This window comes from Lathyrus oleraceus, chromosome 4 (genome assembly GCF_024323335.1).
Source record: "Lathyrus oleraceus cultivar Zhongwan6 chromosome 4, CAAS_Psat_ZW6_1.0, whole genome shotgun sequence".
NCBI classification, from domain to species: Eukaryota; Viridiplantae; Streptophyta; class Magnoliopsida; order Fabales; family Fabaceae; genus Lathyrus; species Lathyrus oleraceus.
The window spans coordinates 195,594,289-195,666,377 of record NC_066582.1 but is presented as its reverse complement, the minus strand read 5'-3'; the positions used below and the strand labels follow the sequence as shown (position 1 = coordinate 195,666,377).

General features: G+C 33.8%; 2 protein-coding genes and 1 non-coding gene across 3 annotated transcripts; 1 reads left to right on the top strand and 2 right to left on the bottom strand.

Moving 5' to 3' along the window:
- Positions 1 to 20,956: 20,956 nt before the first annotated feature.
- Positions 20,957 to 21,028, bottom strand: TRNAW-CCA (transfer RNA tryptophan (anticodon CCA)). Its single transcript has one exon. It is a non-coding gene; the product is annotated as a tRNA-Trp (tRNA).
- Positions 21,029 to 25,524: 4,496 nt separating this feature from the next.
- LOC127074489 (dof zinc finger protein DOF3.7) lies at positions 25,525 to 27,136 on the top strand. The gene is made up of 2 exons (XM_051015818.1): positions 25,525 to 25,600; positions 25,746 to 27,136. Exon 2 carries the CDS (start codon positions 25,774 to 25,776, stop codon positions 26,821 to 26,823), a length of 1,050 nt encoding a protein of 349 aa, XP_050871775.1. The 5' UTR covers positions 25,525 to 25,600; positions 25,746 to 25,773; the 3' UTR covers positions 26,824 to 27,136.
- Positions 27,137 to 49,155: 22,019 nt separating this feature from the next.
- Positions 49,156 to 52,128, bottom strand: LOC127135339 (L-ascorbate oxidase homolog). The gene is made up of 9 exons (XM_051062078.1): positions 52,015 to 52,128; positions 51,712 to 51,881; positions 51,525 to 51,634; positions 51,095 to 51,365; positions 50,752 to 50,851; positions 50,240 to 50,585; positions 49,776 to 50,144; positions 49,611 to 49,689; positions 49,156 to 49,518 (listed from the first exon to the last, which is right to left on the bottom strand). Exons 2-9 carry the CDS (start codon positions 51,853 to 51,855, stop codon positions 49,312 to 49,314), a joined length of 1,626 nt encoding a protein of 541 aa, XP_050918035.1. The 5' UTR covers positions 51,856 to 51,881; positions 52,015 to 52,128; the 3' UTR covers positions 49,156 to 49,311.
- Between the last annotated feature and the right edge of the window lie 19,961 nt (positions 52,129 to 72,089).

Genomic DNA, 72,089 nt, shown 5'->3' with positions numbered 1-72,089 from the left:
ATAAAAATTTGTTTAATATATATTTGATTATTCTATATTATTTATAAATATTCATTTTTGGTTGATTTTAGATTGAATATATAATTTATAACATGACTATACGGTTTGAGTATATTGTTATTTATGTATGATTATAACATGATTATAAATATTCATTTTTTAAAATAGTTTATTAAATTAAAAGTGTTCATTAATTTTGATTGAGTTGTTATAACAATAATTTGTAAAAGTAACATTTGTTGCGTAAATTTGAATCAAATAGACTTATAAAAGATGTAGTGTGTAATTGTTCATACGAATTGTTATGGACTGTGAAAAGGAAGACATCGTTTAACTGGACAACTACATACATGTGAAAGCAAATATGTGGTCATTAATAAGTTTATCTATGTGGGTAATGATGTGTCAAATCTATCTATTATCTAACCGAACTTATTACTAATATTTGATTAGTGTGTTGAGTTTGAGCTACTTTCTTATGTGGAGAAAAATCCAAATATGGTAGCCTATTTGTGTCACACTTATCCTAAGTGGGGAGCGTTTGTTTTAAGGTTGATAGAGAGATACAAGAAAGGGGGGAAATCAACTTGAGAAGAGAGAAAATAAGAGAGAAACCAATTGCCATTTTATTGCAAACAGTCTGAGTAAAACAAGGATTCTGGATTTATTAATTGTTGGGTTGAGCTCATTTTTCTGAGTTGAGGGATATTGGCTTCGCACTGAAGCTAATTTTTTTTTTGTATTTTCCAACTTCTTGTTTCTTATTTGTAAGCTAGTTTGCTTTGTAGTCTATCCATTGTTAGCACTAGTTTTTGCATCACTTTGGGACTCTCATGTACCCTTATTTGATTATAGTGGAGCTATTTCATTTGGTTTATACGACCAATGCTTTTTTACTCTGACATTGAAGGTATTTCATGTTAAAATACCAGTGTTCTCTTGTGCTTTTATTTGTTCTATTTGTTACAAAATATTTTATTGAGGATCCTCATAGGTTCTTACAAGTTTGAGGAATTTAATTTTCGCTGCGTATTAGTTTGTTATTCTATGTTAATTTCCCATCAGATTGGTATCAAAGTTCTTGGGTAGGGGCTACTTTACATGTTTGAATAATGAAATTATATTAAAATATGAAGATGAAATTTTTGAATGGTTATGATTACCATTTGTGGAAAGACAAGATGAAAGACTTAGTATTTTTGAAGAAATTATTTACCAATTTTTAGTTAAGAAAGTCTAATTTTGTGTCCGAAAAATAATGGGAGTTTGAACATCTAGATGTATGTGATTTTATTTAACAATGTTTTAGACATCATAATCATATTATTAATGAGACACATGCGATTTTTTTGGGGGAAGATAAAGTTCTTTTATGCCTCTAATAAGGGAATAATAAATTATTCTCGTTAAATAGCTTCATAAGTTTGAAATATAAGGATGAGGCTTGTATTTCTGATTACTTGATCAGATGCTAGGAATGAATATCAAATTTTATGAACTTTTGGGATTATTTCTATTTCTATCTTTACCAGAGTCTTTAGAGACTTTTTGAGTTTCTATCACAGGTTCTGCTCCTAGAGGTGTTATTTATTTAAAAACAACTAAAGGTGGTATTCTTAATGAGGAAATGAGAAGGAAGAGACGTGGTTTTTCATATTAATATGAGGCACTTCTCACTAAAAATATGGGGGGGGGGGGGGGTTTATAAAAAAGAACCAAAGGGTTGTAGAGAAGTAGTAGAAGCAAGTCCAAGTTGCGATACAAGATCTGGAGTTTCATTATTGTCATAAAACAAGACATATACAAAAGTACTTCTATTGCCTAAAAAGGGATAACAAAGGAAAAAAGGGTAAGTCTAAACAAATAGGTTATGACGATAATGATGATGATTATGTTACTACTGCTACTAGTGATGATCTTGTTATTCTCGGTGACCGTGAGTCTGTTGATCTCGTATCAAATGACATCATGTGGATAATTGACAATGGCGCTAAATTGCATGTTACACCGAGGAATGAGTTATTCACATCTTATACTTCTGGTGACTTTCAAGTGTTGAAGATCTAAGGTAATTGGTGTTGGTGATTTTTGGTTACAAACCAACATGGGAATTAAATTGTTACTTAGAGGTGTCAAACATACTCTAGATGTCCGCTTTAATTTGATCTATGTGCATATGCTTAATGATTATGGTTATCACAATCACTTTGGTTATGGAAAGTGGAAACTCAATAAAGGTAACTTGTTATGGATATTGGGGAGAAAACTTTTAAACTATATTGGAAAAAAGCTTTGGTTGTTAGAGATAATGTGAATGCTATTGGCATAGAAGCATCTTTATGGCACTGAAGACTTAGTCAAATTAATGAAAAAGAGCAAACAATTTTGGCCAAAAACAATATGCTTATATGATTAAGAAAATCAGGTTTAGAAAAGTGTTCTCATTGCATGGCTGGTAAATAGACTAAATTATCCTTCAAGAGATATCCTCCCTCAAGGAAGTTAAAGTTGCTTCAATTGGTACATTGTGATTTTTGTGGTCCATTAAATGTACAATGCTTTAGTATTGCACTTTATTTTATTACCTTTATTGATGATTGTTCCTAGAAACTATGGGTATATGCTTTGATGACAAAAGACCAAGTGTTGGATAAGTTAAAGGAATTCCATGTTTTAATTAAGAGGTAGACAAGCGAGAAGCTAAAATGTGTTCATTCTAACAATGATGGTGAGTATTGTAGATCCTTTGATTCCTATTGCAAGCAGCATGATATTGCATATGAAAATACTCCTCCTAAATCTCCTCATTTGAATGGTTTAGAAGAGAGGATGAATCAAACATTAATTGAGAGAGTGAAGTATATGCTCTTTGAAGCTAAGTTTCCTAATCACTATTAGGGTGAGGAATTTTACATGGCAGAACATGTTCTTAATCTCACTCCTACTTTTGATTTGAATATTGAAGTTTCAAACAAAATTTGGTTTGGAAAGAATGTCAAGTATGATTAATTGAGAGTATTTGGTTGTAAGGATTTTGTGCATATTCTAAAGGTTAAAAGATCCAAGTTTGATGCAAAGTCAAGAAAATTTATCTTCATCAGTCGTTGACAAGATAAATTTGCTTATAGGTTTTATGATTCTATAGCGAAGAAGCTTATCAGAAGTCACGATGTGGTGTTCATAGAAGACCAAACTATTGAAGACATTGATAAGGTAGAGAAGACTACACTCAAAAAAGATATCAGTTATTCTAATATTGATCCAACTCGGTCACCTAATCATAATTTTAATACTATTGGTGGTGATGATCAAAATGGCGAGCCACATGAATATGTTATTGATCAAAAACTTGGAGACGATGTAAATATTCAAACTAATGATGACGAAGATGAGAATGATATGTCATAGGATGAGAATATTGGTGAAACTCAATAATCATCTTAAGTTCAACTTAGAAGGTATAACAAATAAAGACAACCTTCTACAAGGTATAATTCTGATGAGTATGTGACCTTGACCGATGAGGGTGAACCTGAGTGTTTCCAAGAGGCCATTGAAAGTGATGGAAATCAAAAGTGGTTAGATGCAATGCATGATGAGATGAAATCATTGCATGATAATCAAACTTACGATTTAGTGAAGTTTCCTGATAGCAAAATGGATTTGAAAAACAGGTGGATTTATAGAGTTAAACATGAGAGAAACTCTAATTATCCAAGGTATAAAGACATATTAGTAGTGAAAGGTTTTTGTCAAATAATGGGTGTTGATTTTAATGATATTTTCTCACATGTTGTAAAGATTTCATTAATCAAAAACATGTTGAGTTTTACTGCTACTCTTAATTTAGATATTGAGCAAATGGATGTGAAAAAGAGTTTCCTTCATGGTGATTTGGAGGAAGAGATCTACATCAAACAAACCAATGATTTTCAAGTTAAAGACAAAGAAGATCATGTGTGTAGATTGAGAAAGAGTCTATATGGGTTGAAGCAAGATACAATTTAGTGGTACAAGAAGTTTGAGTTTGTTATATGTGATCAAGGATACCAGATGACTACTTCAAATTATTGCTTCTTTGTTAGAAAATTTTCTAACGATGACTTTATTATCTTGTATTTATATGTTAATGACATGCTTATTGCAGGTAAAAAATATTTCTAACATTGACAGATTAAAGACACAATTGGGTGAGTCATTTGCCATGAAATACATGAGAGTAGCTAAATAAATTATTGGCATTAGAATCATGTGTGACATAAAGGAGATAAAATTTGGATTTCACAAGAACATTATATCAAAAAAGTTTTGTAGAGATTTCATATGGAAAGTTCTTGTGTGGTAAACATTCATCTTGTTACTCATTTAAAGTTGAGTCTTAATCAAAGTCCTTCAAGTGAAGATGAAACATTTGATATGAAATGTGTTTCTTATGTGTCTGTTGTGGGTAGTTTGCTTTATACATTTGCGTGTAAAAGACCAAATATAACACATGTTATCGGTATAATCAATAAATTTTTGTCAAATCCAGGTAGAGAGCATTGAAATGTTGTAAAATGGGTTTTAGGGTATCTTCACGATACTTCTTGTATTAGGCTTTGCTTTGGAAGAGATAAATCTACTATATATGGGTAATCTGACTCAGATATGAATGGATACATTGATTCCAGGAAGTCCACTCCAAACTACATGATTAAATTTGTTTGGGGAATTGTGGCTTGGCAGTCCAAGTTGCAAAAGTGTGTAACATTGTCTACTATAGAGGGCAACGTTTATTATCATTACTGAATCATGCAAATAGTTGTTATGGTTGAAGAGAGTTTTGCAGGAGCTTGAGTTTTTTCAAGACAAATATGTGTTATTAGTTGATATTAATATGTTACTCATCTTGGTAAAAATCCAACTTTAGATAATAGGTCCAAACACATTGATGTGAGATATCATATGAAATGATGCTAAGTTATTAGAGTTAGCTAAAGTTCATATTTATGGTAGTGATTATGATATGATGATTAAAGTATTAAAAAGAGAGAAGTTTGCAGCTTGTTGTGATATCTCGATTTAGCGATTACCACCACAAGTAATCAGACAGAGATTTGTTGGGTTTGGACTCCCTTCCTATGTGGAGAAAGACCCAAATATGGTAGCCCATTTGTGTCACCCATATCCTAAGAGGAGAGATTATTTTTTAGAGTTGATAGAGAGAGAAAAGAAAGGAAAAAATCAGCCTTAAAAGAGATAAAAGAAGAAAGAAACCAATTCCTGTTTCTTGCAAACAATATAAGTAAAACAACAAGTTCAAATTCGTTAACCATTGGATCGGGATTCAGGCTCATTTTTGGAGGGAAGGTGAGAAACACTTGGGTCCATATTTGGACTGTTCAGATCTTTAAAATAAAGTATGAGCTAAGAGATATTTACTTTGCACTGAAGTTACAGTTTTGAGTATTTTTCAGCTTCATAAGTTTTATTTATAAGTTGGTTCGCTTTGTAGTTTGATTGTTATTAACACTGGTTTGTACATCACTTTTGTACTGTCCTGTGCCCTTATTCGATTATATTCGAGATATTTCTTTAGTCTGGACAATTAGTGATTTTTCACTCTCACAACAATAATTTTCTATATTAAAATATCAGTGTTCTCTTATTCCTTTATTTATTATATTTGTCGTTATATATTATATATTTGTTGTTGATCCTCGTAATTTTATAATTTTTTACAAGAAGGTGGATTTATATTGTTGGGATTAAGAGCTCTTGCCTCCATAAGAGAAATTTGTCAATTTCAAATTAAAAACTTTCCCTCACTTATTAAAAGAAAATTCAATAATTTTACTGTGTCTCATTCTTCTATATTATGATCATTAAAAAAGTATGTTGAATATGAGTTTTTCTATATGCATTGGATTATTTATTCAATAGCCTTTTATAAATATAGTTGAACATCTCAATGAGGTGTTAAATATTTTCTTAATTATATATTTTTGGATATATTATAAATTTAAAAATATTTTATTATGAACTTGAACTTGTATTAAATCGAAAAGTTGATTAACATTGTAGTTAGGATACATAAAGAATATATTATTGAAATTTTATTTGATTTTTTTATTAATAGCATAAACAATAATAAAATATCATACTATCATCCTAAAATTAAGTATCTAAAAATTTTATTGGCAAATATTAAGTGAATAATATTTTTTTAACTTTGATTACTTTACAAAAAATCTACGATTAGTTGAATCACATGTATAGAAATATTCATATTTTAGATTTTTGTCAGAGTATTATAATTGGAATGTGATTAATACAATAAATTTAAAATTTGTTCAAATTGAATTGGAACATGCAGGTTTTTCATATTTACCTTGAATCAACTGTATGTCCAAATTGAATTAAAAGGTGTGAATTTGTCATATTTACGTTGAGTCAATTATTTGTTACTAACCTAAGGTGTAATCGAGGTTCTAATTTGATATTTTATAAGAAATTTTGTGATATGAAGCATTGTGGTACAAATGAGCAGTTAGCTGACATTATGACTAAGCCTATGAGGTTGGAGTTGTTTGAAAGATTCAGAGAAGCACTTGGAGTGAAGTCAGCTGAGGAGGTAAACTGAAATGCTTCTGGCATGTTGAGTTTAGGGGAGCAATTGTTAGACTGTTAGTGATGACGTCAGCAGTCCTTGTTGATTTAGTCTTTAATTCTATTAATAAGTGTCCTAGTTAATAGGATGATGATGTTAGTATTTGATTTTTCTGTTTTGCTTTGATGGACCTATTCTTAAGCAAGTATTCACGTCCTTTAGATTGTTGTAGACGTGACCTAGTTTTTAGCACTTTCTGTTTCAAACCATGGTTATTTAATAGCCTTAGCTTTACTTGATTTAATTACCAATTTTATTCAGAATTGAGTGTGTTCTATACCATCTGTATTAACAATTGGTATCAGAGCTCCGAAAGGGGCATGATAGTGTGAGTAAATACAAAGAGATCAAGATGTCAACTTCAGAAAAGTTCGTGCAGCCGTCCATTCCCAGGTTCGATGGCCATTATGATTTTTGGTCAATGACAATGGAGAATTTCCTCAGGAGCAAGGAGATGTGGAACTTTGTGGACGAGGGAATTCCATCACCGGCAATCGGAAACGCAGCAGCAAGTGAGACACAAAGAAAGAGTGTGGAGGAGGCTAAACTCAAAGATTTGAAGGTGAAAAATTTCCTGTTTTAAGCTATTGACAGAGAAATATTGGAAACAATTCTCGACAAGAGAACATCGAAGGAGATTTGATTCAATGAAACAAAAGTATCAAGGGTCCACGAAGGTGAAAAGAGCACAACTTCAAGCGTTAAGGAAGGAATTTGAGTTACTAGCCATGAAAGAAGGAGAGAAAGTAGACAGCTTCTTGGGGCGGACTTTAACCGTGGTCAACAAAATGAAGACAAATGGTGAGGTGATGGAGCAAAGCACAGTGGTTAGTAAGATACTTAGATCATTGACCTCCAAATTCAACTATGTTGTTTGTTCAATAGAGGAGTCGAATGATTTAAGTGTCTTGAACATTGATGAATTGCATGGAAGTCTGCTTGTTCATGAACAAAGGATGCAGACACACCAGGAAGAGGAACAAGTGCTGAAAGTGACATATGATGAGAGATCAGGCAGAGGAAGAGGTAGAAGCATGAATAGAGGAGGGCGAGGTAGAGGACGAGGCATACATGCTTTCAACAAGGCTATAGTTGAATGCTTCAAATGTCATAAATTGGGGCACTTCCAATATGAGTGTCTTGATTGGGAGAAAAGGGCCAATTACGTAGAGTTGAATGAGGAGGAGGAACTTCTATTGATGTCCTATGTTGAGAACAACAATTCGAAGAGAGAGGCAGTATGGTTTCTTGATTCTGGTTATTCTAACCATATGATAGGGAACAAGCAATGGTTTATGGAACTAGATGAGCAATTCAGCCATTCAGTAAAACTTGGAAACAATCTCAGAATGCCAGTGAAAGGGAAGGGCAACATCAGACTTGAAGTAGAAGGTGCAACTCAGGTAATATCAGAAGTTTATTATGTTCCTAAGTTGAAAAACAATTTATTGAGTATTGGCCAGTTGCAAGAGAAAGATTTGGCTATCTTGATACAAAATGGAGAATGTCGAGTCTATCATCCCAGAAGGGGGCTAATCATGCACACACATATGACATCTAATAGGATGTTTGTAGTATTGGTTAATGTTGTATTACATACATCATCTACATGTCTAAGTGTGAGAAGTGATGATATTGGTGAGCTGTGGCATAAGAGATATGGTCACTTAAGCATCACAAGTCTGAATTTGTTACAGCAAAAGGAACTTGTCTGAGGACTTCCCAAGTTTCAGGTGCCAACCAATGTGTGTACAAGTTGCATGAAAGGGAAACAACATCGGGAGATCATTCCAAAGAAAAGCAAGTGGAGAGCAACACAGAAGCTGCAACTTATACACTCAGACATCTGCGGACCGATCACTCCAGAGTCATACGGCAACAAAAGGTATTTGTTAACCTTTATTGATGACTTTAGCCGAAAACTTTGGGTCTATTTTTTGAATGAGAAGAGTGAAGCTTTCATAACATTCAAAAGCTTTAAAAATGTTGTGGAGAAGGAGTCTGGTCTATCTATTTGTGGATTAAGAACAGATAGAGGAGGGGAGTTCACCTCCAAGGAGTTCACAGAGTTTTGTAGACTTGAAGGCATTAAGAGGCAATTGACTACAGCCTACACCCCTCAACAAAACGGGGTTGCCGAGCGCAAAAATCGTACTATTCTTAACATGGTGCGATGTTTGCTAGAAGAGAAGAAGATGCCTACTTCGTTCTGGCCAGAAGCTGTGAAGTGGACGTGCCACATCCTCAACCAAAGTCCAACCTCTGCCGTAAAGAATAAGACACCAGAAGAATGTTGGAGTGGAATTAAGCCCAATGTTGATCATTTTCGAGTGCTCGGATGCGTAGGAAATGTGCATGTACCACATGCAAAGAGGTTGAAGTTGGATGCTAGAAGTAAAAAGTGTGTGATGTTAGGGTATAGTGAAGAGTCCAAAGGATACAAAATGGTCAATCCGATAACAAAGAAGGTAATAATTAGTAGAGATATTGTGTTTGAGGAAGAGGAAAGTTGGGATTGGAGAAGGACAAAAGAAGAAGCAAAAAATGACATTCTTGATTGGGGAGAAGTTGATGAAGACACAAATGTCTCTAGTGATGAAGAAAGTAAAGGTGAAAATTCACAAGAAGGAGAATCTGATCACAATGACATCTCCAGCGATGCTACAACACCTACACTGCCTGAAAGAAGAGTCACTCGAGCCCTAACATATCTTCAAGACTATACAAGCAGAGAAGGACTCGAAGAAGAAGAAGAAGAAGAGGTACAAAATTTAGCTTTGTTTGTAGCCTCTGATGATCCTATTTATTATGAAGAAGCAGTGAAAATAAAAAGATGGAGGATGCAATGGATGTGGAGATCGGTGCCATTGTAAAGAATGAAACCTGGGAGCTTGTTGATGCACCAAAACAAGTCAAAGTAATTGGAGTAAAGTGAGTCTATAAAACCAAGTTGAATGAGAATGGTGAGATAGATAAGTGCAAAGCTCGGCTTGTGGCTAAGGGATATGCGCAAGAGAAGGGAGTAGACTATAATGAAGTCTTTGCTCCAGTTGCTAGATGGGACACAATCCGTACGGTGATAGCCTTGGCAGCAAGAAATGGATGGACACTCTTTCAACTCGATGTCAAAAGCGCCTTCCTTCATGGTGAGTTGAATGAAGATGTTTACATTGCACAACCTCCAAATTATGTGGTCAATGGGGAAGAGAAGAAAGTCTACAAACTAAAGAAAGCACTCTATGGTCTGAAGCAGGCACCAAGAGCGTGGTTTAGCATAATTGAAGGCTACTTTATTAAGGAGGGGTTTGAGAGAAGCGACTATGAGCACACCTTGTTCATCAAAAGAGAAGAGAAGAACAAGATCCTAATTGTAAGTCTCTATGTTGATGATCTCATTTTTACTAGCAATAATTCAATTATGGTGAATGAGTTCAAAGAGTCTATGAAAAGGGAGTTTGAGATGACTGATCTTGGTAAGATGAAGTATTTCTTGGGAGTTGAAATACGGCAGAGCTCTAATGGCATTCACATTGGTCAAAGGAAGTATGCTGAAGAAGTTCTGAAAAGGTTTGGGTTGGAGAGTTGCAATGGAGTTAAGAATCCCATGGTTCCAGGAAGTAATAGACTGACAAAACAAGAAGATGGGAAAAAGGCAGATGCAACATTATTCAAGCAAATGGTGGGAAGCTTGATGTACCTGACTTGGCTTATAGTGTGTGTTTGATAAGTCGCTTCATGGCCAATCCTATGGAATCTCATATGATGGCGGCCAAGAGAGTTCTCAGATACATTAGAGCTACTACTGAGCTTGGTATATTCTACAAAAGGGGATGTGAAGATGAGATGCTAGCCTATACAGACAGTGACTATGCAGGGGACTTGGATGATCGAAAAAGTACTACAGGTTATGTTTTCATGTTGAGTGGAGGAGCAGTGGCTTGGTCATCAAAGAAGCAGCCAGTGGTGACACTTTCAACCACCGAAGCGGAGTACGTGGCAGCCGCTTCTTGTGCATGTCAGTGCATTTGGTTGCAACAGATACTGAAGCAGATTGGAGGTACTCAAAAGAAAAGTGTCAAGGTTCTGTGCGATAACTCTTCTACAATAAAACTTGCAAAAAATCAAGTTTTCCACGGCAGGAGTAAGCACATTGATGTGAGGTTCCATTTCCTAAGGAATCTCACAAAGGATGAAGTGATTGATATGAAGCATTGTGGTACAAGTGAGCAGTTAGCTGACATTATGACTAAGCCTATGAGGTTGGAGTTGTTTGAAAGATTCAGAGAAGCACTTGGAGTGAAGTCAGTTGAGGAGGTAAACTGAAATGCTTCTGGCATGTTGAGTTTAGGGGAGCAATTGTTAGACTGTTAGTGATGACGTCAGCAGTCCTTGTTGATTTAGTCTTTAATTCTATTAATAAGTGTCCTAGTTAATAGGATGATGATGTTAGTATTTGATTTTTCTATTTTGCTTTGATGGACCTATTCTTAAGCAAGTATTCACGTCCTTTAGATTGTTGTAGACGTGACCTAGTTTTTAGCACTTTCTGTTTCAAACCATGACTATTTAATAGCCTTAGCTTTACTTGATTTAATTATCAATTTTATTCAGAACTGAATGTGTTCTATACCATCTGTATTAACATTTTGAACTCAAACTTTTCTTCTTTTCTTTTAAGTTGATTGATATGTAATTTTTCTTTTTGGAATTTGACCCTTTTTTCTTTCAAACATAATTATATTTTATTTCCATATACAAGAATATATTATGTTTATTTTTTTAAACAGTGATAAAATAAAATAATTTATTTACAAAATAAAAAACGCATAAAAACTAATTGTAATTGGTAGAAGTTTAAACTTTTTATTAACATTTAAGTTTTGACCATAACAATTTTCTTGCCCTCACCTAAAAAATGTTTAGAATTCGCCCTGTTTATAAGTTTGTGGAATTTTATTTTCGCTACTCATTAGTATGTTATCTTGTGTTAATTTTCCATTACATTATGTGAGTCTATGATTAGTTGATATAATTCAAAGATTATGAAATAATGGTGAATTTGATATCTTATTTGGGTCTTTTAATTTAGAAATAAAGAAACATGTCTTTAAGATATTTAAGGACATGACTAATAATGTCGTATGAATATAAATCTTATTAATATTTATTTAATTGCATTTACACATATAATGTTAAATATATGACGATTATAAAAAATTATTGTTTATATTATGTTAAATATATGACAATTAGAAAATTTTATTGTTTATAAATATTAATAGTTAGAATTTGATCATTCAAAATAATTTTAACTATTAATTAATTTTGTTGCCTAAATATTTAATATTTGGTATTTTGGTTTTATCATTATGTTATGATATTTTAAATCAAATCTAACTTATGTATTACCGATTTAATTATTATTATTATTATTATTATTATTATTTATTATTATTATTATTATTATTATTATTATTATTATTATTATTATTAGTATTATTATTATTTGCTTAAAGATTTTAATTTTTAAGATTAAAAAGAGAAGATTAACATTGTTCTTAAATTTGGACTTTTAATAAAAATGACGAAACCTATAATATATGACATTTCAAATATATATTTTTTTGGTATTTCAACTTTTATCATATTTTCTTGCGATTAAGAGATAAGTTTTTTTACCGAGATAATCCAGTTTTTCGAAAAAATTCCCAAAATACCCCAGTTTTCAGCAAAATTCCCAATCTACCCCACTTTTAGGAGGAGGCGCCAATTGAATTGACGACTCCTCTTAAAAATTGAAAGGAGGCGCCAATTCAATTGGCGACTCCCTTAAAAGAGCCTCAAATGACAAAAACTCCAACATTAAAGTTGTATATCTTTTCAAGACAATGAATTTGGACATAAATTTTGCATCATTTGGATTTTTTATGAGAAAGATATGGGCAGTTGAAGTTGGACTTCTGAGTTTTTCAACTGTTATCTGACCTATAATGTTTTGTATTATCCCATGTGTTTCTTTTAGAATTATGAAATTTTGTCCAACATAACAATTGAAGTAGACATATCAAATTTTCCAATGCACTTGGTCCCACCTCAAAATAATTAAAAATGAGTGAGTTAGGTCCTTGCGAACTTGACCCAAAATTAGGATTTCTGTCAAAATGACCTATAATGTTTTGAAATGAATGATGAGCTTCGAAGTTTCAAATGGATTTTTGATGAACATGAAAGTTGTTCATATGGCGACTCTTCTTAAAACTTGAATGGAGGCGTCAATTGAATTGGCTAGGGCAGGTGCCCTAGCCAATCCAATTGGCGCCTATGTGTAGGTTTTAAGAGTAGTCGCCAATTCAATTGGCGACTCTCTTATAAAATGCCTTTTTTGTCTTATAAATAGATGCGTTGTGTGACCAATTATTCCACAACTCATATAATCATTTGGCTATCATGTTTGGTGTTCGTCGCCGATACGGTAAGGTGATTTATGCGAGAGACAAACCTCAATTGCTGATGCTGTTTTGGAACATCACCACGTTCGATCAACTGAAGAGGGAGCTGGTTCGATGGTTAGACGGGAAAATACCAGAAGGGGAAAAATCAGAAGTATTGAGATACTTGACAGTATCTTTGGTTGGGTGCGAATGAAGACTGATAAGGATGCTAGGGAAATGATGTTCGGTCGAGACGACATTAATTTGATTGTTGTAATCAGTTAGAATTATTTATGTTTTCAGATGTTTTGTACTGATGTTTGTTATGAAACTCGTTGTAACAAGAACTTAATTATATATAATGATTGATTGTTACAGAAATACAATGTTACAAAAAGCTTAAGATCTAGATGATGCTCCTTGATTGGGACAGTTGTTTTTGTTGTGTCCTGGTTGACGACAGATACTACATAATCTTATCATTTTATCTGTGGAATCCATCTCTGTTCTGATACGTGTGCTTTTTGGCCTTCCTTTCTTCTTTCTACGCATCTCTTCATTGTGCCAGACAATATCTCCTTCATATGGAGGCCAGTAATCCTCCATTGGTAGTACTGAAAAACTTTGACTATATACATTCATGATGGTGTTGGCCTTGTACACATCAGATAAATGGTTGTAAGCGTCTTGACGAGTATAAGCGCATGCTGCAATGACATGGGAGCAAGGTATGCGGAAGGCCTGAAATTTTCCATAATCGCACCAACTTCTGTGTAGTCTAACAGCGTAGGCTAAATTTGGTCTCCCCTCGTTGTTGCCCATTGTTTCCTGGACGCTGAAATTTTGTCTATGACGGTCAAAGACTGTTACAGCGTGTGTGCTAGCTTTGATGCTCTCCTCTTTCATGACCTTCATGCAACACTCACTGAATACTTGTCCGGACATTAACACTGCACTCCATCTTTCACCTCTGGTTGCGAACATAGAAGCCAACCTATAATAGGTTGATCTTACCAAGGCGGTTATCGGCAGATTTCGAATTCCTTTGAAAACCCCGTTCATGCATTCCACAATGTTTGTTGTCATGTGGCCCCATCGACAACCACCGTTAAATGCTCTTGTCCACTGCTCTACTGGTATGTTATTTATCCATCTCCCTGCATCTTCATTAGACAGTCTAATTTCATCACGATAATATTGAAATGACGGTTGAGTTAAAGCATACCCAGCATTCACCACCTTCTTGCGAAGATTCTTATCTTTTATAGCACGCATGAAGTTTTGTGCAATGTGTCTGATACAGTAGACATGTGTAGAAGGAGGATCATGCCATCCATTGTCATGGTTGTTGTAGGCACTCTCAATGGCAGCATGTCTATCAGAAATCAAACATAGATTGGCTTGTGGAGCCACATGCGTTCTGAGATGTCGAAGAAAGAAACCCCATCCACCAGTCGTTTCACCTTCAACAAGAGCAAAGACAATGGGAAAGACATTGTTGTTACCGTCTTGTGCAACTGCCATGAGCAAACCCCCATCAACAACACACATTTTGGTTTCCAACCGGTGAGTGTACCATGACGTTAGAAGACGTCTACATGCTTTTAGGACTACGAGTTGAAGGCAAAGCTGTTAATGGTAAGACCAACTATGCAAATTCAATTTGCATGGAGCTTTTAGACACTGATTTGTTAGATGATAATGCTAGAGGTCAAGGTATACTACTCTCACGCCTAAAGTCATATTATAATAGTTTATATTTAGATGAGCATTCTACCGAAGATGCTCGAATAATAAAAACTAGGTGTTACATTATGTTGTTACTAGGATCCTTTTTATTTCCCGAAGGTAGTGGTTCTAGCATGCATATAATGTACTTACCTCTACTTAGACATGTAGATAGAATAGGTAGTTACATTTGGGGATCCGCTTGTCTAGCCTATCTCTATAGTTCGTTGTGCAAACACTCCCACAAAGACACATCTACATTTTCTGGATGTGCTGTTTTGCTACAAGCATGGGGATGGTCAAGACTACCGTCTCTAGCACCGGTCAATAACAACCCTTTCACTTTTCCATATGCCAAAAAGTAAGTTGTTTAAATTGCTATATCTTTACTTACTTCCTTAAAGTTTATTACGTCAAACTAATTTTTTTTAACTTTTTGGTGTAGATGGTCGGCACGTGGTATGAGTTACAGCAGATGTCCGAGACACTGTATTACTCGGTATCGCAACCTGTTGGATCACCTACGACCGACAAACGTAAGCTAAATAACTTCATTATTTCGTCATATTATGTTAACTTTTTCTACATTCATTATAATCCTATCTTCTTTAACATTTCAATTCATTTGGCGTCTATACCTTAATCTGGATCATGACCATGAGGTCAACGCTGAAGACGCAGCCGTATGGACATCATGCACACCGATAATACGGTTCACAACTGTGGAGATGCACAACACCGATCGTGTGAAGCTGCAGTTCGGTATGGTCAAGAATATCCCAAATCCCCCAGCTAGCCTAGGAGAATGGCATATGCATAAAGTGAACGACCAACGGAACTTCAACCCTTGGCAAACCTTCGCAAGATCGGAGTGTCGCAAGTGGAAGCACCGTCATGACCATGTCTTGACTGACGCAGTCATGCCAAATGAGGTAAAACCAAGTCGTACTTATATGGCTTGGTACATATCGGTTGGTTTTCAATTCATCACCGATGATATGTACCTCTACGACCCACGCCAGACAAGTTACACACAAGAAGGATCAACATCTAACCCCCAACAACATTCTCAGCCCGGTTACTCACAACCCCCTATCCGTCAAACTTTCCGTTCCACAAACACACAAACATACAACCAAAACATGTCATTCACCCAACCCCAATACCAAGAACATACCCCATACCACCACTAACATATTGACCATCAACCTCAGACCGAACATCGCTTCGCACCCACACCATCACCCTACCAAAGTCTCCTTAGCCAAAACACTAACCGCTCCTCCTCCTACCGTAGCCAAGAAGCCCAAACATCACAAAACCAAAACATCCCACAACCCTATCTCTTCTAAACACCCCAACAACCTTTCCAACCTTTCCTAGACGCATCATTCACACCAATGTCTCCCTTCAACCGTCCCGGTCGCCCATCCATGAGTCAACCACATCCCAACTTCTTTGGCATGGGTCATGAGCTCAGCTACGCCGGTACACCATCATTGAATACTGAAGACTATGCTGACTTGGCTGAATACCTCAACGGATCTTCTCCTGTAGGAGGTAATGACGCTCCTGGCCCCTCAGATGAACAAACACCGATGCAGAATCGTCAACGTGGGTTAGGGCTAAGGGTTAGGGTAGCTAGGGGATGTGGGACCGGAGGTCGGTTAGGTGATCCCGTTCATCACCATTAGATTTCTTTGTGTAAACTCCAAATTTTATTAATATCAAGTCGTATTATATCAAATTTATCTTTGTGTAAACTCCAAACATTAGGTTTCTTTGTCTAAACTCCATTTTGGCAAAATTCACATACACATGTTTTGACTAAAACCCTAATTTGGGGTCAACTACCCAAGAACCTAAGTCACTCATTTTTTATGATTTTGAGGTGGGACAAAATGCATTGGAAAGTTTGAGATGTCTACTTAAATTATTATGTTGAACAAAATTTCATAATTCAAAAATAAACACATGTGATAATACAAAACATTATAGGCCACATAACAATTGAAATGTCAAAGAGTCCAAGTTCAGGTGCCCATACCTTTCTAAAAAAAAATGCAAATGATGCAAAATTTTAGTCCACATTCATTGTCGTGAAAAGATATACAATTTTTATGTTGAAGGTTTTGTCATTTGAGGGTGTTATCATTCAAACAGAAGGGCTTGAAGTTGGTCCCTTTTGGCAAAATTCACATACACATGTTTTGACAGAAACCCTAATTTTGGGTCAAGTTCGCAAGGACCTAACTCACTCATTTTTAATTATTTTGAGGTGGGACCAAGTGTATTGCAAAATTTGAGATGTCTACTTCAAATATTATGTTGGACAAAATTTCATAATTCTAAAATAAACACATGCGATAATACAAAACATTATAGGTCAAATAATAGTTGAAAAACTCAGAAGTCCAACTTCAACTGCCCATAACTTTCTCATAAAAACTCCAAATGATGCAAACTTTATGTCCAAATTCATTTTCTTTAAAAGATTTACAACTTTCATGTTGGAGGTTTTATCATTTGAGGATTTTTTAAGGGAGTCGTCAATTGAATTGGCGCCTCCTTTCAATTTTTAAGAGGAGTCGCCAATTCAATTGGCGCCTCCTCCTAAAAGTGGGGTAGATTGGGAATTTTGCTGAAAACGGGAGTATTTTGGGAATTTTTTTCGAAAAACTGGGTTATCTCGGTAAAAAAACCTAAGAGATAAGCAATTTCTTATCGGCAAGATAGACTTTCATTAGGATTAAATAATTAAAAAAAACATCTTTAATAATTTATGTAATATTTTAATCTTACTAAGCCACAATAATTTTTTTTACTATCAAGTGTTTGAAAATTTAACATTTACTATTTTACTATTCTCTTAGCACAGTTAAATTAAAGTTAGAATTATTTCTTTAATAAGATTATTTTATATAGTATGCAATAAAGAAGAAGTCTGAAACAAGAGAAAACAAAATATCATTTAAATTTTTTTAGAGAATTTATGAAAATATATATAAATCGTTTAAATACACATAAGTTTGGACTGAATAAATTCAATAAATATTAAGATCTTTTAAGTATTTTATCGTTTGTCTTCAATAATTTATATATTTTTATTTAAAAGACATAAATATAACTTTTTGTTTTTAATTTATTTTAAACAATACAATTTTTTATATTATTTTAAAATAATAATTCAGTTTATCTTTTAAATTTAAATATTATTAGAGTTATTTAATTATGATTAGAATAATCTATAATTGTTTCAATAATTGACGGCAAAATCTTTTAAAAAATAAAATTTGAAGACATTGAGTTTGGGAAGAGAGATATGCTTACAGAAAAAATTGAATGAGGGAGAATTGATTTAAAACTAAATCATTTAGTTACCCAAATAACTCACTTTTCAGTTTAATTCCCAAACTACCCCACTTTGAGGTAGCACCATATGAATTGGCGTCTTCTCTCTAAGTTAAAGAGGTGACACCAATTGGATTGACTTATGCACCTAATGCTACCAATCCAATTGACACATGCGTGTATAGTTTTAAAGGAGGCGCCAATTGATCTGGCACCTGTGTGTGTTGTGTAATTTTTTTGAAAAATAATGAATATTTTAGATAAAATTTGAAATCGGACCAATTGATATTAATATTAATATGGGTTTACATACGATAACCAAAAAGACTAATGTCATTGACCGTGATGATCTAACCAACCTTCGGTACCACATGCCCTAGCTACCCGAACGCGTGGCCCTAACCCACGTTGATAATTCACCCCAGGTGTTTGAGGATTTGAGGGCCCAGGAACATCAACATCAGTTGTAGGAGATTGCTTAAGATATTCAGACAAATCTGCGTAGTCTTGTGTATGGAATGAAGCGTTATCGCCATAGCTGAGTTCGTGACCCATGCTATAGTAGTTGCTGGAAATAGAATTTTTCACCGCCTCTTTTGGGCGTTTCAGCCATGCATCAAAGATTTTGCATTCTGCAAACTTATTATTTAAATTGATGGAATATGGTTATACGAAAATATCGCACAAAACTTCATGTGTACAATCAAAGACAAAAATCTTCGCAAAAAAGTGGTGAATGCATGATATACTCTAACTTAGTCGTCATTTCAACATTATCGTGACGAAATTAGATTGTCAAATGCAGATGCAGGAAGGTGGGTGGATAACATACCATTAAAGCAGTGGATAAGGGAATTTGACAAAGGCTATCGATTGGGCCACATGACAACAAACCTTGTGGAGTGCATGAACGGCGTATTCAAAGGCATTAGAAATATACCAATAACCGCATTGGTCAGAACAACCTATCTTAGGTCGGCATCGACCTTCGTAACCAGAGGTGAAACATGGAGTGCAGTGTTAATGTCAGGTCAATTATTTAGTGAATGTTGTATGAAAGTGATGAAAGAGGAAACTATCAAAGCTAGCACACACGCGGTTACAATCTTTGACTGTCATAGAAAAAATATAAGTGTACAGGAAATAATTGACCACAATGAGGGGAGGCCAAATTTATCCTATGTTGTCAGACTAAACAAAAGTTGATGCGACTGTGGAAAGTTCCAGACCTTCCGTATTCCTTGCTCCCATGTCATTGCGGCATGCGCACATACTCGCCAGGACACTTAGAGTCATCTATCTGATGCTTACAAGGCCATTACTGTCATGAATGTCTATAACGAAAGCTTCTAAATGGTAGCAATGGAGGAATATTAGCCTCCATATCAAGGGGACATAGTTTGACATAACAATGAGATGCGGGGAGAGAAAAAAGGACGGCCAAATAACATGCGTATTAGAACAGAAATGGATACGCGTGATAAAATGATAAGATTATGTAGTATATGTCGTCAACACGGATATAATAAGAAAAAATGTCTCAATCTCGGAGCAACCTCTACATCATAATTTAGTATCTCCTTTCAATTTTTGTAACCTTTGATTTTGATATATTAATAACTTTTTGTTACAACAAGGTTAACAACAAACATCACTCCAACTTAAACACACTTAAAATCGAACAAGTCTGAATAAACAACACAAACAACATATATTAAAATAGATAAACATACTTAACCACAATATTTAGAAACAACATTTCTAACTAATTAGAACAATCAAACTGATATCATTTGGTCCAAACATCACATCTTTATCATTTTTACTCGCACCCATCCACGTACGACATCGAGTCTCTCAATACTTCTAATTTTTTCGCCTTCAGGTATGTTTCCGTCTAACCAACGAACTAACTCCCTCTTTAGTTGCTCGAAACGACAAATGTTCTAGAAGAACATCTCCATCAGAGACTTGTCTCTCGAATAAATCATTTTTCCATAGTGGCGACGAAGACGAACCATGTTTGCAATATAATGAAAAGAAATATGGAAAAATGAATAACACAACACATCTATTTATACAAAAAAAAAATATACAATACACGGAGGCGCCAGACCAATTGGCGCCTCCTCTTATTTTTTACACATGGCCGTCAATTGAATTGGCGCCCCAATTTAAAATTAAGGGTAGACGTCAATTGGTCTGACACTTACGTCTTAACGTTTTTTTTAAATGAGATATTTTGGAAATTAATTTGAAAAGTGGGTTATTTTGGGATTTTTTTTTTGAAAAAGTAGGTTATTTGAGTAAAAAATTCAAAGTTAACAAGACACTACGCCAAAAAGTGCTTTTGGCAGCACCAAAAAGAAAGCGCTTTTTAAAAAAAGCGCTGTAATAGCTTGAAAAAAAATTCGCCTATGTAAAGAAAGCGCTTTTAAGGTAAAAGCGCTCTTATAGGTCTCCACTTATGAAAGCGCTTTTAAGGTAAAAGCGCTCTTATAGGTCTCAGTCTCACATCTATGAGTTTCACACTTATGAAAGCGCTTTTAAGGTAAAAGCGCTCTTATAGGTCTCATGGGTTTCACACTTATGAAAGCGCTTTTAAGGTAAAAGCGCTCTTATAGGTCTCAGTCTCACATCTATGAGTTTCACACTTATGAAAGCGCTTTTAAGGTAAAAGCGCTCTTATAGGTCTCATGGGTTTCACACTTATGAAAGCGCTTTTAAGGTAAAAGCGCTCTTATAGGTCTCAGTCTCACACACTTATGAAAGCAAGTCCAAAAATTAAAAGGAAAATTGAACCCTACGTGAATCGAACACGCAACCTTCTGATCTGGAGTCAGACGCGCTACCATTGCGCCAAGGATCCATTCATGTAACGTTTCGTCTGGTAATTTATATATAAATATTTGTTTCCTTTCATGTTTTAAATATCAGTTTCCGCTATCATGTCTCATTTCTTCCCTTCTCAGAAAAATCGTTTCTTCTTCTTCCAACCTAACCTAACCCTAAAAAATGTAACAATGCTTCCACCGCCACCGTCACCCCCAAATTGAAATCAAACCCTAAAAAATCCAACACCACTGTCATCATCACCATTCACTTTCCTCCCTCACTGAATGACAAACCCTTTCCTTCACTGAACACTGACGGTAAGCCTCCATCCTCAACGCTTAACCACAACGAGTTTACGCCATTCTTCATTTACAAACAGGTTTGTGCTCCTATTTGTTCTTATTTGTTTTGATTTTTATTTTTCACAATAGATTATAATATTTTCATTCTCGTAACCATTTCATTCACACAGAAGAAAGGTTTTTTCTGAGTTCAGTTTTTGTGTCGGATTTTCTTTTAAGGTTCCTAAAAACTCATGCTTTGTTTTTGTTTTCAATAGTTCTAACACAAATTCCTCAGTTGTTTCACAACCCTATTATTTTAATAGTACTAATTATTCTTATTTTTCTCATTACAATGCTGCTGAGAATTCTCTTAAGAGAGTTGAAGAAGGTATGGTTTTTTTTGTATAGTTACTGAAGTAAGTTTGTCTTGTGTTGGAGTTTGAATACCTATAATGTGACAAAGAATGGTTTATACTCTGATAACTTTTAATATATGGTATTTTGTTAGAAATGCAAGGAGATAGAAAAATGCAAGGAGCAGGAGATGTGCAAGGAGCTGGAGGAATTGGAGATATGCAAAATACATGTAAGTCTATGCTAACTATGATGTATTGTTGTGTAAAAAGGGAGCTTTTTTTAGTCTAGTTTATGTTCATTGTTTCAACAAAATACCTGTAAGTTTATAATTTATTATAAACTATAACTAATAATACTCATTGTTTCAGCAAGTGGGCAACACACACCAATTGCCAATGATCCTTCTCAACCAAATCAACAAACTACAACAGCACACAATCTTCCACCAACTGGCCTAAAGAAAAGAAGACTTGATGAAAATGGTAACATAAAGAGATCTGAGGTATGGGATCACTTTAACCTTATTCCTGATAGTGACCCCCCAATTACTGAATGTAAGTACTGCCACAAAATGTATATGCATGACTCTAAGAAACATGGAAGATCAAACTTAAAGAGTCACATGAAAACATGCCTCAAGTATGCATTGAACGTGTCTATCGACCCTACCCAAAGAATCTTGTTATATTCAACAACTAAGGGAAATATGTTGGTTCCATTAAGTTCTAGGTTTAACCATGTAGTTTGCATAAATGGATTCATGTAGAGAGTACTTAGTCAAGAGATTCATGGCCAGCAGTACAAACAACTTGTATCTTTGGCCGTATAATTCAGGGTTAGATTTTAATTCTAAGTTTATTCTAATCTTTAATTGTTTCTTTTACGTAAAAAATTTCCATATAAACTTTTGTTTTAATTTATAGGTGTCACTGGTTGTTGCTTGCTATTGATCCTTTAAAAGAAGTGGTATATTTTCTGAATTCGATAGATGGTGAATGGACAAATTATCCGGATATGAAGCAATTAGTTGATACGTAAGTGAGACTGTTCTAAATATTCGTGTATATTTATGTGAGATTGTTCTAAATATATGTTTTTATTTTGTTAGATCAATAAAAGTGTTCCGATCTCAAAGACAAGCTCGAGTACCACGTACTAAATCCAGCAACATTACGTGGATAAAAGTGCAGGTACTTTAATTTTCACAATTTTGCTTATAATAGTGATGCTACTTGATAAGAAAAGATAACTATACATTCTTATTTATTTTTCTATGTAGTGTCCTCTACAGCGCAACGGTATCGATTGCGGATACTTTGTAATGAGGTTTATGAGGGAAATCATTAATATGAATCAAATAGAGATTCCAATCACGGTATGGATTTATAACTTAGGATTTGTTTTAATATTTATCGAATATTTCATATTATTTATTACTTTTAACTAAATCATGCATATTATGTTTTGTTATGTAGTACTTTGATGAATACAAGTGTGCTCATTACACGAGACTGCAGTTGGAACAAATCAAGGAGGAATTGTGTCAATATTTTATTGAGAAAAGATTAATTAGTATATAATGGTTTCAAAATAACATGAATACTTTGATGAAGAATGGTTTCTGGTTGGCAAGTGTATAGTTCTTTATATTTTTAACAGATTAGTTATGACTCCAAATAGGCCGTATAACATATTAGTTTTGACTTGTGTATAGTTCTTTATAATTTTAGTGATATCTTTAATTTCATGGATAGATTAATGTGTTCATTCTTGTGTTGGTTTGCTTTAAAAAATTACAAATGCTTGAATTATGACTCCAAATGTGTTCAGTGCCTATCTATCCTTGTGTTGGTTTGCTTGAATTATGACTCCAAATGTGTTCATTCTTGTGTTGGTTTGCTTGTGTTGGTTTAAAAAATTACAAATGCTTGAATTATGACTCCAAATGCTTGAATTAGAGAGGCTTGATTTACAGGTTTATGGGATTATTCCCAAAAAATATTACAGGTTGAAATGGTAGGCTTAAACTGAAGGCAGCGTTTTGTTATTTTACTAGAGGAAAAGACAGCGCTTTTTAGTAAAAAGCGCTGCTAAAGGTTGTCAATAGAGAGCGCTTTTTACTAAAAAGCGCTGCTAAAGGTTGTCAATAGAGAGCGCTTTTTAGTAAAAAGCGCTGCTATAGGTTGTCAATAGAGAGCGCTTTTTACTAAAAAGCGCTGCTATAGGTTGTCAATAGAGAGCGCTTTTTAGTAAAAAGCGCTCTTAAAGGTTGTCTATATACCACCTTTAGCAGCGCTTTTTACTAAAAAACGCTCTCTATTGACAACCTTTAGCAGCGCTTTTTAGTAAACAAAAAGCGCTGCTAAAACCTATAGCAGCGCCACCTACGGCAGCGCTTTTAAGCGCTTTTAAAGGCCAAAAAAAGCGCTCTCAAGAGTAATTAAATATTTTATTTTAAAATTAATTAATTAATTTGGTATGAACTCAAATATAAATGAATCAATTTCAAAATAATGAGAACATTACTATGTCATCCTCTTATGTATAGACTATGATTCTCAATATGTCCAACACAAATAAATAATCTGTCATTCACATCTCAAGAGAATTCAAGAAGATATTACTATTGAGGAAGATCCATCAGCCAACAAATGTCAATATCTTTTCACTATATTTTTACATTTCAAATTAGTATGGAAAGACTTATCATTATAAAAAAAAATACAAATTAGTCACGTGATATTCACGCCACAAACAAAAATACCACATCACAAAACACAAAATAGTGACGTGAGCAAACATGTCGTAGAAGCGCATGTCGCAACTAGTTGCCACGTGAGATACATATCGCAAATTTTCCACGTAAAAAAGATGTCGTAAATTTATCACGTGATATTCACGTCACTAATATGTACATAGGAATAGGTGTAGAAATCACCACCACCACCATGTTCCATCTTCTTCATACCTTCATCACCATTCTTAATACCTAAACACAACACAAACAAATACATAATTGCAAGTTGAAGTTTAATTACTCAATCGTCTGCTTCACTCGTAGCAATAACCTTCATCCTCCATTCTCATTGACCTTCATAAATCTCACAATTTTACCTGTACACAACAAAGACCATACACATAACAACATGATATTTTCCCTTTCAAAAATCAAAACCAAAATAATAGGACAGAAGTAGAAGGAAAAGAGAGTGAACTGAACCGAAATAACCATCCAGCATCGTCGAAAAACTAAAGTTGAAAACCACCACGCTAAAATGACCTCCACCACGTGACCTCACTTCAGACGCGAAAACGACCACCACCATGTGACCTCATCACCACCGTAGCACAAGCGCCGTCGAGCAACAACATCATCGGTGGATTTTATCTTTGATTTTGATTGATCTTGATAATGTATGTAGAGAGAGAGAGAGAGAGAGAACTAGAGAGAGAGAGAGCTGAAGAATGAATGAGAACGTGAAAATCAAAATCACGTGAAAAGATTTTCATTTTTTTTAATTTTAAATATTTAACGACGTGAAAATCACGTGGCAAAACCTGATTTTAAATATGTAGCGACGTGTAAATCACGTGGCAAATTTGTAAGGTAAAAATCACGTGACAAATTTGCGACGTAAAAATCACATGGTAAAACCTAATTTTTTAATTTTTTTAATTTTAAATGTTTAATATATGCTCATTTGTTTATTATATTTTACATTTAAAAAATATGATTGATATCATATGTAGATAATGTTTAGTAAAGTTAATTTTAATAAAAAAGATAAATAATGTGACTTTAATTAATAACAAAGTATACGATTGTACACTACAAGAGAGTATGAAGATTCATTATTGGCTTTATTATATATATACATTCTTGTAAGACCCTAATTCTATATATATTCTTTTGAAAGAAACCAGTACCGAACTGCCAACAAAGCCAGCAAATTGAATTCTCAAAGGCAAGTGTCATAGTATTTCTATACTCTCTCTCTCTATCTCACTCTCATACAAACAACAAACCGACTTGCTTTATCTTTTCTCCACTAACACAAAAAGACTCACCACCCTTTTGCTTTTCTGTCTTTTTTTTTTGGATTGTTGTAGCTAGATCCACAACAAAAACTAAAGAAAGATGATCCCAGAACTCTTTGGTAATGGTGCTAGTGCTTCCCTCATACCAAGTGAAAGAAACTACTCTTCCATTAATGGAGGAGTTGGAGGAGGACTTTTACTTCAACAAACAACAACACAGCCTCCTTCTTCTTCTCCATGTCCATCTTCCACAACCACCACCCCCACCACCACTTCCACACCAACCACTACCCCTTCATCTGAAAACCAACAAAGTCTTAGGTGTCCACGATGTGATTCATCAAACACTAAGTTCTGCTACTACAACAACTACAACCTCACTCAGCCGCGCCATTTCTGCAAAACATGTCGTCGTTACTGGACCAAAGGCGGTGCTTTACGTAACGTCCCCATCGGAGGAGGCTGCCGGAAGAACAGAAACATTGGCGCGTCGAACATCCCGGCAAAAACAACAGCAAACAAGATGAAGACGGTTGCATCGGAGTTTATGGGAAGGACAAGTAACCAGGGGTTTGATCTGGAACATATTGTTCCACCACCAAGCCAAATCCTTTGGGGTTCTCCACAAAATTCTCATCTACTTTCCTTGCTAAGATCTAACCAAAACCCTAACCCTAACCTTGTTAAGGAAGAAGGGAATAACTTAATAGGGTCCCATGTTTCTCACATGATGAGTTCTCAGCCGTTGGTTTCATCAAATGGTTATGATGGTATTGGGCATGTTCTATGCAACCCATTTTGGAGAAACAATCATGATCAAACTCAACAATTACAAAATGGTGGCTTTGTTCTTGGGGAACAACATCAACAACAGCAACATCAGCATCAAAGCAGTGGAATCCAAGAACTTTACCAGAAGCTAAGGTCATCAACATCATCATCATCAGGTAATAATTATTGCAGCGAGATTTCATCTTCACCAACAGTGTTACTAGGGAACGTGGCTTCTAACACCTCTACCATATCAAACATTTTGGAGACAACTTCAGTTCCTGGTGCTGAACTAGGCTACTGGAATCCAATTCCAACCCTTACTTGGTCTGATCTTCCAACCACCAATGGTGCATATATCCATAACAGCAATAACTAATCTTTTCTTTTTAGATAGTAGCATAGGTTTTGCATCTTAGTGTATGTTTGTATTGCGGTGAATTATACAAAATGATCGGTGTTACCGTAATTTTGCTATAACTCTAAAGTGTAGTTTTTGTCGAAATCACGGCGTCTCGTTATGATTTTGACAATCCTACCATCAATTCAAGCATGCATTAATTTGTATCTTAGAGTTTGTTTCTATGGTGTGGTTGATTTTGGTTTGGTTTGGGTGGTATATGAATGTTGATCATCATGCAATAATTTGTATCTTACTGTTTTTTATTTAAGTTTAGTTGATTGTGTGATTAGTTAAGTTATTATTAATTTGAATTCTTATATTAGTTTCTGATTAAGTTTCATCATTTTATGTTTGGTGATAATGAAGAAAAATATAAATAAAAACTATAAAGCTGTTGTAGGATTACACATTCTTGGTCCACTAAAAATAGGGTTTGATTTGCTTTTACAAATATGAATATAAATTAATATAATAAGCATGATTTTACGATGTATGATGATCTTTATTCACTTTGAGTTTCCAATAATCTCTCATATTTTTATATCTTTTTTCTACAATACATCTGACATGCAGCTGGTGGTCCTATATAGTGGATACCATATGGAAATGTAAGACTTTGTTTTGTTACGAGAAATTGACGAACCTAATGTAAAACCAGCCTTTGGAAAGAGTTTCCTGAAATGGCATTGCAGATTCTTTCTTCTACTCTTATGTGAGAGAAAGAATCTACTTACACTGAACTTATATACGCCCTGCTGCAGATGCTTGTGTTTCTTCCATGTGTTGTCTTATTATATTCAATTCTTTCAAGTACATATACACTGATTACAATTTATATCTATCTATAATATAACAAACAAAAGCATCATCTAGCAATAAGAGTAATGTGCAGGTCTCGAGTTGAGATTGAAAGAAACTCATTATTCATCTTAAATGCAATAAAGTTATACACGTGATGCACTGTATTTGTGTAATATAGTATTGCCAATTAACAATCCAAATAGCAAAGCTTAATGAACACTTATATACTGTTTTTTGAAGGATAAATAATAAATTTTTGAACACTTATATAGTGTGTTTTGAATGATAAATATAGGCCAGACCACTCAATGAGTATATTTTTGTGCCTATTTCATTCACATGATTGTGTTTATATACAACCATTACAAGAGAGATTAAGCTATCAAAGCATTAATTATATAATTTAGAATCCTATTTTTAATTATTCTCATTTTATAAAAAAGGATATGATAGTTTGTTAGACCTCTTGGGGAGTATGTAGTTATTAGTAGTTAGTGTTTTTTAATGATTAATAATTAATAGTAGTTATGGGGCAGTTTTGAGTGGTATGATGTGAATATAAAATAAGAAAATTGTTATAAAATAAGGAGGAAGAAGATAAATGTTTAGAGAGAAAGAGGAGAATTATTATTTTATTTTATTTTATTTGTGTAATCGTATACAATAAGATTGGTCATATTTATAGGATATTATATAGACGGTAATAAATACAAATTATTATAAATAAGGAATGAAGTTATTTGGGAGACAAATCATTCATTATTCATAACACTCTTCCTTAGATGTTTGTTTTGAATATGTCTCGTTAATACCTTATTAGAAAAAATTCAATGGAAAAAAAATCTAGTGAAGTAAAAAAGTAAAATATTATTTTAATTTAAATTCATTTCTCTCCCTCATCTGAGTGATTGTTTCTTCGGCGTTGAAGACCATTCTTTGACACTAGTTTGTTAAAAGTTCTACTTGAGAGTGACTTTGTGAAAAGGTCTGCAAGATTATCACATGAGCGGATTTGTTGGATGTTTATATCACCACTCTTTTAAAGGTCATGAGTGAAAAAGAAATTTGGAGAAATGTGTTTTGTTCGGTCTCCTTTAATGTAATCATCTTTCAATTGAGCGATGCATGCAGTATTATCTTCATATATGGTCGTTGTATTTAATTTTTCAGAAGATAAACCACAAGTATTTGGTATGTGTTGAATTAAGAATCTCAACCAAATGCATTCTCGACTTGTCTTATGTAATGCTAAAAGTTATGCATGATTAGATGGAGTTGTTGTTATGGTTTGTTTCACCTATCTCCATGAAATTGTTGTACCACCACTTGTAAACAAATAAACTGTTTGTGATCAACCACTATGAGGATCTGACAAGTAACTTGCATCTGCATAACCTATTAATTCGAATCTGGATACTTTTGTATAAAACAAACTCATGTCTATTGTACCTCTAAGGTAACAAAGTATATGCTTGACTCCGTTCCAATGTCTTCGAGTAGATGAAGAACTATATCTTGCTAATAGATTAACATCAAATGATATATCAAGACATGTATAATTAACAAGGTATATTAGTGCTTCAATTGCATTGAGATATGGTACTTTAGGACCAAGCAATTCTTTATCCTTTTCTCGAGATCTGAAAGGATGTTTCTCCACATTTAATGATCTAACAACCATTGGAGTAGACAACGGGTGACATGTTTCTATATAGAAATGTTTTAACACTTTTTCTATATAGCCTTCTTGATGTACAAATATTCCTTTGTTCAAATTCTCAGTTTGTAAACCTAGACATAATTTTGTCTTTCCTAGGTGTTTCATCTCAAACACTTTCTTCAAACAATTCATAGGTTTTGGAAGCTCTTTAGGAGTTCCAATAATATTTATGTCATCCACATAGACAACTATTATTGCAAATTCTTTTCCTGATCTTTTTATAAAAATACAAGGACAAATGGAGTTATTTGTATATCCCTCTCTAAGTAAATATTCACTTAGACGATTATACCACATGCATCCAGATTGTTTCAGTCCATAAAGAGACTTGTTCAATTTTATGGAGTAGCTTTCTCGAGATCCGAAGTTACGTGCATTTGATATATTGAACCCTTTGGGGAGTTTCATGTAAGTTTCACTATCAAGTGAACCATACAGATAAGTTGTTACAACATCCATCATGTGCAAATTAAGTCTTTCATGTGCTACAAGACTTATTAAATATCAAAAAGTGCTTGCCTCCATTACAGATGATCATGTCTCATAAAAACCAATTTCATGTCTTTGCGAAAATCCTTGAGCGACAAGTCTAGCTTTGTATCTTACAATTTCATTATTTTCATTTCATTTTCGCACGAAAACCCATTTGTATTCAACTGGCTTCACACTTTGAGGTGTTCGGACTACACGTCCAAAAACTTGTCTTTTATAGAGTGGGTTTAATTATACTTCCATTGCATCTTTCCATTTTGGTCAATCCTCACTTTGTCTACAATTTTTAATAGACGTTGGTTCTTGACCCTCTTTGTCATTTATCTCATTTAGCGATTTATTGTATGCAAAAATATCATCAATGTCGACTTCGTGTCAGTTCCATTGTATTCCATTTTGGACATAATTTATCGAGATCTCTTTATTTTCATGGATTTCAGGTACCTGATCAATCTCTTCTAGAGATGAAATGTTTATTATATCTGAAGATTCTTTTAGGTTTTCTATATCCTCACTTGGGTCATCTTTATTCTTAGTTTCCTTTCTTGTTCGAGGATTTTTATCTTAGGAACCGATTGGTCTGCCACACTTCAGGTGTGGGTGAGACTCATTGGATTGTCCAACAGGGATATCCATTTTTATTGGAGCATTTGCAACTGGTATATATGATTTAGTCACACCTTTTGGATTAGTGAATGCATTTGGTAATTGACTTTATAAGATTTGCAGGTGAGTTATCTTTTGAACTTCTAATTCACATTGTTTTGTTTGAGGGTCAAGATGAGATAATGATAATTCATTTCAACTGATCTTTTTTTCTAGCTTCTTATTCTCTCCCCCTAATGCTAGAAAATTTGAATCATCAAAATGACAATCGGCAAAACAAGTAGTGAATAAATCTCATGTTGTTGGTTCAAGTTACTTAACAATAGATTGAGATTCATATCCAACATATATTTCCATCCTCCTTTGAGGATCTATCTTAGTGTGTTGTGGTAGAGAAATTGGAACATACACCACACTTCCAAAAATTCTTAGATGAGAAATATTATATTCTTTACCAAAAACTAATTGTAAAAGGGAAAAGGTGTGGTAACTCGTTGGTCTGATGCGAATCAATAATAAAACATGCAAAATTGCATGTCCCCAAGAAGAAATTAGGAGTTCGCATCTCATAATAAGTGGTCTTGTAGTTAATTTTATACATTTAATAAATGATTTTGCAAGTCCATTTTGTGTATGAACATATGCCATTGGGTGTTCAATGTCAATTTCAATAGATATACAATACTCATTAAATGCTTGAGATGAAAATTTTGCAGCATTATCAAGACATATTTTCTTGACATGATAATCGGAGAAATGAGCTCTTATTCGAATTAGTTGAGCTAGAAATCTAACAAATGCCTGGTTACGAGTTGACAACAAACAAACATGTGATCATCTAGTTGATGCATCAATTAAAACCATAAAATATCTAAATGGTCCACATGATGGGTGTATTGGACCACGAATATCACCATGTATACGCTCTAAAAAACTGATAGATTCATTTCCAGTTTTTGTTGATGATGACCGAATTATCGACTTCCGTTACGAGTAAGACTTGCATGAGAACTTATTTGGTTGAATAATTTCCCGACTCATTAATTGATGACTGCATGAATTTTGAATTATTTTCGCATCATTATATAACCGGAATGGCCCAACCGGTCATGCCAAATTAAAAATTAATCATTATTTATAAACTTCTGGTTTACAGTTATATGTGTTTCAATTGTACTAATATAAGTGTAGTACAAGCTAGAGGATAAAGCCGATAGCTTTTCCATTGCACATTTTGTGTCAGAATTATGTTTTGTAATACAAAGATATTCAATACCTCCATTATCTCATATTTCAATATGGTATCCGTTTAGGCAAATATCTTTGAAACTTAATAAATTTATATGAGACTTGGGGAATATAATGCATTATCAATGTGCAATATTATTCCTCCATGTAACAACATATTTTCTCCTCCGAAGCTTTCAATTATTTTCGAGGTGTCATATATAATACTGACATCAATGTTTCAATTAAATTAGAGAAATATCTTTTATTATTGAGAATTGTGTGAATTGTTGCACTATCAATAAGACACATATTTTCATTACTGGTGCTAGTGCCAATATTCATTCTAAAAACAATAATAATTTTTAACGAAAATTTGTAAGCGCACTTTAAAGACACAAGTTATTTAAACAATAAATTATGTAAACAAACAAGTAGAAAACACACTTTATTATTATTAGAAAAGAAAATTCAAAACACCCATAAAAAGAAAATTCAAAATGTACATAAAAGAAATTTCCATAAATTTTATTTCTTGATACTTCTATCTCCAATAAGGTGATCAATTCTTCCATCTAGATCATAAAAAAAATCCACAATATCTAAATGGATAACATCCATATTATCATAATTTGGATCATCATTTTTATTAGCAAAGTGAGTCTCAATCCCTTTTTTAGTTTTTAGTGATTTTGGATAAAGATCAATAAGGTACTTAGGAGTACAACAAGTGTGACCCTAATAACCTTTTTCTCCACAAAGATAGTAAGTATTTTCATTGGTTTTGCTACTCAGACCCCCCTTTTCATTCTTTTCAATATTTTTCCGCTTCTGGTGGAAAGACGTGTTCTTATGATTACCATTGCGACCATGAGCATAATTATGACCATGACCATGACCACGTGTGCATGAACGACCGTGACCATAATTTTTCCCATAGTGATCGTGCCTTGCTACACTCACTTCTGGGAATAAAGTTGTACCAATGGGACGATCCTCGTGATTTTTCATCAATAGTTCATTATTTCACATAGTCTTAGTTTAGAAGTTATTCTAAACATTGCATAATTATAATTACTTACACTTTTAAAATCCTGCAAACGTATATGCATCCAATTATATCGAGCTTTTTGTAGGATAATAGTTTTTTGATGATCATATCTATCTTTTAAATATTTCAACAGGATATGTGGGTCAATTACGGTAAGATATTCATTTTTAAGGTCCTCATGAAGGTGACGACTGTCGCGCCGCAAAAAATACCTGAGCGCATTGCACACTCAAAGATATAATAGAGTCACCATCAAACTTTATTTATTCCAAAAGGAAAGGGAAAATATCGATAAAACCCAAGGAAAAGAAAAAAAGGGTAAGGAAGTCGGTTATGCAAGGGAAAGGTATTAGCACCCCTCCAATCCGTTGTAATCAATAGGAATCATTTTGATTGTTCTTTGCGCGAATGAGTATTATTATCTAAAGGTTACTTGCAAATGATAAATGGAAAAAACTAAGTTTAAATAACTAATGTGTTCGCCAAGGATTCGAACCCTCGTGCATACGTATTCTCATAATATAATGAGAAAATAGAGCTTTGTAGTTTGTGGTAGAAAATACGGATATGTTGGTTGCTTCTAGGGAATAGTTACAATCATATCCTAGAAGTGTGTAAACGTTAGTTAATTCTGATCCTTGTTCGGATGCTCTAAGCTTTTAGTTTGACTGCTAAAGATTGGATTATAATAGTTCTTGTATGAAAAGAAAGAAAATATTTGAAAAAGGTTTGTGTGATAAAAGAAAAAGAAAGAGTTGTTTAAATTGAATTAAAAAATAAAGAGTTGCTTGAATTGAAAGTGTTGTTGGGATGTTGTGAAAGTATTTTTTGAACCAGGAGTGTGCTGTTTGAATCCATAGAACATGTGTATCGGAACCAAAGAGTGTGGCATTTAACCAATAAATAGTGATTAGCTAATGCAGAAGGGGGTGTGTTAACCAATAAGTGGTGATTAACCCATGAATGAGAATGTGGTATTTTAACCGATATATTGTGATTAACCAATGCATAAGAGGTATGTTAACCAAAAAGTGGTGATTAACCCATGAATGAGAATACGGTATTTTAACCGATAGACGGTGATTAACAAATGTAGAAAGGGTATGTTATCTAAGAAGTGGTGATTAACCCATGAATGTGAATGTGGTATTTTAACCGATAGGCAGTGATTAACCAATTCATAAAGGGTATGTTAACCAAGAAGTGGTGATTAACCCATGGAAATACGTTTGGTTCAGAGATGGGTATTTTAACCATAAGAATGTGATTAACCCAAATAGAGGTATTTTAACCAAGAAAAGGTGATTAACACAAAGGGAGGTATTTTAACCAAGAGAATGTGATTAACCTCAACAGTGTATAGGTGTCAAAAGGTATTGTATTTGGTCCAAAGAGAACAATATTGTTGATGTTGATCGTTGAAGTGATGTCTGTGGGGATGACAACTTGAAAGCTATTTCATTTGAATTGCGTTAAAGTCTATAAATGGAGACGAATATTATGAATAATTGGGGCCTACGTCGCGTACTCAAATATACTCAGAACAGGGTTAGGGATAATCCCCCACATTCTTCTCCGTTGATTAAGGCTCGTGGCACACAATTCGTATCATAACTGGAAAGTGTCTAAAGGAAGAGTCTTTGTTTTGAAGAGGCAAGATGTGCTTAAATGGATGAAGCTCAACACGATCAAGTCTTATGTCCTTTTATCTCCAAGATCTTAAATGAGAATTTTGACTTGAGATTGACTTGATGGCTCAGGTGCAATGCAAGTATAAAAATCTAATTCACTAAAGTGATCAAGGGACTTATGATCACTTGAATGAATATGCATCCTAAAGCGAGCATACAAATGTTTTGAAAGGAGTGACTAAGTAGTCCTAAATTACAATCTAATTAATTGATCAAAAATAAATTTGATCAACTAATCAAATCTATAAAGGGGATCAAGCTAAAAATTAAGTTAAAAATTGATTGAGATTAAGATATCATGAAGAAAAGGTGAAAGAAAGTAAAGTGTCAAAATTAATACTAACATGTAATGTTAATCCTAATCTACTTGCTAATTAGTAATTTTAATGCTAACCTAAAAAATTAAATCTACTTTAGAATTACTAAACCTGATTAATTTTATTGACCTAATTACCAATTAAACGTATTTTTAATGTATTAAAAAAAGAGTATGTTAAAAAAATGAATGAGAAAAGAGTTAAATTATGTGGGTGTTAGGAGTGAACAAGTGGTGTAATTAGTGAAAGAATGTTGGGCCTGAAGCTTGAGGCCCATGGTCACTTATCGTTGGTTTTTTTTTTTAGAATAGGGGTGTAAGTTGATAGTGGGCATGGATTTGAGGATGGGCGCAAGCCCATGTATGATATGGCCCAAGGTCACTTTATTGTTTGGCTTGATTCATAATTGGGTGCTTTGTTCAACCTTATACCAAATCCTTCTAGCTCTTTCTCCAAAATGGCACTTCATAACATTCCAAGACATCCAGGATGCTGCCACATCATAATGGCAAAAAGCAATCATCTATTCTAAGATGATGGAATTTGTCATAGAAGTGTCATTGGCCACAAAAACTGTCTGGGTCGCCTGCTAGACCTTGGTCCATGATGCTTGACAACCCCAATTCAGGATACAATAAAGGAACTGCACATCATCTCTACTCAAAACCTCTCAATATTATTCCTTAACTTGTCTTGTTATTTCAATATGAAGGTTGCTAGAAAAAATATGCGGCGATGGTAATGGTGGGACTTGGGGTAGAGTATTTGATTCAGATTCGGGTCGGTTCATCACTGAATCGTGGTCATGTCTCAATTCTGGTTTGGATTGCGGTCTCGACTCGGTTTGTGCTTCGGTTCTAAAGTGGTTACAAATGAGTGTTTATGAAAAACAATGGTAGGATGAGCAGAAAGTTAGTGTCTCCAATGTTAATGTATGAAATCTTAACTACCATGTAACTAAATATGCTATATTATGCTAAAGTCAATTCCTATTGATTAGTACCTCTTGGTGGCAATTTGTCAAACATCTACTATGCTACAAAAGTTCATTGTCAAGGAGTTGGAAAAATTGTATATGTGCATAACTACCCACTTGAAAATGGTTTAACCACTTAAGATTGAAGGAGATTTATGAAGTTGTGGTTGCTAAAAATAACACACTTGAAAGTCTCTAGTTAGTGCTTGGGGACTTATGTTCAAGAACTTTGCGCGTTTGGTAAATTGCCTCAATCAATTTTATTTTTTCTTTGACTTTAAAATAAGTGATTATTCTAATAAGCTATGTACTATGTCTAAACTCTATACTAATGCAATGCCTAATCTAATGCTATGTTAGACTATGTTAGAAATTATACTATGTTGATTTTTATCCTACTTGAATTTGGAATTTTTTTTGTTTGTTTATGGTTTAAAGGGAGTTTTGGATATGGACATGAATCAATTTGGATTTGTTGGTTTGCTAAGGATATGAATAATTATAAGACTGTTTTGGATCATGAATAGTCTATTAGTATCGAAATTCATTAATTCTCTTAATGGTACATGATTAAATTAGAAAAAAGGAGGAGGAGGAGGAGGAGGAAAGAACCACAATTGTCGCATTCATAAAAAAACAAGACAAAGAAATCCGAAAAACTTCAAAGTATGCTCTCTTAATCCAATTCATTTGCTTGATCATTATGGTTGAATATAAATAATGAATGTAGAAAATGAATCTTTAATATATAATATTATTGAATCTTGATGAACTCTGAATGATGATTGTTGATGATAATGCTTGAATTGATGAACTTTGGATGATAATTGTTGATGATAATGTTTGAATTGTTGAATGCTTGCTTGATTGATGATTTGTTGAAATTGGATTGAGGCTAAGTTCCACCAAATTTAAAACTTCAATGTGAAGTTCTAGATGGTGATGAATATGAACTTTGGTGATGGTGAGAGAGTGAAGAAAAAAGAGAGAAATTGAGAAAAAAGGTGGGGAAACGATTAAAGGGATTAAGGGTTAATTTGATAATTGAATGGTTTGTGGATGCATAGGTAGTTAGAGACAAATGGTGCTTGGATTTTTCACACAACCAAATTGGAATGTAAGGAAAAGTCACTAGTAATTAACTTGAATTTTAATGCTTTTGCCTTTGGTTTTTCACCACTTTTGCCTTGAATTTTTGGTAAATTAACTCATGACTTTAAGTGAATTTAGGAAGTGATTTTGTGTTGAAAATAAGCATTTTTGAATGGTGTAAATGCATGGATCAAATTTTGATTTTTTGGGCTTGAAACAATGTTGGAAATTGTTGAAAAAAACAAGTATTGAATTTTCTACATAGTGCATAATTTTTCTAAGTTTCCTTGAGTTTTTCATGACTTTTCCGTGACTTTCGGATAAGTTAACTTCATGATATGAATGTTTAACTTGATTCTCCTTTTTCCTTGTAGCAAAGTGAATATTTTGATGGAAGAATCAACTTAAAGCAACGTTGAAAAGTGGAGAGCAAGCCATGGAAGTGAAGTTTGATGGAAGATAAAATTTGTTGGAAATTAGCACTTGACATAATCATGACACAAGTCATTTGTGATTAATGATGATGAATCCCTTGATCAAATACTTGTAGAACAGGTTTACGAAAGTCCAGGAGTCAAAATCGAGTCAATGGTCGAAAATTGACCAAAAGTCAACCATTGACCAAAAAGTCAACTATTTGACCAAAAAGTTAAATGTACCCAAAGATGTAACTTTTTTTATCCTCTTTTCTTGTAATCTATTATTTTGATTTGTATCTCAAGAAATATGCATTATACCATGAGTTTTTAATAAATGGATGAAATCTTCCTTTTATTCCAACTTTGTTATTTTCTTTGAATCCAAGCAATCATCTGAATTAAATAACAATCATTTCAATCTCCCAGTTGACCATGAAAAGAGATGATCCGCATCACAAGTAATATGAGAAATAAATCAGAATAATTATCACATAATATCCTCCTCAAAAATCCACTTAAACCAAATAAATTCACTATTGCCGAACTTTTGGCCAAAATTTGTTACAATATGCGAATGTCGATGAATGACCTAAATGCATGGCCAAATACACAAATGTATGAAAATGAACAAAACCATAAGGCAAATTAATTAAATGAGGAGGTAGGAAAAATTTTGGGGTATGACAACGACGAAGGAATATCATGACTTTTGCCTTTTGTTGATCAGATGATGTATTTCCTTCTTTAATAGTGTCGTTGTGATCTTCTGTGTTTAAATGAATTTTAGCGTCTAAAACCCATGTCAAATAGTTCTTTCCCGAAATATCAAGAGTCCTAAAATCCAATTTCGTAAGGTTTAACATACTTGGTTCTATTATAAATTAAAAATAATAAAAATTAGATAAAATATTAAGTATTAGACTTTCGGATGAGTTAACTTCATGATATGAATGTTTAACTTGATCCTCCTTTTTCCTTGTAGCAAAGTGAATATTTTGATGGAAGAATCAACTTACAGCAACGTTGAAAAGTGGAGAGCAAGCCATGGAAGTGAAGTTTGATGGAAGATAAAATTTGTTGGAAATTAGCACTTGACATAATCATGAAACAAGTCATTTGTGATTAATGATGATGAATCCCTTGATCAAATACTTGTAGAACAGGTTTACGAAAGTCCAGGAGTCAAAATCGAGTCAATGGTCGACAATTGACCAAAAGTCAACCATTGACCAAAAAGTCAACTATTTGACCAAAAAGTTAAATGTACCCAAAGATGTAACTTTTTTTATCCTCTTTTCTTGTAATCTATTATTTTGATTTGTATCTCAAGAAATATGCGTTATACCATGAGTTTTCAATAAATGGATGAAATCTTCCTTTTATTCCAACTTTGTTAGTTTCTTTGAATCCAAGCAATCATCTGAATTAAATAACAATCATTTCAATCTCCCAGTTGACCAAGAAAAGAGATGATCCGCATCACAAGTAATATGAGAAATAAATCAGAATAATTATCACATAATATCCTCCTCGAAAATCCACTTAAACCAAATAAATTCATTATTGCCGAACTTTTGGCCAAAATTTGTTACAATATGCGAATGTCGATGAATGACCTAAATGCATGGCCAAATACAGAAATGTATGAAAATGAACAAAACCATAAGGCAAATTAATTAAATGAGGAGGTAGGAAAAATTTTGGGGTATGACAAAGACGAAGGAATATCATGACTTTTGTCTTTTGTTGATCAGATGATGTATTTCCTTCTTTAATAATGTCGTTGTGATCTTCTGTGTTTAAATGAATTTTAGCGTCTAAAACCCATGTCAAATAGTTCTTTCCCGAAATATCAAGAGTCCTAAAATCCAATTTCGTAAGGTTTAACATACTTGGTTTTATTATAAATTAAAAATAATAAAAATTAGATAAAATTTTAAGTATTAGACTTTCGGATGAGTTAACTTCATGATATGAATGTTTAACTTGATCCTCCTTTTTCCTTGTAGCAAAGTGAATATTTTGATGGAAGAATCAACTTACAGCAACGTTGAAAAGTGGAGAGCAAGCCATGGAAGTGAAGTTTGATGGAAGATAAAATTTGTTGAAAATTGGCACTTGACATAATCATGACACAAGTCATTTGTGATTAATGATGATGAATCCCTTGATCAAATACTTGTAGAACAGGTTTACGAAAGTCCGGGAATCAAAATCGAGTCAATGGTCGACAATTGATCAAAAGTCAACCATTGACCAAAAAGTCAACTATTTGACCAAAAAGTTAAATGTACCCAAAGATGTAACTTTTTTTATCCTCTTTTCTTGTAATCTATTATTTTGATTTGTTCCTTTTTAATTGTCACTTGAAAAGTTCAATGTAGTATTATTTGAGCTTTTGCCAAAATTACCCTTAAATAATTATTACATTGAGAGAAAAAGTAAAATAAATATAATAAATAATTAAGAATATTATAGATAAAAGGAGAATTGTTGTTGAAAAAGTAACAATAATCATTAGTTTTCTTGATAAAAAATTAAAAAATAATACTTAAAAAGGATCGGAGGGAGCAAATATTATAATGAGATATTCAATGTAGAAAAAAAACTTTATAAAATATATGTGTGAAAACACTTTTAGTTGAATTTATTAAAAAAAATTATAACATACCATTATAAATAATCAATAAAAAATTCATAAATTACTAATTAATATATATACAAACAATATGTAGCTTTTGAAACTCTAGATACAAATTTGAATCATTAATGCTAATTATTTAATTTTTATACCCTTTATTCTTTTGACAGAATGGTTACTATAAGATTTTTTTTTTAAAATAACTATGTTTTTAAAAAAAAACGAAAATAACCAACTTACCATGGTTAATTGGCGCACCCCCCAAAAAATAAGAGGAGGATGCATTGGGCCTCATGAAGAGGCATCAATAGAGCTGGCGCCTATGTGTGTTTCTTTTGAAAATAAAATTTAATTTTGCAACCAACAAGAATTGAATACACAACCTTTGGATCAATAGTTAAACATGTTACCATTACACCACAGACCCTTCATGTTAATTTGTTTCATCATATATTTAATGAGCCATTGTTCTTAGATCATAAGAGAAAGACACTAAATTTTTATTTTAAATTTTAATATCTTAAATATATTAATTATATTCTTCAATATTTATATAATTTATTTATAATCAATATAAATTGCTATTTCCATTTTAAATTATATGTTACTCCTATTTTGTAAAATATTTTGTTTTATATTTTAAGTTGTTTTGCAATATAAATTAAATATTAATAAGTTTTTCTTATCATACTATCTACTATTTATATTATTCTTTTATTTCATCATCTTTTCATATCATTAATAAATGATATATAATTTATTTTTTATAAAATTAATTATAATCTAAATTTGTGTGAAATATCATAAAGAAATTATTATTTAGGACGAAGAAAGTATCTCATTTAAGTTATGCACGATTTTTAAAAAATGATTGATAGTATTTATTTTATTATTAAAATAAATCTGATTTATTATAATGTTTTATTTTTAAAAAATATATTGTTCTTTTTTCATTTTATTAAATTTTATCTCTATTCTTTAATTTTTAAAAATATTATATATTAATATATTCAAATTAATATTCAATTATTTTGTGTTTTATTTTATAATGTATTTATATTTTATTAATCTTTTATATATTAAATATTTAAGTATTATTTTATGAGATTAATTGAAATACACTGACAGTGTAAAAGGATTTTACACCGTCAGTTAATTATAGACATTGGATATTAAAAGAAGTTTGACTTTTATTTTAAAAATCTATAAAGTAATACAAACGGGTGATGGTGATGAACCGACGGTATTAATTGAAATACACTGACAGTGTAAAAGGGTTTTACACCGTCAGTTAATTATAGACATTGAATATTAAAAGAAGTTTGACTTTTATTTTAAAAATCTATAAAGTAATACAAATGGGTGATGGTGATGAACCGACGGTGTAAAACTTTTTACACTGACAGTGTATAGTAATTAATCTCTTATTTTATATAACTTAGACATGTATTAATATATTATATTATTTATAAAAAGTAATATAATATTTAAAAATATATTATATTTAAAATAATATAATTTTTCAATTGTATTTATAATAAATATTATGAAGTTTTATTTGAATTTTTGTGTAAAAATTAATATAAAAAATAATATGTTTAAGGTTGAAGAATTCAAAAAATTTAAAGAGGGGTAATAATTTTTAAACGCATAATACAATGTAAACAACCCTATAAAATCCAAGATAGTTTGAATTGGTGTATTTAATATCGAATAACTTATGTTTGATGTATTTAATATCGAATAATCCATTTTTGATGTATTTAATATCGAATAACCCGTTTTATCAGCTATACATACTCGGTCGAAAGGTGTTGGATAGTTTTATATTGATTATAAATAAATCATATAAATATTGAAGAATATAATTCATATATTTAAGATATTAAAATTTAAAATAAAAATTTAGTGACTTTCTCTTATGATCTAAGAACAATGACTCATTAAATATATGATGAAACAAATTAACATGAAGGGTCTTTGGTGCAATGGTAACGTGTTTCACTATTGATCCAGCTGTATAGGCGCCTCCTCTATGAGGGCCACAAGCATTGGCGACTCTTCATGAGGCCCAAATGTGCGTCAATGCATCTGGCGCCTCCTCTTATTTTTTTGGGAGTGCGCCAACTCCCCCGGCGCATCCTCCCCCAAATATGGTTATTTTGGCAAAAAAATTAAAAAGTTGGTTATTTTCGTATTTTTTTTAAAAACATGGTTATTTAAAAAAAAAATCTTACTATAAGGATTTGCAAATTCCAATATTCTTAAATAAAACAATAGTAAAGTGGATTACTCTTAAAATTATCTACTAAAAAATGCCAAATTAGTAACAAAATGCATCATGAATTTTCCTTTTAATTGTTATCTGATCTAAAATCTAAATTGATAACTCGATAAAAATCATGAAACAATAATACTTCAAACAAATTTCATTCTTTTGACACAATGATAAATATAAAAATTCGTAAATTTTGATATTTTAAAATAAAAACCTTACACATCCCATAAATACTCTAGAGTATCCACCTTAACTAAAAAAAATTCCAACTTCCTTCCTTATTGAGAAACAAAAAATTTCCTGCTCTATCTTAAAAAAAATAGTAAATAGAGCGTTATAAGTTCTTCAAGAACTATACAGTGTTATTTTGTTATCCTTAGGGGATGCTTTATAATTTCTTCAAGAAATTAGAATATTTTATAAATTCTTCAGAAACTGTATAATATTATTTTGCTATCCTTCAGGGATGTTTTATAAGTTCTTCAGGAACTTATATAAATATTCTTTTTCTATCCTTCGGGACGCTCGATAATCATCATTAATTTTCTTTTTCCTTTTCTAATCAATATATTATAAATAACATATTGAAAATATATATTATAAAAAGAAGAAGAAATAATGTTACCTTACAACGCCAAAAGATCCTTTCAAGTTTTGGAGCTTCATGCTTATAATGTGTTATAAAATAAACAGAAAAAAGATAAACATTTAGAGATAAAGAGGAGAATTGTTCATTTTCTTATTTCATTTGTGTAATCGTATATAATAAGATTGGTCATATTTATAGGACATCATATAGACATTATCGACAATATCTATTATTTTTAAACAAATGAGTTTCTCATTATTAACTAAATTAGAAACTTGCATGAGTAAGTCTCAACACACAGATCATTGTCTTGAATCCTTCTTTTATAAACAGCTAGATTTTTTTTTTAATTATTTTTAAAAAAAAATCCCAAAGCGGTTGTCTTAGATAAACATATGAGTAGTAGAATTTTGTCATTGTTCTATCTTGGAATTAGAATTTTCATTGGATTGATGAAGATGGACTCCAAATACGATGATGTTGATCTCCGATACGGTGGTACATGATTTGACTTACACAGTTTTCACTCTAATGCCCAAGTCTTAGATCGTCTTAGATAAATATGCAAGTAGTGGAATTTGGTAATTATTATGTCTTCGAACCAAAATTATGATTGATTGATGATGATGTACTATGAACACGATGGTGCTGATCTTCAATAAGGTAGTGTGGGGTTGGACCTGCAGGGTTAGCACTCTAATACCCAAGCCAGTTACAAAGGTCAAAATGAGTGAAGTGAAATTATGATATCAGAAAAATGTACCTTGAATTTCATCTATGTTGATTATATACGCTAGATAAGTTTGAATGGGCCTTGCACGGTTAGGGTAGATATATGGATTTCATCTGTATTGGGCCTTTGGCTAGTTCTGAATAGTTGCCCCCAAAACTTGATGAGTGATTTACCAGTCAAGGAGTATTTCAAATTTACGATCGACATCTCGTTACCAAAGTCAATCGTAGGGAGAAGTAAGAAGGTCATGAGGAATTTTGCAGAAGTAGTGGGGAACAAGATGTGGAACCATATTTTGCAGGTTAGGGAAGCTTTAATGATTAATATGATTTTGATGATGACAACTAAAGTTTAAGTAAGCTTTAATGATGATTATGCTTTTGATGATGGCAACTAAAGGGAAGTATAAAGCGGTTAAAGATGCAAGCAAGACTAAGTAGGATTTGATGATCACTTCAAACATCCTATATGATGGCACCTAAATGAAATATATCTCAAGCCTCATCTCCAAGTAAAGTTCAAGTCTTAAAGTGTGTGAAATTTTTCCATGTCCCGTATGAGTGAACGATATTATAAAAGCAAAAGAGCATTTTCATAAAGTCATACGGCTAAGTCACACACACACACACACACACACACACACACACACACACACACACACACACACACACACACACACACAAATACACACACATACACAAACACATACACAAACACAATAAAAACATGTTTTTAAACCTATTTTCTTAAAGAATTATTACTAAAAATGTTTTGAAGTTGTGTCTGTTGAATCAAGAACTGTTTGAACAATTTGGATAAAATTCATATTGTTCAATTGATTGACACCTATACATAATCGATTGGATCCGTATGAAAATTGTCCTTAATTGTTTAGGACAGAGTCTTGATGAACAAAAACGACTATATATCCTTTCCTTCCTTTTTAAACAACCTAAATGATTAATTTGTGGCCTTTCAATCGATTGGCACATTAATTTTTCCCCAAGAAACTTTCCATTTTGTGCCTTCCTGTAACCTATAAATAGATGACATTTCCTTCATATTTTCACATCCTGAATTATGAGCTTTCATATCTCACTCCTCACTATCTAAAAATATATTCTCACTTTTCATTAAATTAGAAATTTAGTCGTAGTGCTTTCGAGAGTGGTCTTTATGAGTGATGCATTTTGTAATTTTGGAAAGGTAGTAATATAAATTCATTAAGGAATATTTTTACCTTGGTTAAATACTTTATCCAATTAGGGATTTTTTTGGGCCCAAAGCTAAACTCTGTAAAAGCTTTGATTTGGGGATTTAGTTACTAAGACATTTGTTTGGTTTGAAAGCTCAACCTTTTTAAAAGCTTTCTTCAATTCGAGATCATCCCGGTATAAAATCTCACATTAGTTTATGGTTATCCTGGTAAAAACCTCGATTTGGTTTGTAAGCTCAACCCGATTAAAAGATGTTAAGGATTGAGATACGTCTGATATAAAATCTCATAGGTTTGTGGTCAGTCCGTCAAAACCTCAATTCAGTTCATGAGTTCAACCTGGATTAAGATCTCACCCAGGTTCGAGATCAGGCCATATAAAATCTCGGTTTATCTTGGGGTGTAACCGCTTCAAGTGGATGTTTGGAAATAAGACTCACTACTTCTCTCCGTGTTTGTTTTTGGTTTGAAGTTAGCCAAAAACTTCATTTTACTTGTATAAGGGGGTTCGAGAGTTTAACCTACTAAAAATATTTAAGATTTAGTGTATACTTTGAAGAACAAATCCTCGAGAGAGGATTAGGTCTTTTTTGTTTTTGACTGAACCTCTATAATTCCTGATGTTATCTCTCTATCCCTTAACTCTTTCATTTCCGCATTTTATTTTTGCTGCTTATTTCTAAAATCTTTTGAAATGATTTTAAACTCTGAAAGTGATCCAATTTTTTTTTCAAACTATTGTTTTTCTGAAACCCATAATTCACCCGCTCCTGTGTGTGAAGTCATATGTCCAACACAAGCACATTAGATGCGCTTCCCATCAATAATACTTTTCGCCAAATTTCCAGGCACATGAATTTAGGCTTGCAAGTTAGGGTGTAACGTTCTTCTCTAGGAAATTTGAGTGCACTTGAGTTTGCTTGTATTCTTAAGGTGAAATCTGACTGTAATTTTTAGCTTTAAGTTTCCTCTTTTATTTGACCTTCTACTCGCTTTCCTCTATATAAGGGTTTCCTGGATTTTTGGGACAATGTTTTTTCCATTCTTGAGAATCAACATCTCTTTTGCAAGAGCCTTCATCTTCTTTGGAATAAACTTTCCCTATTTTGCATTTAGTCTCTAACCTCTTCGCCATATTCCATTCTCTTCATGTACCCTTCTTATCAAGAGCTTATTTCTTTATACCCAGTCTTTATTTTTGCCATGGCTCATATAAATGAACCCCTTATAAATCTGTCTAGTGATTTTGGAAATAATGTTTCCTCCCATTTAGTTAAAACAAAAACCCCTGCTAATTTGTATTCCCATATTTTAGTTAATAATCACTTTGTTCCCGTCATTATATATGTGTCTGATATTTCTGAGTCGAAGAGGTTCTCTAGCAGTTCTCCTGATAGAGAAACTTCCCTTGATGAATCTTTCTTCGATGATTTCATTTATGACGATAATGCTAAAAGTGATCATGTAATCAATTTTGCGTTTAACATGATGGTTCTAGCTTTATGATGATTCTGTAATCTTTCTTTTGTTGATCAGTCTTCATTCTTCTTTCCACATTGTTACCACTGACATCTACAGGATGAATGTAGCCATCAACTACCATATCCCATAGATCTACATCATGACCAAGAAAAAATCTTTATATTATATCTTTCTACTAGTCAAAATTTTCTCCATCAAAGACTGGGGGTTTTGTGCTATAGTGGTATATTTCATTATTACTTGCGGCCGCAACTGGTGGATGAATTCTTATCATAGTGTTTCATAAGTCTGGGTCTTTATCTGACACAACGAAGTTTTTGATACACAATCAATACCAGAATCGGAGCTCTGATGCCAATTGAAGGTAATTGTAACACAAGAAATTGGGGATTGAATTGGGTTTCAAGAAATAAAACTTTTGCAAACCAGAGATACAAATAGAAAACTAAGATAAAAAATAATGAACACAATTATTTTGATCCTAGTTCACTGTCAAAAAGCTACCTCGAGTCCATCCGCCAAGGTGATTTCACATTATCACAAGGACTTAACCCATTATAATCAAACTTGATTACAACACAAAGATCAACTGTCAATATCTTCTTGAGTAATTCTGACTAAAACCTAGTCACTAAAGGAAATACAATCTCAAAGATTGAGATACAAAGTGTGTTCACAAAATCCTTCTAAGAAAGCATAATATACAAATGAATTACAAGTATATCGCACAAAATATATTCTATGAAGAGTATGAACAAAAGTTCCTTGTGTGTATTTTTTTCTCTCAAATATTTCACAAAATGCACTATTCACATATATGATAATCTCTTAGAGTGTAACATTGTTTCATTCTTTCAAGTCTTCTTTATATAGGCAATGAAGAGATATGTTGGAGGATAAAATTAGAATACTAAAATGCAACTGTATCCTTGTATAATGGTGTGTGAAAATGGGAGACAAAATGGTACAATAGTACATTCATTAGCCCACAAAATCAAGATCGTGGAAGGAATATTTGATCTTGTATTGTGTACTATTTTCTCACGTAAAACCTTTTTTATCTTATCTTCAATATTTAGGGGCTTATGATAAAGAGGTGATGAAACACGCATAAAAGAAGAGTAAGAGTCTGGTTGAGACAATCTTCAGAAACATGGTCTTCAGAGTCTTGATCCAGTTCATCAGAACATGGTCTTTAGAGTCGGGTGACATAGTTCATCAAAGTTGTTTTTTAGCGCAAGACTTCAGAGTTTGATATTGTCAGAAGCTTCAGAGTCATGAAAATTTGGATGAGTAGAGCTCAGAAGCGATGAGTACATAATTCAGAGCTTGATTATCTTGTAAAACACACATCTCAAGAGTCAGAGTGCACTGAGTTTAGAATCTAATGACGTCTCACGTTATTCTATCTGAGTCAAAACTTGTATCTAGTATTTGCACACTAAACACAACTATTAGGGTACACAATTGTTCTCTAAGAGTCTATATATTGTTATAATCAAAACATAAGGCTATATACATAACCAAATCTTGTTCTTACAATCTACCTAATTTTGATGATGATAAAATCATGAATTTTGATGAACAATTTTTACTTGATTTAATCTTACAAAAGCATCAGAGTGAGGTTTGTAAGCTCTCACCGAGTTCTATACTATTAAAATTATTTTTCAACTTAAAACTTCAGAGTTAGGTTTACAAGCTCCCCCTGAGTTTAAGACTTAAAATTATTTTAACACAAAAAAAATTCAATCAGTATGAAAGATAAAACTTTCCTGAATGAGGAAGCCTGGTTGAAACTTTTTATGATCTTTATTGACTTCATGTAACAGAAAGTCTGGTTATCAGGAAACTGTCTTGAATCAGAACTTGGTTTAAAAACCCTATAAGCCTGGTTAATGTCTGTTTAACTATGACGTCTTGATTAACTTCTACAAGGTCTTGGTTAGCTTATATTCTGAATAATTTGACTAAAAAATATCTTCTCTTAGCAATATTGGTGAACTTTATCAAAGTTCCCAGGTTAGTGATCATAGTCTGAAGAGTAAGAAGTAAGAAGTTTCAGAGTCAGATGTCTGGGATTCAAAAAGGAAATAAGTATATCAAAATCATATCCAGTCTTCTCCCCCTTTATCATCAATCAAAAAGATAAAATAAATAAAGACAAAGGATAACGACAAAAGAAACTTCATTTCATTCAAGAAGATAAAGATACAGAAATAAAGAATAAGCACTTAATCAAAAAACAAGAAAGAAATTAAAAAAAGTTGGTGTCTAAGTAAGGGGTGACAATTTTGACAAGATAACTTGAAACAGTCATTCAATATTGGTATTAGTCCGGTGTCGACAAGGATAGCTTTATGGTCCGACGGGAGTTGTGCATGCCATAGACGAAGTCTGTTCAAGCATGTTGTCGAAATATATTTTGTTTAAAAACGTGTCGAATTGACCTTGTCTGTAAAGTCCAATTGTTAAGTTAGGTTAGTAGTCTATAAATAGACTAGTTCTCTCAGGTTGTTGAGAGGGGTTAATTGTTGTTATTCACTTGTAATCTTTGAATCATTATTGAGAAAGTGAACAGTAAAACAATTTTAACCAATTCTTATTCTTCTTCTTCCCTCTTCTCTCCCTTGATAAAACCTAATAGGATTTTTTGTGTTTGTTCAAAAAATTCAATCTTTTTCTCATAGTTTAGTTTGTTCTCAACGACATCAATTTCCAACAATGTGAATTCTATAATAGATTTCAACTCTATGACAAAATGATTACATACTTTATTTGGATTCGTTTCTTCATAACTAGTAGGAGCACCTATATCTCGACTTTAGTTACATGATATGCCTAGCATTAACCAAGACTTTGAAATAATAATCTTAAGTAGAATGTGACAAGCAATAGAAATGAGAAGAGGAAACTACTTTTATTATGATTACAAGAAATAATAATCTAATAAAATATCAAATCAATAAGAGACTCATTAGAGAAACAAACACACCCTTTTTCCTTTTCATTTTTGCACGACAGTCACACCCTTGTAACTGAAATTTCTAAACAAACTAATCTTAAGAAATAAAAAATCATGTTACAAACATAATCATGCCAATAATCAAACTGTATATCTCTTAAATAGTGCTTAAAATTTAGGCAAATGTTTAGCCTTGCCACAAAACAATGCATTCGAAGGGACATTAGTCTCAGTGTATAGGCTTTGTTCATTGCTCCAAACCCTCATATACAACTCTTGTCCCAAATATCTATTTTCCCATATTGCAGACCTCAAATTCCACATGCCCTTATTGTCCAAAGACACCAATATTGCAGTCCATGATTTTGGATACACCTATTTGTTTGTTCATGCAAGAGAGTTTTAATCAATCAATGTAACAAAATTTTGAAATAAAACTAGAAATGATCAAAAATAAATTGACTCACCTGAACAGTGTATCTTGTAATACCATCAACCAAATTGTAAGTTTTTCTCACATCAGGTGTCCATATGCCATTTCCAAATCTAAATATATTTTGATTCAATCAAAACAAAATTTATGAAAATGTAATAAGTTTTAACTTAATTGAAAAAGAAAATAGTTGTCTTACCCTACAACATAGAAGCTAGATCCATCCATGTGCCAAGACTGAATAGTGTTTTCATTATTCTGGAAGATTATTTCGGCAAAGTCATGAAGAGTGAGACCTATGACAGATGTTCCAAATTTGACAAGGGAACTTGAAGAAGGAACATCTTTGATTGTGTTGAGATCGAAGATTCCGGGAATGTTGAAATAATCAGCAAGCTTCAATGGAGTGCTTGGATTGATGTGTGAAATTCCGTTTACTGCATATCGTAGCTTTCCGTTTAGGATGGATTTTGAGTTTGCCAATTGCAATGTCCTCAACACAGGGATGGTTCCGTAGTGGAACGATCCCTGTGGATTTGGCCGAGCGGCATTTGCCGTCAAGTTCAGTCTTCGAAAACAAAAAAAAAAATAGTTAGAATTCATAAGATATGATCTCTAATATTGTTTTAAGTTTTTTGCAGACAGATTAAGAAAAGACTATACCTGATTGTTCTAGCTTGCTTCATGGACCAATCTAGATCCATAGTCGGGTCAATGGGTAATTGACCCGAGACCTTACGGTTGGATCCAGAATATCGAAGTGTTGCAGTGGTAGTAAGATTAGCCTCGGCGAAACGGCTTGATGCAACAATGTAATAGTCACCAACTGACTTATCTAGTGTGACTAAAAATGTCATTGATTGTCCGATATGAATATCGAGTGACTTATATGTTTCTTGCAATGTGTGAGCTCCTTCAACTTCAATGAGCTTCAATGAATGATCTTGAATTTGAAAGTTAATTGAGGTTGCTATACCAACATTGGAAACCCTAAACTTGTATGTCTTCCCTAATATAAGTCAATTTTAAAAAAAAAAATTATTATATGATGATGTCGATTTTCTCAATTGTTTGATCTTACGACAAAAGAACAAACAATTGAGAAAAATAATTAAAAAGCCGGAAATTGTATAAACATTCTAAAAACATTTTTGTTAATGGTATAGTTGGTTTACCTGCTTCTCCTGTGAATACATCAATATCTTTTTGACCATTTATAAGAAGAGCATCAGGTAAAGGAAGGGTTTTCCCAAGATCCAATAGTCTCCTTAGTACCTACAAATAAATTTGACACATTTAAGGGATCAATTATTTTGAATAGATCATACATAATTTAACAAGGTAAGTCCATGGGCGATCGGGTAACTCGACTGATATTAGTTGAATAAATTAAGTATAAACGGTTGATTTAAGATTCAATCCTCAGTAGAAATGTTTATTTATATTTATGTATTAACCTAAACCAGTTGTTGATATTTAGATAAGTCAATTATTTAAGGGATTTTTGTTTGAACAAACCTTGTGGTTGGGCTTGTACCAATCACCAATAAGTAGGGTGAATTCAGCATCAGGGGCAGGATATGGAATGGATATAACAGATCTTTGAGCAATGTTGAGTCCTCCAAAACCACCAGCAGCTTTATGGATTTTGGTTGATGGGAAATATGTGTAGGTTCCAATTTGATCTTTTAATTGAAATTTGTATGTCCAGTTTGTGTTTGGAGGGATTGGACAATTTGTTCCTAAAACTCCATCTTGCCATGATGTCCTTCTTTGTTTTACACCACTCCTGTTTTATGTTACACACATAGAAAGGATTCTATAAAATTATTATTAATATCGACGTATCAGTGTTAATATTTAGTCTGGGTGTATGTGTCTGTGATTCATAACATGCTCTTCAATTATTGATTCACTTAACAACTAATAGGGGAAGAGAACCACAAACCATGTAATGAGAAATTTATCATCCAACTTGTTAAAGACATTCACAACAATATTGTAATTTGTAATGGCTTCAATTGTAGGGCCTGGAAATTGGCCATTGATAAGAATACCCTGGTAAAAGAGTAAATTAATATCATTCATTTTTTCAAATGTGACATTTTAAAGAGTTGGAAAAAAAATAGACCAACCTCTTGAGGAACACCAAGAGGATAAATTGTTCCATAAGTAATTTCCCAGGTGAAAAACAAAGTTGGATCTTCAGCAATAACCGAAAGCGCACTCCAACACGCCAAAACTCCAAGAAAAATTGGAGTTAAAATGGCCTTCTTCATGTTGCCTTATAAATTAAATAAATACCCTGTAAAGTTTACATTGAAGCTATGGTAAAAAGTTCCAACACTACTGCCAACCAAAAAAATCTTGCAGGCAAGAAACTATACAAGAAAACAATGCTTTAAGAGTTGAGATTCAATGAAGAAATTAAAACGTACCAAATTAATAAAATAAATAAATAAGTTCCTCAGGAATTGAGAATGTGAAGTGATGTTAGAATGAAGTATACAGTGACTAACTCAAACCTATATATATTATTAAGATAGTATTTTCAAAACTGAAAGCCCATGTTACGAAGTTGACTACTAAAAATCTGTTGAAGTAAGCAAGATCCAACCGCGTTAATTTTATAAAAAGTTGTTAATAATAAGCACTTATTTTTATCTTTGATTGCTTTGGATTTAGGAGAAGATTGAAAAATGTGAAGTAAGATGAGTTGGATTTTGAAGGTCGGTGGTGGCGCGAAAATAAGAAATAAAGTGGAGATCTGATGTACAAAGCGGTTGCGGCGCAGGCGATAACGGATCCTCATTTATTAGTTTTGGTTTTTTATTATTGTTTGAGTAAATTCTACGACCTTATACCAAATCTATAATACTATTAAATTCTTCTATTCATTATTGCTACTATTTCAATTGAAATTTCACAAACAGCTGCAAGCTAGAATGCGCCCCAAGAGTATGCATGCATGATGATGAGCATGAAGTTTCCTTGAAATTTTACTTTTCTAAGTAAGTTGAGTATTTTTAGGACACCTTTCATTTCTAATTATATATTGCTCTTTTTAATGTGAGTAAGAGTATTACATTACATGGAAATGGATATATCGAGAAGTATATAAATATGATGATTCTTATTCCCTCCGATTTATAAAAAGTGTCTCATTTACATTTTTTGTATGTCTTAAAATAAATATCATTTTAAAATATCAATACAACATTTATTATTTTTTTCCACTACTATACCCCTATTTATTAGCTTTCACTATTTTCAACAACACCACTAACTATAATAAATAAGGGTATTTTAGTCAATTATACTAATTTTATCATCAAAATTAATACATCTAATCATTTTCTTAAGAATCACGCAAAGCTCAAATAAGACATTTATTATGAGACGGATGGAGTATATATTTAAGATTTTAAGATTTTACGATAGTAAGTGGTATTTGTTGGAGTTTAACGATGAATATTCGTTAATAATGTACAAGAAGATGAAGAAGATGAAGAATAGTTGTAGAGAATTGAGAAAAGTGAGAGAATTGTGCAACTAACTTTCTAATCTCAAAATTGTAAAAACTGAAATATGTTACTGATGCAATTATATTTGAGTTTATATAAACACTAAATTCAACTCAAATTCACATGAAATTTAAATGCAAATTTAAATTTAAGTGAAATTCAAAACTAATTTAACTTGAATGTTGAATTACATTCAAAACCATCCTTTAATTCAAATTCAAGTCTAAAAATCAACAACAATAATTTCATTCCTCAAATTGATGAAGTGTTCAGCTTTAGTTTCATTGGTCAATACATCTGCAAGTTGTTTCTGAGAGTTGACATGCACAACCTCAAGTATTACATTCTGAACATGATTGCGCAGAAAATCATACTTGGTATCAATGTGCTTGCTTCTTCTATGCAACACTGGATTCTTAGCAAGACTTATGGCATATTTGTTGTCAATCATCAATCTGACTAGTTTTCTCACCTTGAACTTTAATTCCTGCAACAAATTCATCAACCAAACAGCCTGACAAGCTGACACATCACCAACTATGTATTCAGCTTCACAAGTTGACAACGCAACCACTGATTGCTTCTTGGAACACCTAGAAATAGGAGCCCCCAGATACATAAACATGTATCATGTAGTGCTTCTTCTGTCCACTTTGTCCCCACATCAGTTAGAGTCTAAGTAGCATATCAACTCAACATCACCTGATACTCCAGATGAAAATAAAATGCCATGCCTCGGAGTTTCTTTTACATACCTCACAAGTCTTACTGCAACTTGGTAATGTGACCACTTTGGTTTACTCATAAACCTACTTACCATTTCAACTGCATAACATATATTAGGCCTGGTGTTACAGAGATATCTCAGACAACCAACCAATTGTTTGAAGGTTGTGTCATCTACATCCTTACCATCATCATCAGAGTCCAGCTTATGATTTATCTCAGCAGGTGTAACTGCAGATTTATAATTCATTAGCTCAAATCTCTTCAGCAACTTAAATTCATACTTCAGTTGGTGCACAATAATTCCCTTCTCAGAGTGAAAAATCTCCATCCCTATAAAATATACCATATTTCCAAGGTCGAACATATCAAATGCATTCATCATCACCTTCTTGAACTTGTTCATTTCAGAAATACAACTCCTTGTCATCAATATGCCATCAACATAAAGACACACCAGAATCATATTGTCATCAGAGATATGTTGAACATATACACCATACGCAATCTCACACTTTCTAAATCCTTGAAGCTTGAAAAAAAATCAATTTTCAGATTCCAGGCTCTTGGAGATTTTTCAGTTCGTATAAGGCTTTATCCAACTTATAAATCATCCCTTCCGAATTCTTTTTCACAAATCTAAGAGGTTGTGACACATACACTTCCTCTTGTAAACGACCATGTATAAAATATGACTTTATATATAATTGTATCAGATGCCAATTCCTATTTGTAGCTATAGAAATCACTAGTTTGATTGTTTCATGACTACCTAAAGGAGCAAACACTTCAAAGTTGTTTAAACCAGATTTCTGCATTAATCCTCGAGCTATTAACCTACTTTGTACTTAGAAATTAACCCATCTAGTTTTAGCTTTCACTTGAAAACTCATCTCACACTGATGGCTTTCATGTTCTGAGGTAGAATAGTCAATTCCCATGTCTTGTTTCTTTAAATGGCTTCAAGTTCTTCATTCATGTCGTTCACCCACACCTTCTTCTTGAGAGTCTCATTGATGCTGACAGGTTCAGAGTATACCATCATGGAACTTTGTATGACTTCTCCTTCAGAATTAATCTTATTATCTTGCAGGAACTCAAAATTTGCAAGTCTCATTGGTATTTGTCAAACTCTTTGTGACCCATAGACACCTTCAGAAGTAGGACCACCTTCATAGGTTGAACCATCTTAAGAGGCTAGATCACCTTCAAAGTCAAAGTCATATTCAGAGCTAGACTCGCTTTCAGAGTCAGAGTCATCTTCAGAGTCAGAATCACCTTCAGAGGCAGAATCTCCTTCAGAGGCTGAATCAGACTCTAGTATTGACATTGCACTAGAGTTGGATTGAGACTTGCTTCAATCGCATGTTTCTGATTCTTTCACTATGACATATCTGTTAATTTCAATTTTTTTGGTGACTGGTCAATAAAGTTTACAAGCATTTGTATTATGGTAACTTATAAGCATCATGACCTTGCTTCTGTCATCCAATTTCCTTCTAGTAGCATATGGTATATGTTTGTAACATACTGAACGAAATACCGTGAAATGGCTAACACTTTTCTTTCTTCCAACCCACTTCTCAATAGGAAATAATTCCTTTAACTTATTTGTTAGACATCTGTTGAGCCCATATACTGAAGTAGCAATTGCTTCACCCCTACAATTGCTTAGGCAAATTCTTCTCCTTCAGCATGCTCTTTGTCATATCAACTAGAGTTATATTCCTCCTTTAATTAATACCATTATATTTTGGAGTGTATGGAGCAGACACCTCATGCTCAATATTGTGTTCCTCACAAAACTTCTTAAACTCTGTTGAGTTGAACTCACCTCCACCATCAATTTTGAGGTTCTTCAACCTTTGTCCACTTTGATTTTCAGCGTTCACTTTGAACTTCTGGAACTCATCAAACACACCATGTTTGAACTTGATGGGTGTTAACCATGTCATTTTTGTGATCTCATCCATGAATGACACAAAGTACTTATTTCCTCCAAGTGATGGTACCTCAAATGGACCACATACATCAGAATTCACCACACTTAAAGCATACTTTTATCTTAGAGGAATTTCTGATGAAAATGGCAATCTTGGTTGTTTTTCTCTCATGCATACATCACATGATTTCTCTGGTGCCATAATCTTAGGATTTCCATGCACCATATTCTTTGAACTTAGATTCCCTAAGCTTATGTAGTCCAAATCCCCTGATCTCTTGTGCCACGACTCACTTTCTCCTTCAGTACTTCTTGCAATAAGGCATTGAGTGTCTGTTGTTGCAATATTCACCTTGAATGTTTTGTTTCTTCCCAATTCAAACTGCATAATCAGCTTCTGATTACAATCATACAACCTCAAGAGATTGTCCTTCATGGTTACTGAAAAACCTTTTTCAATCAGCTGACCTACACTCATCAAATTGCTCTTCATGCCAGGAACATACCACAGCTCTTGAGTCAATGCATATTTTCCATTATTCAACTTAACTCAACATTTCCCATTCTTTTAGCCTTCAGATACTCAACATCAACACATCTGATCTTAGTCCTTTTACTAGACTCAAAATCAACCAGATGTTGCTTATTTTCAGTTAGGTGATTTGAGCAATCAGTGTCCATATACCACTAGTCTACCATTGATCCACCTACATTCTCAGACGCCATCAATAACACAGGTTCATCATCAGAATTTGCTTTGGCTATGTTGGCTTCTTCACTCTTGCTAACCTTGTTTGACCAGCAATCAGTAGCAAAATGGCCAAACTTGTTGTAACTATATCATTAAACCTTTATCTTGCCAAACTTCTCTTTTCCCTTCTGAACATTCTAATGTTTCTTATAAGAATTGGTGAGTTCTGACTTCTGACCACCAATACCATACTTATTCTTGGTCTCTAACCATGCTTGCTTCTGGTTCTTCTTTCCAGAAGAAGCTTTCCGAGTCTGAGCTTTCAGAGCCTGTTCTAACTCTTGTTCATAGTTTCTTTTAGTCGGACATAACTTTGTGTCTCTAAACTGCTCTGAAGTTCTTGAATTCTCATGGTGCTGGTATCTTTAAAGTGTTATATAGCTACAACTATGCAATCAAACTCAGGAGTAAGTGATCTCAATACCTCTTCAATGATTACTTGTTTAGAGAGCGCTTCTCGACAAGACTTCATCTCATTAGTGACCACAATCACTCTGGAAATGTAATCAGGTACCTTCTCATTGTTCTTCATGTTGAGATTCTCATATTTCTTTCATAGGGATTGAAGTTTGACCTTCTTCACTAATGTGTCACCACCATAGCACTGTACCAGTGTAATCCACGTCGCCTTCGCCATCTTCGAATCTATAATTTTTTCAAACACCTTTATATCTACACTTGGATGGATATAAAACAAGACCTTCTAATCATTCTTCCTAGTTTCTTGTTACGTAGTTTTTTGCGCTTCTGTTACATTTTCTGCAACCAGTGGGTAACCGTCATTGATGAGATCAAGAATATCTTGAGTTCCAAACAAAACACACATCTGAATCGAGCTCCAATTCAAATTATTTCAGTTGAATATTGGAAGCTTAGTGTTTAAGCTACCATTTTTGTCGTTCATCTTTTTCCTTGTGCAAATCATTCAGTTCACACCAACATTCGTGTTTCCCAATTCCTAAGAATCAAGACTATGATTCTCTCTTATTTCAAACTTCAATTCAACGCGATTTCAGAAATGAAATTAATCACACACTTCACTACACTCGTATTTCCCTATTAATTGAACCGGAGCTCAAGATACTAATTGTTGAAGTTCAATAATGAACCTCACTAATAATTGATGAAGAAGATGAACAACAGTTGCATAGAATTGAGAAAAAAAAAGAGAATTGTGTAACTAACATTCTAATCTCAAGTTTGCAAAAATGAAATATGTTACAAATACAATTACACTTGGGTTTATATAAACACCAAATTCACGTGAGACTTAAATGCAAATTTAAATTTAAATGAAACTCAAAACTAAACTAACTTGAATGTTGAATTACATTCAACGTTTAATTTTATGTGTATGATTGTTTAAAGTTTAATGTGATGATATTTTGAATCCTTTGTGATTTAATTGTGGTATTAGGAGGTGAGTTATATAAACGGAGTCTCAATGTAAGGACATATGTATGTTGAAGAAAACTTCCCTGCTTGAGAAAAAGTATAATCATAGGACATATGTATGTTGAAGAAAACTTCCCTGCTTGAGAAAAAGTATAATCATAGGACATATGTATGTTGAAGAAAACTTCCCTGCTTGAGAAAAAATATAATCATATATGACTAGATTGAATTGCACTTGAGGGAGATACTTTTAGTAGTATTTCAAGCATAAGGGAGTTTCACATTTGAAAGTGTAATGGTATGTGCATAAGCATACCAACCCAAATATATCACAAATAATTCTTAAAAAAAGTATATAACTCAAAGTACATTACAAGCCCATGGCGACACCTAAAACAACAATATCTAATATACTCAGCTCTGACATATCATATTTGTTGAGAAATTATTAAATAATCAAAATATTTTTCTCAAGTGGAATATTTTTTCAAATTTGTGCAATTTAAATAGACAATCAGCATAACCAATTTCAGTACACAATAACAATAATTGAAAAATTAAATAAAAAGAACAATAGATTTTTAACGTGAAAAACTTCCTTCAAAGTGAGAGAACAAAAACCACGACACCTAATTCAGTAAAATCTTCCACTATATCAATAATGGGTATACAAAAGTCTTCCTAGCAACACTAAAGAATAACAATTTTCACCGAAAAATAATATAAATAATAAAGGTGAGAAACACACTCTAAACAACTCCATCAAAAAATATGGGTATACCAAAACAACTTTAGGAGAAGTTAAAACTACTCAACATGAATATAAATAACCTTAGCTAAGTGATAGGAACAATGTTATCTCGTTGTCATGGATAAGTCCTAACCACCTTACAATATTATAAACCTAAGAGCCAAACTATGGTGGTAGAAAATCCAATGTCTATTGATTAAGGGGAAATTGATAATTATTATTTCTTTTCATTTATATTTTTTATGTCCTTTCCACTGCATTTTACTCATTTTGTTGTTGCTTTTGAGCATAACAAGATTTAATTAAAGTAAAAACGAATTTGGCATGTCACCAGTGAGAAATGTCGTTGTCGACGTTACAACAGATAAGAAATAGTGCAGTCATGTATAAGAGTTACAATATATGATGCATTATCACAGTTTCTGGCACAAGAAGATATTGTGTGCGTGTGTATTTGTATATGTATATTATATTGAAGCCTTTAATGGTTTCATTCAAATGAATCCTTCATTTTTTATATAAGGGTTGGGTGGATCTCAGTATGTATATGTATATGAAGAGGACAAGTTGTGAAAACGGCTGTGTGATTGGTTCATTCTTGTTATATCGTGATTTAGCAAGTTGTATGTGAGCAAATGTTATTTCTTTCATTCCTTGTTATACTTGTGATTTTGTCAATGATCTCTTAAGACCTCGTATGATTATTCATACAAAGCATTGTGTGACATAATAAAAGATCTGGTTGAATACTTGATATTGAATGTTGTACCGTCTAATATCAGGTTATGGGGATAGGTCTTTCTAGTGACATTCATGAACATCCTAAGATCTATAGGATGAAATTATGGATCATTAATGAGGTGTATGACAAATCCAAATTCTTTCTATAAATGGATAAGTTCTTGCCATCATTGGAGGAAGAATCATAATACCCTAATCTGTCTCATATCAGTAAAAATAAACTTCAAAAATAACAAAACATTCAATTGGAAAATCCTTGAAAGATTGCTCAGAAGCTGTTTGATAAAATGTCTGAGAGAATATATATATTCAGGGGAGGTTTATAACCCCCACAATTTAACTAATATAAAATATAATAATTAATTTAATAAAAATCATATGTCGGAGAAAAAACATATTTGACATGTCACGTAAGCCTCGGTTAGTGGAAACTAACGGAAGAGACCAATTTTAGGGACGAAAAAGTTTGTGAAGACTTTTGTTTGAAGAAAATTTTTAGAAGGACTAAAATTGAATATTAAAATATTTATGAGGACCCTTGGCATATATATATATATATATATATATATATATATATATATATATATATATATATATATATATATATATATATATATATATATATATATATATATATATATATATATATATATATATATATATATATATATATATATATATATATATATATATATATATATATATATATATATATATATATATATATATATATATTACCTCTAGTATTTTTACAATCGATAAAAAAAATAGTGTGTTTTCAAGAAAATACGAAAATGATGTTGTTGGGGATCAAGTCCATGACCAACTAAACATTTCTTCTCTGGTAGCAATTCAACCAATGAGAAAATTAACGAACTTTCCATGACACAATTCTTTACCCCGTCCAGCAAACTGAGGTAAAAACCTTTTCTAACCGATGTGAAATCACTTCTTCTTAGTAGTGTGTATCTCTTCACTAAAAGGAAGATACATCTCAAGATGAAGCTCTATTCCGTGATTTTGAACTCGAAACATTGATGGCACCATCTTTGACTTTTAAGTTATTATAATGTCCATAGTTCCTATCTTAAACCTATGCCACCTTTTTCTCTCATGTCTTATAATATGAGCCTTAATTTTATCTATGGATTTTTCAGGTTCACTCTCAGCATATCTATCCTTTTTGTGGGATAATTTACTCTTTTGTTTGGACCATCACTTCTGCCTCTTGGGTGATAGGGAGTGTCGACATCAAGAACTTTCCTTTTTTGTTGGCACATGTTTGAGGTAATTATGAACTTTAGGTCATCCCTTCAAGACATGAGATTTATTTTCTCATGACTTGGGATGACATTGGAATAATAGAGCGCCAATATTTCTTCATGGTTGGAACAAAAAATACACACTTTATCATGCATGCTTTACATAATTCCTCTTTTGAGCAATTGGTCAATGGATGGAAATCTGTTCAACCCTAATCTCCAGCCAAATACTTAAATTTTTTATGCATTTTTAGATTTCCAGAGTTTCTTCAAAACTTCCTTTAAACCATAATTCAAATCACTTTCCTCTTCCAAGCTCAATAACATGCTATAATTGAACTTGACAATGAACACACCATCAAGATTAGGTGTCTACACAAACCTATCTTGAAAATTTCTTCTAGGAATTCATTATGAGAGTAACTCTATCAGTTATGCACTCAAAAATTCAATAATTATATCATCCCCTTGTCCTTCTAGTTAAAGATTTCATGTCTACTTTTCTTCAGTCCGAGTACCCATTTGGCCACACTCCTAAGTTACTTACAAGGCAAATCAAATAGCTCAGGGTAGGGAAAATATAATGGTCGATCCTCTAACAAAATTGATCACCAAAAGGAGATCCCACTACCATGATATAATTTGCAAGATATGCATCTAGTGACCCAATCTTCATCTAGTATGGAAGCTCTACCTAGCAACTTTAAATCTTTCCACCAAATAGATTCCTTGTTTCTGTGGAAATATATGTTCTTCCACAAGATATACACACACTTAAAAATATATTTTGAAGCTCCTTTTTTCTGAATAAAATCTCTAAAAATATTTTTTGAACCTAGCTAGATTAAGTGGGAACTGCCAAATTGATTAGGACAAGTTTTTGTATTGTCGAATCGATTAGATCAAATACCTAATCAATTAGACGAGAGAGAATCAAGGTTATAACATATTATGAGAATATCTTAATGAATGGTAACATATATCTATCAAAATCTTCCAATTTTGGTAGCAATAATCGAGTATTGCATGTACCTAGTATATTAGCTAATTGATTAGGTAATTTATTTTTTCCATGGATTGTTTCCTAAATTGAACCATCTATTGGCCTATAAATAAAGGGTTTCCCTTTCATTTCTAAACATCCAGATAAAAGTGAATATCTCACTTTCACTCTTTCTTAATCTCTCTATAAATTCTTTTCCTTTCTCTCACATATTTTTAACCATATTGCTTTGAGCGTGTTCTTGAGTTTAGTGAGAAAATGCTTCTAGATGAAGGTATCATTGTAAATTTACCAAGAGTAAGTTTTACTCTTTAGTAAATTATTCTTCCTAAGTAAGAAATCATTTAGGTTTGGATATAAACATGTGTAAAAGCTCTTTTGGGTTCGTGAAGAATAAACATGGAAAAATATTCCCATCAGTTCTTGAGCTCAGACTTGTATAAAAGTTCAGCCGGTTCGAGATAAGCCTGGTATAAAATCTCAGTTGCTTTATGAGTTCAGTCCATATAAAAGCTTAGAAGGTTTGAGATCAGCATGGTAAAAATCTCGATTGATTTGTGTTAAGCTCGTATAAAACCTCAATTTAGTTCAGAGCATAGCCAACTAAAAAATCCAACTTGGTTCGACATCAGCCTATGCAAAATTACGATTGCCTTAGAGACTAAGCACTTGAAGTTGTGTTCATTATTTGGCATGAAGACTAACCGCTTCATTCCTTAGTTTGCTATTTGGCTGGAAGTTAACATGAAACTCCATTTTACTTGTAGAACTTAATCGTCTAAAATCTCTCAAGCATTAGTTGATAGTCTCAAGATCAATTCTTGGGGAGAGGAGTAGGTTACTTCCTTAAGACCGAACCTCTATAAATCTATGGTGTTATCTCTCTTCCCTTAACATTTTTAATTTCCACTTATTTTCTTTATCCTTATTTTTTACTACATATCCAAACATTTTTTAGAAGTTTTTATCAAACTCTTATTTGAAAAATGAATTTGCTTTGAACTAGTATTTTTCAAATCTCTAAAATCCCCCCCCCCCCCCTCCTCCTCTTGTGTATGGAGTCACATGTTCAACAATTTTCATTTCTACCAAGAAAATTGGGATACTAATATTCCCATATTTGTACTTTATTATGTCTATCCATATAGGCTCATGATTACAATGGATCCTCCATTTCCATTTTGATAGTAGTGATTTGTTTATTCTTGTCACATCTCTAACCCCTAGGCCTCCATAACACTTAGATTTGCAAACATTTCTCTAACTAACCCACAATATCCCTTTCTTCTCTTTAAAACCATGCAAAACAAATCTTCTTTGGATACTCATTATCTCATTAATAATCTTGATAGGGGTCATAAATAAAGACAATTGGTAAGATGGTAGATTATTAATAACCAAATTCATAACAGTTACTCTCCCACCTATTGATAGAAGCATCGGTCTCCAAGTACAAAGTTTCCTCTTTAAGCCTTATACAGCATGTCTCCAAGTTGCACATCTTCTAGGGTTAGATCCCACAGAAATGCCCAAAAACCTAAATGGAATCTTATCTAGGCAGCACAAATGTAATTGAGATGTTGCTCGTAAGAATTTGTCATTTACTCAAATCCCATAAAACTTGCTTTTGAAAAGGTTGATTCTCAATCCAAAAACCATTTCAAATCCTATAAGGATTTCCTTAGTATTCCATAAATTATGGGGTTTTTCACATACTATAATTTTTCCATCAGCAAACTGAATTAGTCTATGATAACTTTGGTCATTCATATGAAAACCTTTGAATTCTCCAATGCAATTGCTTTTCTCAACATCCCTCCAAGGCCCTGGACTTCTATAGAAATGAGTCATCCTGACTCATCCCTTTACACACCTTGAAGTATTTGGTAGGGCCTCCATTCACTAACTCTAGCATACTACTCACAAAAATGTAAGATTCCATCCACTTAAGCCATTTAGCCCCAAAGCCTAGTCTTATAAGCATGTATCTCAAATAGTCCTAACTTACAAAGTCAAATGCATTTTCAAAATCAAATTTAAATATCATGCAACTCATATTCTCCCTACATGCTAGTTCTATTAATTCATTTCCAACAACCACTCTATCCAAAATTTGTCTCCCAAGCATAAAGGTAATCTGAGTATCAAACACTAATTTTCCTATCACACCTTCCTTCAGTCTTAAGGTAATGATCTTTGAAATGATTTAATACATGTTTCCCACAGTGAAGACAAACATGTAGTCACCTAAATCTTGAGGTTCATCTATCTTTGGCACCAAGGCAAGAAATGAGGTTGTGAGTGCCTTTGGTAAAATTGCATTTTAGTAAAATTCCTAGGCAAATTGAACCACATCTTTCTCCAATACATCTTATCACTTCTTTATAAAGTCAAAGTTGAATCAATGTAGCCCATATCTCTTTCCCCCCATCATAACCCCAAACGCCTTCTTTGATTTCTTCTCTACTAAAAGCATCTTTCATCCTCCTTAGATAACTTCATAAAATCTACCTCATCTAGAGGTGGCCTAATCTCCAATTCTTCCATAAATCTTGCCTCAAAAAATATTTTTACATCTCCTTTAACTTCTACAATACCTTTAACACTACCTCCAGTTGTCATCATAAATGTTATTGTGGTTCACCTTCTTCTTTCTTGCATTATGGAATGAAAATACACGGTGTTTAGATCCCCTTCTTGAATCCATTTCTTCATAAACTTTTGCCTCAACAAACTCTCCTTGAATTGAAGGTTCTTCCAAACCATGCTTGATGCTTCTTTTCTCTTCTTCAAAATATCTTGTTTACCTCTCTGGTGAGGTGGTCTTAGAATGAGAGTATCCATGTCATTTAAGTCACTAACAACTTTCTCCACTCTAAGATCAAACCAACCAAACACCTCTTTATTCCACCATTTCAATCTCTCCCTTAATAATTTGAACTTATCTTTTAACACAAAGGCATGATTTCCCTTCACTACAAAATAACTCCATCCTCAAAAACTTCTTGAAATCAACATGGTTAAACAAACATTTGTTCACTCTAAAAGGTGTAGGCCCTTAATTCATATAATTTATTTAGATCCATATTGGAAAATGATCTAAAATGTCCCTCTGACCAATTTCTTGTCATACTAATTTCCAACTATAAATGTCCCTTTCACACAAAATAAACATATTTTGTATACTCCCTGCAAAGCCTTCCATATTTAACCAAGTAAAGCTACTTCCAAATATTGGAACATCAACCACTTCCATTAAATCAATGAACATATTAAACTCCTTCATTTCACCTTACTTAACATTATAACTTCTACCTTTTTTTTTCCTTGGAGTTCCTAAATAAGTTGAAATCCCCACATAAGTACCACACCAAATGGCCTAATAAATCTTTAAGTTTCAACAGACTTATCCATATAATTCTCTTCTTCTCTATAGAGCAGGCCAAGTAAATATTGACAAAGTAAAACAAATCTTACCTTTCCAAGCTCCCCCCCCCCCCCCGAATCCTTCCCCTCTAAAGCTAAATTGGGGTTCGAATGTCCTAGACCTCCATATCAAAAGAGTTTCACATAAAAATCTAAGAGCTCTTTTAGCAGACTATTCAACATCTTTGTTTTCCCATAAGCTTACTACTACTTTATCATCCATAGTTTTCACTTTTAATTCTTGAAGGAAATGAGTGTTTGCCTTCCCTTTTCATAAAATATGTTGGAGCATCCTCTTATTCAGATAATTTCAGCACCCTCTAATATCGAATGATATAATATTCATTGATCCATCTTGATTGTCGCCTTCTTTGAGCTCTTGACTTCTTGGTACCAGATCTCCATACCTCTATTTGCTTCTGCATATGTTTCACCTCAATCACTTCCAATAACTCACATGTTTTTTATTGCTTCTCAGACCTTCCCTGCAACCTCCTTCTCAATGGATGCCCAAAGTTTCATGTTCCCATTAGCAACATCTGAGTCAGTTGTTGACTCATAACAAAGCACATATCCCCTTGAGTATTGAGCATTGGATACCTCATAGTATTTTCTTTAAGTGGCGGTTTTTGTTAAGGATGTGAATTTTTTATTTACCTTTACTTTCAATGGAATCAGCGATGCATAGTAAGAGTCACTAAAACCCTTAATTTCATCGTCTCCCTCCTGATTTTGGACTCTCACCATTTTAGACCTTGACCTTTTTGATCAAGGGATTTATCCTTCAATTGGTTCAAGCATGTTAATAATAAATTTCTTCTTTCCTCCTTGATTTAATTCTCCCTCCTTTTGGCCCAAAACATCCATTTGACTTTTTGATGAGATCTACTCTTGTCCCCTTAATTCCATGTAGGGTGAATTAACCATTTCCTCAGACGTTGAATTTCCATGGTCTTTAAATCCAGTTGTCCCCTCGTTCCAAATCCCACATTCTGCTTTATTTGATGTGATGTATGTGTATGAACCATCGTCTTCCCAAGTCCTTTTCCTCCTCATTTCCCCAAGTCCTTGTAATTTCCTATGTTAATGTTGTCTTCGAAAAAGGACCCTTTTAGATTCATCCTTATCATCCACACCATCCCACGTGCTGGAGTCATCTTCTTTCGAGCTAAACTCTGACATTTCTTCTCCGACATCCAAACCTTTTGGGACAACTATTCTCATTGGCCCCTGAGCGCCTACTACAACCTTTATCTTGTACACATGTTTGTTGATATCCATATTAAAGGTTTCATATAAGACCATGATATACTTGTTCTCACAAGGATTCTTGCAACGCCCATTTTGGACTACTTTCTTGTTTCATCATCGAAGCACACGTAAACACCCACATAAGATGTTATAAATTTTTAAAAAAATTGGGGATCATGAATGACATGGAACCCCATAACATTTGATCTAAGTAAGTCTTTGATGACAATCCTCCACTGCATAAATTTAGTTGAAGAATCAGAGAAAAATAAGTGAAAGATGAGTCAAAATGAAGAAGAAAGACCAAATAATGAGGAAAAAATAGCTAAGTGTGAAGATTGTGGACTTAGTGAAAATTTGAGTGAAAAAGGAGAAAAAAAGGATGCAACTTCGGAAATAATCACATCTACCATCGTGTGGTATCGCGCGCAAGATAGTGCCATAAAAGATGCATCGCATGCGCGATGCAAGTCATCACGCGCATGATGGTCACTTTTTCTGGGCTTTTCTGACAAGTTCTGGTCCATTCTGAAGAAAATAAAAGGGGATTTTCTACACTTTCACAAGGGTTATGATTTGGGGAGAGCAAAACACGATTTTGAGAGCATAAAGGGTGAATTTTTATAGAATTTGAAGCCATTTGAGGCCATTACTTCAAGGGAATTCATATGTTATTTTCATCTATCAATTGTGATGTTGTTAATTTCATTATGAGTAGCTAAGCTCCTCTAGGTTAGGTTGTCGTACGATGAACCTATTTCAATATTGTGGATTTTATGATGATTTGACTTTGTATGAACCTTTTTATCTATAATGTCATTCAATTTCTTATTGTTCTTAATACATTTTATGTGAGATACTCTTTTAATCTGATCTTAGGCACATAGGGAATACTGACCATTAGTCAATAAGTTGGACCTAGGGAAATTGTTGTACTTATGTTGGTTGAATAGGAATTGGAGACCCCTGTAACACCCCAAAATTTGCCCTCCTCATTCATGCATTCATTTAGCATTTCATATTGCATTTCATCATGTCAATCAGAATTAGACCCAAGAAACTTTAAAAAAAAGAAAACAAAAAAGAAAAAAAAAAGAAAAAGAAAAAAGAAAAATAAAAATAAATAAATAAATAAATAAAAATAAAAATAAATAAATAAATAAAATATAATAGAAAAAACTTGGACTTGGACCTCTCTCATTTGAGCCCACAAAGCCATGAAAATCAGGTTATAAAAGAGAGAGATCAGACAGAAAAAGGAAGAGAAGCAAAATACTCTGAGGTTTCCTTGGAACAAAACCCTGGACAAAACCTGAAGAGAAACCTGACAGAGAACTCAGAGCAACCCCCAGGCAGCTCTGAAAAATTCAATCTGACTCACACACTTTCATCTCACGCAAACCCTAATGTTGCCTTGCAAACCCAGTCGTGCCATTTGATTTCAACCGGTCTCTCCCATCAGGTTTGCCTCATTCCCATGATTTTATGCTCTTAATTTGGATCATCTGAATGTATGAGGTATGATGGATGAATTTCATTATGTTTTTGCCCACGGGTTTAATTATGCATGAATGGGTGAAACCTATGCCTTGAATGTTTAATCACATGATTTCTGAAATGTATGCCACAGGGTTTGAGGTTTCTGAAACCATACTGTTATCCATGAAAAAAATGCTTATCGTGTTTGACTAACCCTTTTGTTGAGTTTTTGTGAGGGCTCACAAACTCTTGCAGAGATGGTTTGCGTGGTTTTCCCACTTTATTTGTGGGATACCCCCTGGAGGTTCATTCCGATTACCTGTACTGACTCACCTTTCTTTGATGGCATTAGCTTGGGAGATCCCTGGGTTTCTTACTCCTTTAATTGTTGTTACTTCGGATCTTTATCCGTGTGGTACTTTTACCTCTTTTCCGCATTTTATCGCTTTCTTAGCTGGAAGACCTCGATAGGAGGCATTTGTTTTCTTTTGTTTATTTACTTCTGAGTCCCTTGTTGGCATATTTACTTTATACATGTTTGTTTTGTATGTGTTCGTATCCCTGCAGGTAGCGCGGTTCCTTCGTCAAGGACTGCCTTTTTTCCCTTGAGCATCCCAAACCCTAAAACCCAAAGCAACACGTTAACTCCTTCTACTACAGGCGAGTAAGTCTCCAAAGGTCGAGCATCCGGTAGATTGCGTAGTGACGTCGTTCGTCCAAAACCCAATCCATAACCCCATAGTTAGCCGAACTACGTTTTGCTCTGATTCTCAGGCCAGATGAGATACGTAGGCATAAGACGCGATGTCTTAGCGAGCACAATTACCCTTAACCCCTAGGTAGCCGAGCTACGAAGACTCTGATTCTCATATTCAGATGAGATACGTATGCAGTGGATGCGACATCCGCGCGAGTCATTTTCATTTAACCCTTTTTTTTAGTAAATAACACATTAGATAAACCCACACCCTTTAGACAAGAACTACAAAAGTGGATCCCGTAGAGTACTACGGATGCGTAGGGGTGCTAATACCTTCCCTTCGCATAACCGACTCCCGAACCCAAGATTTGGTTGCAAGACCCCGTCTTGTCCTTTCCTTTTTCAGGTTTACTTCGAGCGTTTCCTTTCCCTCCTTTGAGATGAATAACGCACGGTGGCGACTCTTCTGTCATTTTCTTTCGCCGGTTGTTTTTTCGCGCACTGTATTTTTCAGGTTGCGACAGTTGGCGACTGAAAGAAGTTGACCTCTTGCTGGTCCATCTTCCCTAAGCGAGTCCCTCCTAGCTTGTGTGATTTCTTGTTTATTGGGTGTTCATGCTTTTGTACATTTATTTGCTTACCTGCTTGCATGCATCTGCTGTATCTGTTGGATCTGTTTGTTTGTTTGTTGGGATGGGGTGTTCTATGAGAGATAAGCCCATTACCCAGGCTTGAGTGTACACACAGGTTTTAGAGTGGATAATCATGAGGCTTGCGTTGCGTGTTGCTACGTTAAGTCGTTCGTGAAGAACCACACCCAGACGAGGTTTCTTTTAGATATATTATGTCTTACGGGTGTTCCGTAACAGCAAGATGTTCCTCTAGAAATCTTCGACTCTGGTGACCATTTCCCGAGAACTCAGTCGAGGCCTCTCCTCCGAGACGTGATTATGTTAGCTCTGGTGGGCGCATTCTCGCTGCTCAATCCGAGGATCCCGAGACTGGGAACTTGCTATTAGGATGTCCTGTTGAGGGGAATCAATGGAGGTCTTTTGTCCCGTAATAATACCAAACCTTCAGTGGTAAACATATTATTCGCGACTGAAGGGCTGAAGCTGACGAACTTCTATTCTTAGAACCTACCAGTGAGGGGCGGGCTAAATTCAGGAAACCTTAACCTCCAACCAACCCGGTTTTCTGGAGCAGAGTTTTGATCTTGTATTATATTCCTCAGTGAATTTCTCTCCAGGCAGTGCAACCTGACAGATGTTCAAGCGGATCCATCAATTATGATTGACATGCCTTTGCATTGCATAACATCATCTGCATATTTGCATCCAACATCTCATGCTTATTCATTTGCAGGGTATTCCCTTTCAAAACGGGGGTGCCTTAAAACTGAACAAGCAGTGCATCGCATACCATGCATATTAACCCTTGTCTGTTTTGCAGGTGTCACCGCAGTGTCTAATGTTTGTTCCCTGCATCAGGCAGTTATTGGTCCCAAGCGAGTCCACAGGTACCCGACAAAGGAAAATCGTCCACAGCTAGCGATGGACCAAGTACAAAAAGAGCTGGCTGATATGCGTGAAAGGATGGATCAATTCATGACATTGATGACTGGTATGGCAGAAGGCCAGGAAAAGCTGAGGGAATTGGTTGAGCAACCGAGACCCGATCCGGAGGTGGAGATACCAAATGCTGAGGGAAACCCTGGTAACCCTGGGAACGCTGATAACCCTGTGAACATTGGTAACGCGGGTAACGCAAATGCTGATGGAAACCCGGGTAATGTTGGCAACACAGGGAATGTTGGAAATGGTATTGGCGGAAGGTACAATGTGAATCAAGGAATTCGGATTAACGGGCGCCCTGTTACTGAAGATTATCAGTATGATCAATTTCCTTTGCACGACGAGGCCCTCGAGACCACTCGCCCTATGGATGAGCTTGCTGAGAAGCTCAAATCTTTGGAGTCTCAAAATTCCTTAGGCTTTGATGTCACAAATCTTGGTCTGGTTCAGGGAGTAAGGATTCCTCACAAGTTCAAACCCCCTACTTTTGAGAAATATAACGGGGCTTCTTGCCCACGCACTCATCTCCAATCTTATCTGGGAAGGTTGGGAGCTCACACGGAAGATGAAAAGCTGTGGATGTACTATTTTGAAGACAGCCTAACTGGAGCTTCTCGTGAATGGTATTCTCATTTGTCTCGTACTACCATCAAGAGCTGGAAAGACTTGGCAGAGGCTTTTGTCAAGCAATATCAATACAACTTGGACATGGCTCCAAATCGGACCTTGTTGCAAGGTATGTCTCAGACTGCCAAGGAAACCTTTAGAGAGTATGCTCAGCGTTGGAGACAGATTGTTGCGTCCGTCCAACCCCCTATGTCTGAAAGGGAGATGGCGGACATGTTCATGAACACTCTTCAAGGCAATTATATTGAGAGATTGGCTGCTTGCCCGTCAATCAGCTTTGCAGAGATAGTAATTGTTGGAGAAAGAATCGAGAGTCTGTTGAAGATGGGCCGAATTCAAGACAATAGTGCTTCCAACTCATAAGGTCCCAAGAGACCGTTTGCTGGTAACGGTCAGCGAAGAAAAGAAGGTGAGGCAAGCGTTGTGTATGCCGGCAGAGGCAGGGGTAGAGGACGCCCTAATTATTATCAAGATCAAGTGGCCGCAGTCACTATTCCAACACCTGTTCCTCAACCGCAATATCATCCGCAACAACCCAGGTACAAAAATCAACAACAAGGAGGTAATCCGGGTCAGCAGAGACACTATCAACAACGTCCAAGGCAGACGGACCGGGTCATCGAGCCAATCCCAATGCCTTATTCAGTATTACTTCCCAAGCTGATTGACATGAATCTGGTTACATTGAGAACTCTGGCCCCACCAATCGATCCCAATAATTTGCCTAGAGGTTATGATGTCAACGCCAGATGTGCTTTTCACTCCAACGCACCTGGCCATACTACAGATAATTGCAAGGCTCTCCAGTTAAAGGTACAAGATTTGAGAGATGCCCAGGCTATCAATTTTGCTCCGGTGCCTAATATTATCCAGAACCCGATGCCGGCTCATGGCGGGCAGAGGATTAATGCTGTTGATAGTGGGGAAACTTTGAATTTGGTTTCTGATGTGACTAAGGTGAAGACTTCGCTATCGGTGGTTAAAGACCGACTTCTGAAAGGACAGATTTTCCCGGGCTGTGGGGAAGAATGTAGAAATTGTCAAGCTGCCGAAAACGAATGTGATAGTTTGAGAAGGGGTATTCAGCAACTGATAGATGAAGGTTGTCTTCAGTTCGATCAGGCCCGTCCAGTGAAGAATGATGTATCGACGGTGACGTTTTATTTCACTCCTGAAGAAATATATGTTCCCGAGAGACACGCTCCGACAACAATATATTTCCCAGAAAGTACAGAACCAGCAGCGGTGAACATCGAAAGTTCAGCACCAGTTGCAATTTACTCTGACAGCCCTCAACCGACTTTGGTTGGTCCGATCACCATCATAATACCAGGACCCGTTCCGTATGAGAAAGACAGTGC

What these genes read in the sequence shown, in the direction of transcription:
- LOC127074489 (XM_051015818.1), top strand. Translation starts at nt 25,774, where the DNA reads ATGATCCCAGAACTCTTTGGTAATGGTGCTAGTGCTTCCCTCATACCA.
- LOC127135339 (XM_051062078.1), bottom strand. Translation starts at nt 51,855, where the DNA reads ATGAAGAAGGCCATTTTAACTCCAATTTTTCTTGGAGTTTTGGCGTGT. An exon ending in GGTACAAGCCCAACCACAAG is followed by an intron (nt 50,852 to 51,094) that starts GTTTGTTCAAAC and finishes ATTTATTTGTAG; the next exon opens with GTACTAAGGAGACTATTGGA. An exon ending in AAGCAAGCTAGAACAATCAG is followed by an intron (nt 50,145 to 50,239) that starts GTATAGTCTTTT and finishes TTGTTTTCGAAG; the next exon opens with ACTGAACTTGACGGCAAATG.